We start from the raw sequence: 72,089 nt of genomic DNA on the forward strand, positions 1-72,089 counted from the left end.
ACATTTTATAGTAGTAACAGACTATTTTAAGCAAATAACAATTTAACTTTGGTCACATAAAAAACTCTAAACTTTTAATCCGCTTTCACTATTTTATGTTTTTGATGTCACATTTACATCCTTTAATATTGTATATCCCTTACCAAATTATCATAGCCATCTGTACTTTAATAGGTTTGTTTTTTAACCTTCATGCTAAACATATAAGTGATTTACACACCACTATTACAGTTTTAGAGTATTCTGAATTTTACTATGCATTTGCTTTTACCAGTGAGTTCTATACTTTCATATATTTTCGTATTACTACAGAATATTTTTTAAGTCTGAAATGATTTATAATTTAAAACAACTAAAAATGAATATAAAATGAGGAATGAGGACAAGAAAATTAAATCAATTTTGGCTAGAAAGAGGAGCAGAAAAGTATTTTATGGCTATGAAAAAAAGTAGGAAAAAAGAGGACTTATTTTTGAGTTGAGTTTTGGAACTTTTTAATTTACTGTTGACAATGATCTGCTTGACTTAGAAAAGTATTAATAATGCTGGTGATGAAGTGGATCATTAAAGGAGAAAAGTTCTTGGCATGATGTAAATAGAAAATAACTGAAACCCACTTACAGAATTTTTTTTGGATAGGAGGTAAAGCACATCCTGCACTGTAACTGGAGGGGATGAGGTGTCTCACAAGTCATGGGAAGCTGAAGATGCTCCTGCGTGGTGGTACTGATTTTCTTAATGAATTAAGAGGCAAGGATTCCTTTGGGAACTCTGTGTGTAGGTGTGTGTGTGTGTGCGTGTGTGTGTGTGTACTCATGAACAAATTGAAGTGTGGTGGGGACAGTAGGAAGGCTGAGAATTGAATAGTTATTCTGGGGAGTGACAGGGCATGATTGCCAGAGAAATATTGAATATTTTTCAGTAGTATATATAGCATCCATTTGTTTTCCATGATAATTATTTATATGGATGGTCATTAGTTATATGATATGATTTATCTGTAGAAACACTCAGTTACATATAAAACATATTTGGCTTATTCTTCTAAGCTGAGATTTAGACACTAAGTGTCAATTTTTCATGTTTTCACAGCATATGTAATATATCCCCATTATCATTCTTGAACATTCCTGCTCAAACAAAATGGTAAAGTAGGAAGCTGTAAACCTCTTTCTCCTATGGAAAAATCAAAAAAAAAAAAAAAAAAAAAAAAAAAAAAAAAAAAAACCCTGCAAAAAGCAAGAAACCCAAAACTTAGAAGTTGGTTGAACTAATAAGAGCTCTAGAAAACAGTCAAAACTGTACAGCAACCAAGTGAACCCTCAAATCATGAGTGAGTCACATTCAAAATGTTGGAAATTTTGTTGTGATTTTATTCACCCTTTCCATATTTCCTACCTGGCATGGTGTGATGTTGGTTTAGAGAAGGGAGAAACCTGACTCCTAATTTCCTCTCTCAAACTGGAAAGAGCAGAGTAGGGCTATCTGCAACATTTTAACCTGTCAGAATGCCGCCTGAGAAATGGTCGTTGCCTGACCTACTTGGGTCTCAGGCAGGAAAAAGTTGGGGGAGACACAACTAGTTAAACCTTCAGAGAGGCTAGATAGACCTCAGATGCTTAGGGCAAGAGATCACATCTGGAGACATGCAATAGGCTTTTGAAGGCCCTGAGGAGAAGAAGCTGGGTAGAACCTGGAAATTAAGAAATTCAAAAAGCATTTGTACATAGGTGTGTTAGTCTAGGTTCTCCAGAAAGATAGAATCAATAGGAGATCTCTCTCTCTCTTTCTCTGTCTCTGTCTCTGTCTGTCTGTCTGTCTGTCTCTCTCTCTCTCTCTCTCTCTGTGTGTGTGTGTATACACACGGGATTTATTTGGGTAATTTTTCTCATAAAATTATGAAGGCTGAGAAGTCTCATGACAGGCTGTCTGTGGAGGGTTAGAAATCTTGATTCTCATTTGATTTTAGAATAGGGTTTTTAGGTAAATGCATGTATGGGGCAAAAGCCCTAGGGTAGGAGACCACAGTCTACAGATAGAGGGCAAAAGCCTATATAATCAATTCTATTTAAATAATGTTGATTCTCATTTGATTTTTAGCATAGGGTTTTTAGGTAAATAAATATATGGGGCAAAAGCCCTTGGGTAGGAGAGCACAGTCTACAGATAAAGGGTGAAAGCCCATCTAATCAACTCGTCACTACTTAGGTATGGGACTGTATACTTTAATGATTTTAGAGCTAACAGGTGGTTGTCATACCGATCCTGTTAAGAGATTTTAAGAATTGCTAAAAGGAAAGATGTGAAAAAAATGTTTGCTAGCAGCAAGCTAGCTGTGTGTTGGGGGAAACTAGAGATAATTGTATTTAGATTTTATCATAAGAATGTAACTTTTGCTTAAGGAGAGGTTATACTTTAGATAATGAGCCAGTTTGACCAACTTAGCTTTTTCACTAATTGTACTTTGGAATGTCACATTGTTAATTTTACTGATGTTACTAGTTTCCATTGTTTAAGTGTGCTTAGCCATAGATAACTTTGTAACACTGCCCATAATGTAATTATTGAATCGACTGAATTTTCTTGTGAAACTTCCTTGTATTTACAATAAAAAACAGAAGCTAACTTTGAATGGCTGCTGTACCCAGTTTTCTCCTTCTAACAGGGGAGTTGCTGGGGTACAGACCCTTTGGGCTTCTCATCACATTCACGGTGCTTTGAGTAATCCTTTTTTTGTCTCCATTACACAGAGGGAAGAGTAACAGCTGTCTGCAAGCTGCAAACCCCAGGATGCTGGTAGCATGACTCAGTTCAAATCTGAAAGGCTTAGTTAGAATCGGGAAAATGAATGGTGTAATTCTCAGTCCAAGGCCAAAGACCTGAGAACCCAGGAAGCTGCTAGTGTAAGTCCTGGAGTCCTAAGACCAGAGAGCCTGGAGTTCTGAGGATGGTAGAAACTCCCTGGAATTTATATGAAAATATAAAAAGCTCTGGTAAGGGTAAATACATGGGCAAATATAAAATAAATATTATTGTGATTTTGATTTGTGGAAACTTTTAATTTTCCTTAGGATTTAAATGACAAATGCATAAAAATTATTATGAACTTATGTTTATGGGTGTGGAATTATAAAGATGTAATCTGTGATGTCAGCAACAAAATGGGGATGGGGGTTGAGCTATACAGAAATGGAGTTTTTGTTTGAGCTTGAAGGTAACTTGGATTAGGTTGTTACAACTTCAGAATGTTATATGAAGTCCCTATGGTACCAACGAAGATAATATCAATAGAATATACAGAAAAGAAAATGAGAAGAGAATGAAAATATTTAACTATAAAAAATTAACTAAACTCAAAAAAGGCAGCAATGAAGGAAATGAGGGAGAAAAAAAAGCTATTCAACACACAGAAAGCAATAAAATAGCAAATGTAAGTACCTCCTTATCAAGAATTACCTTAAATGTAAATGGGGTTTAAGCTCCCTAATCCAAAGGCATAGATAGGCAGAATGGATAAAAGGATTCATCCATATGCTGCCGACAAGAGACTAACTTTAAATCTAAAGACGCAAATACACTGAAAGTAAAAGGATGTAAGAAAACTATTGGATGTAAAAAACCAAAAGAGAGCTGAGTTGACTATACTAATATCAGATAAAATAGAGCTTAAGTAAACAACTGTTACAAAAGATAAAAAAAGTACCTTATATACTGACAAAAGACAATTCACCAAGAAAATGTAACAGTTATGAATATTTTTTAAACCAATCATCAGAGTTCCAAAGTACATGAAACAAACATTGACAGAATTCAATAGACAGTCCTACAATAATAGTTGGAAACTTCAATACACATTTCCAATAATAAATAGAACAACCAGACAGGAGATCAATAAGGAAACAGAGGACTTGAACAACAATATGAATTGATGGGAGCTAATAGACATATAGAGAATACTCCATTCAACAAGACGAGAATACACATTTGTCTTAAGTTAGCATGGAATATTCTCCAGGATAGACAATATATTAAGTACAAAAAATCTTAATCCATTTAAAAATTTGAAATTATACCAAGCATATTTTCTGATCACCATGGAAAGAAACTAGAAATCAATAACAAAAGGAAAACTAGAATACTCTAGAATATCTGGGAATTAAACAACACACTCAAACAATTAATGGGTCAAAGAAAAAAACCACAAGGAAAATTTAAAAATACCTTGAGGCAAATGAAAATGAAAACACACATATCAAAACTTATGGACTGCCACAAATACAGTGCAAAAAGGTAAATTTATAGCCATAAATGCTTACATTAAAAAAACACTCACATCAACAACCTAACTTAACATCTTAAGAAAGGAGAGAAAGAACAGCAAACTAAATCCAAAGCTAGCAGAAGAAATAAAATAACTAAGATTAGAACAAAGATAAATTGAATAGAGACTAGAAAAACAATAGGGAAAATCAATAAAATAAAAATTTGGTTTTTCTAAAAGAACAACAAAATTAAAAAATCTTTATTTGGATTGACTATGTAAAGAAGAGAGAATACTTAAATTATTGAAATCAGATATAAAGTGGAGGTCATTATTACCTACTTTACAGAAATAAAAAAGGATTATAAGAGTACTGTGAACAATTGTAAGCCAACAAATTGGATAACCTAGATGAAATGAACAATTCCTAGAAATGTATAACCTACCCCTACTGAACCATAAAGAAACAGAAAACCAGAATAAGCCTATAACTAGTAAAGAGATTGAATTAGAATTAAAAACCTCTCAACAAAGGAAAGCACTGAACCAGATGGCTTTACTGGTGAATTCTACTAAACATTTAAAACAGAATTAATACCAATCCTTGTCAAACATTTCCAAAAAATCAGAGAGCAGAGAAAATCTCCTAACTCATGTATGAGGCTGGCATTATTCCAACACCAATGTTAGATGTAACCAGAGACATAACAAAGAAGGAAAACCACAGGCCAATATACCTTATAACCATTAATACAAAAATCCTCAACAAAATACTAGCAAATTAGATTCGGAAGCATACTAAAATGATTATACATCATGACCAAGTAGGACTTATTTCTGGAAAGCAAGAACAGCTCAACATACAAAATCAATCAATGTACACCTGTAACATAATAAAGGGGAAAAAATGATCACCTCAATCTGTGTGGAAAAATAATTCCACAAAATTCAACATCTTTTCATGATAAAAATATTCAACAAACTAGGGATAGAAAGAAACCTCCTTAAGCATAAATAAGGTCATTTACAAGTATATGAAAAACCTACAGCTAACATCATACTCAATGGTAAAAGACTGAAAGCTTTCCTGCTAAAATCAAGAAAAAGGCAAGGATGCCCACTCTTTCTACTTCTATTCAAGATAGTATTGAAAGTTCTATTCAGAGCAACTAAGCAAGAAAAAGAAATAAAAGACATCCATTGGAAAGGAAGAGGTAAAATGATCTCTGTTCACAGATGACATAATTTTATATTTAGAAAACCCTAAAAACACATAAAAGCCACAAAAAACGTAGAACTAACAAAAGAATTCAGCAAAGTTATAGGATACAAAGTTAACACATAAAAATCAGTTATATTTCTAAACACGAAAAATAAACAATTTAAAAAGGAAATCAAGAAAACAATTTCACTTACAATAGCATTAAAAATATCTAAATACTATGAATAAACTTAACCAAGAAAGTGAAAGACTTGTACATCGAAAATTACAAAACTTTGATGAAAGAGATTTAAGAAGACATAGCTAAATGGAAATAAATCCCATGATTGTGGATTGTGAGACTAAATATTTTTCAGATGACAATACTACCCAAAGCTATATACATATTTAAAGCAATCTCTGTCAATTCCATTACAATTTTTTGCAGAAATAGAAAAACATATCTTAAAATTTATATGGAATCTCAAGACATTCTGAATAGTAAAAACAGTCTTGAAAATGTACAATATTTGGAGGTGTCACACTTCTTGATTTTAACACCTATTACAAAGTTGCAGTAATTGAAACAATATGGTATTGGCATAAAGAGACATATAGACCAATGAAATAGAATAGAATAGTCCCTAAATAAACCCTTGCATATACGGTCAAATAGTTTTGGTAAAGGTACCAAGACCATTCAATAAAGAAAGGAGTCTTCAACAAATGGTGCTGGGAAAACTAGATATCCACATAAAAAAGTTGGCCCCTTGCTTAAAGCATATATAAAAATTACCTCAAAATGTATCGAAGACCTAAATGTAAGAATCAAAATGATAAAACTTATAGAAGAAAACAGGGAAGAGGCTTCATGACATTTGGTTTAGCAATGACTTCTTGGACACGACATCAAAAGCACTGGAAACAAAAGAGAACATAGATAAATTGAGCTTCATCAAGGTCAATAACTTTAATGTATCAAAGAACTCTATCAAGAGAGTGAAAAAGCAACCTACAGAATGGGAGAAAATACTTGAAAATCATATATGTGATGCAGGATCAATATCCAAAATATACAAAGCACTCCTACAACTCAACAACTAACAAAAAACCCAATTTAAAAAAATGGGCAAAGGACTTCAATAGACATTTTTTCCAAAGAGCATATACAGATGGCAAATAATCACATGAAATCAGTGTCAAAACCACAATGAGCACTGCTCAACACCATCAGGATGGGCTATTATAAAAAATAAGAATATAACTATTTGGGGTGAGAATGATGAAAAATTGGAACCCTTGTGAATTGCTGGTGGGAATGTAAACTGGTGCAGCAGCTATGGAAGTCAGTGTAGGGATTCCTTAAAGATTTAAACATAGAATTACCACATAATCCAGCAATTCCACTTCTAGGTGTGTACCTACAAGAAGTGAAAGCAGGAACTTGAATTTATATTTCTACGACAATGTTCATATCAACATTACTCACAATAACCAAAAGGTGGAAACAACCCAAACATCTAGTTGATGACTGGATAAACAAACTATGACATATACACACAATGTAATATTATTCAGCCTTAACAGGGATTGAAATTCCAATACACACCAGAGTAGGGATAAACTTTGAAAATATTATAAGTGAAATAAGCCAGAAACAAAAGGACAAATAGTGTATGATTCCACTCATGTGAGGGACCTAGAGTAGTTGAATTCTTAGAGGCCGAAAGTAGTATAGTGGATACCATGTGCTGGAAGAATGAGAAAGGGGAGAAACTGGATAATGGATACGGATGATGAAAAGGTCCTGGTGGTGGTATAACATGTGAATGTACTTAATATTGCTGAATTGTACGCTAAGTATGTTACAATGCTAAATTTTATGTTAGGTGTATTTTGACATAATAAAAAAAAAAAACCTCACAGAAAATTTCTTTGCTGACTTACTCATAGCCTCCTGATAGAGCCTTCTCTGTCCCTAACTGAATTTCCTGAACTGTTTGTTGATACCTCTTTCTTGGAATTCTACATTTAGTTCTCTACATCTCTGACTTTCTGTCTTCAACTTCTTCTCCCCTGCCTCCTCCTCCACCCTTACATGCAGACATTTCTCAGGTGTCTATCCCAGGTATTCTTCTCTTTTCAGTCTCCCTGGGAGATCGTATCCACTCTAATGGCTGCAACTTGGAATTTCCATAGTTCATTTCTCTCAGCTTTGCCCCCTTCCCTTCCTTCGCTCCCAGCTCTGTGCTCCATCCCTTCTCTGACATATCCCATCTCAAGCTTCTTTAATTCAGCCTTTCTGTTCCTTCTGTTTTTGATTGATATTAACATGATTGATTGATCAATTGCTGTTTTAAATTATTTTTAATCTGTCCTTAGTGAAAAATTTATTCCATAACTTCTTATCAGAAAAATTACACTGCCTACCACCTTTACTGTTATGTGGCTCTGTTAATGTTGCAGTAGAACACATATTCTTTTTTAGAACACATTCACTTAATCAATAAAGATATATTTTCTTCTATAGACCAAGTCTGGCTGTAACCATGAATAATTGATTGTTGGCTGCTTAGCATTTTGATGAATGTTTCCTGAGGATTCAGTGGAATCCAGGGATGGTCACACAGTAAGTTTGATTTTCCTATTTTTAAGGGTTCTCCAGTGATCCTTTCTCTCCATAAATGGGTTCTTAATTATCTCCTATGCCTAAGTGGTGAGCTAACTGGAGTCACTAGCACATTGCCTAAGCAGGGACTTACAGACAAAAAGGTTTGTCTAGGTCCCTTTACTTTTGGGTGAGAGGTAACTTGTCAAGCCTCATCACCTGAGTCAAACTTCTGAATCCATCCCCTCATCATACCCTTTCCATCTCATTACTTCTGGAACCAGCCTCTGTCTTTCTGGAAATGATCCTGCCTTTAACATGCTTCTCCCCAGGACCTGTAGGGGCAGTTACCATCACCTCCTTCTTCAATTTCTCAGTTGCCCAAGCCCAAGATCAAATCTATTCCCATACTTTCGAAGGATCATCTTTTACTGCATGATAAAACTCCTGACCTTCTCTTTGTCCCAGTGATGTCTTCTCTAAAATATGTGGGGTAATTGTCAAAGCATGTTAATTAATTACACTTGGTGTAATAGTATTGTTCCTGAAAACCATTGCATTAAATTGAATATTTGGTCAACATTTGTTTTGATTTGCAATACTATTTCAGGGATACTTATCTTTACTTCTGTAAAAGTTACTTTTTAAAAAATTAGCAAATTCCTTGATGCTTGCTGTAACAGACTAAAACAAATGCAGAAATGTAGGTAGGAAAGTACGAGAGGGGACTCCTCCCTAGGGCAGTGGAGTAATGACAATTCTCCATGAATATCTCAACCTCTTCCAGTTCTTGACTCTTGTCAAGACTGCATTCCTCTGGAAACCAAAGCAAAGAGCATCTACAGGAGCTACTGAACACTATGATTTTTTCCACCCATGAATTTAAATGTGATGTTTCTTTTCTGATATTCTTGGTACATATCTCTAGTATAAGAAAAATATCCAGTCAGGTAAAGCAATATATGTTATATAACTGATTATTTTAAATTTAACTAGTATGTTTTACTGAGTACATATATTTTTTAAGATAAAATGGATAAAACCCATGGATTAAGTTCTGTAATTTCTTTCAGATTTGGTGTCCATTATTCAATAAATATATAAAAACCATTTAATTGAATCATATCACAAAATGTTTACTCTTATTACAGACAATCTTCATTATATTTCATCTCATAAAATGTTTAATGTTTTAATCTCCTGTTAACAAAGTCTAAGCTTCTATGTTAGATGCAGGACCACTGAATTTTTAAAAGTGTGTTGCTTTCTAACTCATTGTGGTAAATGAAAGACCACAGAAACATTTTTATTCTGATTTATCTCATTAAGAGATGCAGCTTCAATAAAAATTTTACCTTGTATGCCCTTAACCTCCCCCAACCTCCTGCTCTTGCCTTCTCCCTCCTGACCACCCTGTGGTCTTCCCCATATGGCCCTATGTAGCCTGCCATGCCTCCTGTCTCTAGGACCTAAGGAGGGACATGTGAAGTGATAGCAGCACACAGATGTTGTAGCAAGAACCACATTGAGGGGCAGTTGCAAACAGTGAAGTGTTCCTGTCTACCTGGGAAAGTGGCTGGAACAACACAAAACCAACTCTCCTGTGTCGATGTAGGCATATAAGGAATGAGGGGCAAAGATTTGATGTTATGCTTTGGTATAACTCCAGCTGCTTGGTTCAATGGCTTGACATGATAGAAATTCACTTTTCATTCACATAAAAACTGATTCAGGAGTTCTGGTCAAGATGGCAGAGTAGTTGGTTCCTGGTGTTGCTCGCTCCCACAGAGCAACCAATTTGCAACTATTAAGGAGCAATGACAGAAGGCCCGAGATCTGTGCTAGAACAGGCAAGAACCACATGCCATGGGACCTCAGTCCAGGTAGCTCCCCACCACTTAGAGAGACTTTAGAGCTTCTGGGCCCCCACACCCTGAGCCAGCCGTGTCATAAAAGGCAGGCACTGTGGGACCCCCACCCCAGGCTAGTTCCTGCTGCCCAGAATTGGCCATCCCTTCAGGATCCATCTAAGCCAGACATCAGGGTGAAATTAGTGGACCATGATACCCTCTGCCATAATGACAAAACAACAAAGGAAAGATACCAGAAATATGAAAAATCAAGAAAGTATATCACCACCAAAGGAAAATAATAACTCTCAAGTGCTAGATCCTATAGAACAGAAAGTCTTTGAAATGACTGACAAGGAATTTAGAGTGATAATTCTAAGGAGACTAAATGAGATACAAGAAAACTCAGTTAGACAACACAATGAAATGAGAAAAAATATACAGGATCTGAAAGAAGAAATGTATGAAGAAATCAATGCCTTAAAAAAGAATATAGTAGAACTTGTGGAGCTAAAGGATTCATTCAATGAAATAAAAAATGCAACAGAGAGTTTAACCAGCAGACTAGAACAAGCAAAGGAGAGAATTTCTGACCATGAAGACAGGCTGTTTGAATTAACACAGGCAGACCAGAACAAGGAAAAAAGAACTTAAAAAAACTGAAGAAAATCTAAGAGAGACTACAGACAACCTCAAGCAATCAAATATCCAAATCATGGGTATTCCAGAGGGGAGGAAAAAAGAAATGGCATTGAAAACATATTCAATGAAATAGTAGTAGAAAACATCCCAGGTATAGGGAAAGTTACAGATCTTCGGATTCAGAAAGCCCAAAGATCCCCAAACACATTCAACCCAAAAACGTCCTCTCTGAGATATGTCATAATCAAACTGGCAAAACTCAAAGTCAAAGAGAGAATCTTAAAAGCTTCAAGAGAGAAGCATCAAGTCACCTATAAGGGAACACCAATCAGAAAAACATCAGACTTTTCATCAGAAACCCTAAAACCCAGAAAAGAATGGGATGATATATTCAAAAAACTAAAGGACAAAACTTGTCAGCCAGGAATACTTTACTCAGCAAGGCTATCCTTCCAAAATGAAGGACAAATAGTGTAGTTCTCAGACAAACAAAAACTGCAGGAGTTCATTACCACACAACCAGCCCTACGAGAAATTCTAAAGGAAGTACTGGGTTTGGTACCACAAAAACAACCAACACTGCCATGAATACTCAAAAAAGAACAATATTTACCAGCAAAACAAAAATGCTAACAAAAGAGAAAAAAAATAGTGTATCTATCACCCCAAGGAACCAACAAATACAGAAAACAAATAGAAAATTAGAAAGAAAGGAACATAAGGTACTTAAGACATCTAAAAAAAATCCACATAATGCTAGGAGTAAATCAGCAACTTTCAATAATAACTCTAAATGTAAAGGGATTAAATTCTCCACTCAGAAGACACAGACTGACTGACTGGATTAAAAAGACTGACCTAACAATATGCTGCCTTCAAGAGCCTCACCTCGCCTGTAAAGACACACATAGACTAAGAGTGAAAGAATGGAAAAAGATATATCATGCAAATGGAAATGAAAAACAAGCTGGAGTAGCTATTCTTATAACAGATAAAATAGACTTTAAAGCAAAAACCATAAAAAGAGATAAAGAAGGCCGCTATATAATGATAAAAGGATCTACCCACCAAGAAGACATAACAATCATAAATAAATATGCACCCAATGTTGGAGCAGCCAGATTTATAAAGCAAACACTATTCGATCTGAAGAATGGGCTAGAAACTAACACCATAATAGCACGGGACCTGAACACCCCACTCTCATCATTGGACAGATCATCTAGGCAAAAAAATCAATAGAGAAACACAACATCTAAACAACACTGTAGACCAATTGGACTTGGCAGATATCTACAGTACATTCCATTCAACAACTTCAGAATATTCATTCCTCTCATCAGCACATGGAACATTCTCCAGGACAGACCACATGTTAGGTCACAAAGCAAGTCACAACAAATTCAAAAAAATTGGAATTATTCCACATATTTTTTCAGATCACAATGGACTAAAATTAGAAATCAATAATAAACAAAAACTGGAAACTATACAAACACCTGGAAATTAAACAACATTCTACATAAAGACAGATGGGTCCAAGAAGTAATTAAACAGGAAATCAAAAAATTTCTTGAAACTAATGAAAATAATGGCACAACATACCAATACCTGTGGGATACTGCAAAAGTAGTATTAAGGGGAAATTTATCACATTAAATGCTTACCTTAGAAGAATGGAAAGATGGTAAATAAACAACCTAACACTTCACCTTAAAGATCTAGAAAAACAAGAACAATCCAAACCAAAGTTAGTAGATGGAAAGAAATAATTAAGATCAGAGTAGAACTAAGTGAAATAAAAACCTGAAAAACAATACAGAAGATCAATGAAACAAAAAGTTGGTTTTTTGAAAAGATAAATAAAATTGACAAAACTTTAGCAAGGTTAACTAAGAAGAAAGAAGACCTAAATAATAAAAATTAGAAATGAAAAAGTTGATATTACAACTGGCACCTCATAAATACAAGGAATCATTAGAGACTACTGTAAACAACTATATGCCAACGAATTTGAAAATATGAAGGAAATGGATAAATTTCTGGATACATACAAACTACCAAAACTGAGGCAAGAAGATATAGAAAACCCGAACAGACCACTAACAATAAAAGAGATTGAAGTGGTTACCAGAAGCCTCCCAATAAAGAAAAGCCCAGGACCAGACGGGTTCACTGCAGAGTTCTACCTAACCTTCAAAGAGGAGCTGATACCAATTCTCTACAAACTGTTCCAAAAGATTGAAACAGAGGTCATTCTCCCAAACTCATTCTATGAGGCAAACATCACCCTGATACCAAAACCAGACAAAGATGCATCAAAAATAGAAAACTACAGGCCAATATCCTTGATGAATATAGATGCAAAAATCCTCAATAAAATACTAGCTAACAGAATACAGCAACACACACACAAAATTATACATCATGGTCAGGTGGGATTCGTCCCAGGGATGCAAGGTTGGTTCAACATACACAAATCAATAAATGTGATACACAACATCAATAAAAGCAAAGACAAAGACCATATGATCATCTCTATAGATACTGAAAAAGCATTTGATAAAATTCAACACTTGTTCATGATAAAGACTCTCTACAAGTTAGGCATAGATGGAAAGTATCTAAACACGATTAAAGCCATATATGTTAAACCCACTGCCAATATCATCCTGAATGGGGATAGGCTGAAAGATTTTCCCTTAAGAATAGGAACTAGACAAGGATGCCCACTCTCACCACTCCTATTCAACATAGTGTTGGAAGTAGTAGCCAGAGCAGTCAGAGAAGAGAAGGAAATAAAGGGCATCTAGACTGGAAAGGATGAAGTCAAACTGTCCCTGTTTGTGGATGATATGATCCTATATATTGAACAGCCTAAAGCCTGTATAAAAAAACTCCATCAGTTGGTAAAGATTTCAGCAAAGTTGCAGGATACAAAATCAACACACAAAAATCAGTAGCATTTCTATACTCCAACAATGAACATGCAGAAAAAGAAATCAAGAAAGCTAGCCCATTTACAGTAGCTACCAAAAAAATAAAATAATTAAGAATAAAGCTAAGCAAGGATGTGAAAAATCTCTACAAAGAGAAGTACAAACCACTGTTGAGAGAAATTAAAGAGGACACAAGGAGATGGAAAGATATCCCTTGCTCTTGGATTGAAAAAATTAACATTGTGAAAATGTCCATATTACCCAAAATTATCTACAGATTCAATGCAATCCCCATCAAAATTCCAATAACATTTTTTCTAAGAGATGGAAAAATCTATCCAGACTTTTATATGGAATAACAAAAGACCATGCATAGCTAAAGCAATCCTGAGCAAAAAAAAAAAAATAGTTGGAGGCATAACACTACCTGACTTAAACTATATTACAAAGCTATAATAACCCAAACAGCATAGTACTGGCATAAAAATAGACTCAGATCAATGGAATAGAATAGAGAACCCAGAAATTAACCCATATGCCTACAGACATCTGATCTTTGACAAAGGCAGCAAGTCTACATCCTGGGGAAGAGACTGCCTTTTCAACAAATGGTGCTGGGGAAACTGGATATTCATATGTAGGAGAATGAAACTAGATCTGTACCTCTCACCATATACCAAAATCAACGCAAAATAGATTAAAGAATTAAATACACATCCTGAAACAATAAAACTCCTTAAAGAAAACATAGGGGAAGCACTCCAGGAAGTAGGAGTGGGTACAGACGTTATGAATAGGACCCCAAAAGCACAGGAAACTAAAGGAAAAATAAAGAAATGGGATTATATCAAACTAAAAAGCTTCTGCACAGCAAAAGAAACAATCAACAGAGTGAAAAGACAACCAACAGAGTGGGAGAAAATATTTGCAAAATATACATCTGACAAAGGATTAATATCCAGAATATATAAGGAACTCAAAGAACTTTACAGCAAAGAGAACCCAATTAAAAAATGGGCAAGGAGCTGAATAGGCATTTCTGAAAGGAAGATATAGGAATGGCCAACAGACAACATGAAAAAATGCTCAACTTCACTCAGCATCCAGGAAATGCAAATCAAGACCATCTCACCCCAGTTAGGATAGCTAACATCCAAAAGACTGAGAATGATAAGTACTGGAGAGGTTGTGGAGAAAAAGGAACTCTCATACACCATTGATGGGGCTGTAAAATGGTTGAACCTTTATAGAAAATGGTATGGAGGTTCCTCAAACAATTATGTATAGATCTACCATATGACCCAGCTATTCCACTGTTGGGAATATACCCAGAGGAATGGAAATCATCATGCTGAAGGGATACCTGTACTCCAATGTTTATTGCAGCACTACTTACAATAGCCAAGAGTTGGATCAGCTCAAATGTCCATCATCAGATAAATGGATAAGGAAACTGTGGTATATCTACACAATGGAATACTACTCTGCTATAAAAAAGAATGAAATACTATCATTTGCAGCAACATGGCTGGACTTAGAGAAAATTACATTAAGTGAAACAAGTCAAACACAGAAAGAGAAGTACCACATGTTCTCACTTTTGTGGGACCTAAAAACAAACAAACAAACAAACAAACAAACAAACAAACAAACAAACAAACAAACAAACACACAAACAAATAAAGGGTTTCAGGGGGAAGAAGACACAATCACGAAAATTCCTTGAACTTTTTAAGTCAAGTGAACAGATATGATGTGGGGGGGAAGGGAGGTGGTGGAGAGGAATGCGTAAAGGGTCATGAAAATCAAGTACAATGTATATTGAGAAGTAAAATAAAATTAAAAGAATAAAATAAAATAAAAAAAAATAAAAAACATAAAAAAATTAAAATAAAAAATGAGCCTAAAATTTAAAAAAATTCCTTTTATGATTAGCAATTATTTATCAAAATTTAAATATATTTATTTTGTTTTTTAATTGTATGCTAATGGACTTGGTAATAACTCATTTCCAAAGAAACTTTTTAAGCACTTATGACAATGTGATCACGGGACATAAGAACATTTCATATTTTAAATTTGTGTACATACTTTTATTGCAAGGAAGTATGACAGGGTTGTCAATAAAATATTTTCAAATATGAGAGAATGTTCAATTAGGAGAAAATTCTCTAGAGGTGTGGAGTGGAAATAAAATTTCAAAGTAAGAAGGAATAATGTAAAATACCCAAATATTAATGAGGTTTTTCATGTGTTTGAATGTGGTAACAGTGGGTCTCATATGGTTCGATTCCATTGGATGCATTTAAGGAATGATATAAACGTTTTATTTAAAAATAGCAATATTCATGCTTTGCCAGAAATTTTATCCTCTGCAACTATATAGATTATGTACGAAATTTTAGTTGTCGGATTAAAAATATGCAAGAAGCATATGGTTAAAAAAAATGATATAGGGTGCCCTGGAGCAGAGGTTTTGGAGATAACTGTTCCAGGGGCTAGACCCCTGCCTTCACGGTGCTGTGTGCTTCCAGTTGCAGCACACTGCTGGCCTCAATGCTAGTGACACCGTGTGGCAGTGGCTGCAACAGCACCTCGACAGCACAAGACTTCCTGGGGACAAAATAGGATTCCGGTTTTTCCTCTTTAAAGCGAGAGCAAGGTTGACGACTCCCCTCCACACCTGGACTGAGTAAACACCTTTGAGTTCTCAAAGTTACTGAGAGGGAGGATGCTGGGAGAGAGAGTAATATCTTCAATTTACAGGATGGGGATGGATGCCCATTTATCTGATTATCGTATTTTATACCTATGAAATTCTGATTTTTAACTGTTCTCCCAACAGTGTTTCCCAATCTTTTGGTTTTCTTGGGGTCAACTCTTTCTAACATTTGCCTCAAAGATTCTGTAAACTTTCTTCCCTCTCTAATATTCTCTACTCATTCCATAACTTTATCACTTTCAGTTGATATCCTTGCCTCCTATTTCATTACAGAAAAAAAAAAAAAAAAGAAATATTTATTTGGAACTTCTTTGAATTCCCATCATCTTCTAAACTACAGACCAGTGTCCCTTCTTCTCCCTGTCCTCTTGTTCTCACCTTTCAATTTCTCAAGAACCATACTTCATTAGTTACATACCTTTTCTAAATAAATCTCTTTATCTCTAGTGGAGCCCTTTCCTTATCTAAATCAAAAGACTCTCTTATCCTTAAACAAGCAAGCAAGCAAACGAACACACCACTTACTTATAGCCACTCCACCCCTACATATGTCTTCTTTCATTTTTCCAGTTTTTGAGAGAGTCTAGACTCAGTATCTCCATTCTTTGCTGCTGTAATTTGGCTTTTTCCCTCATTTGATGGTGCAATTTTTGCTTACGTTCACTATAAAGTTTCTAATCAGGTGTTCTCCACAGGTGATCTGAAGATCCCTGGGAGTTCCTGAGACGACAGGGTCAAGACCACTTTCATAATAAAACTGAGATATTATTTGCCTTTTCCACTGTGTTGTGATTTGTGTTGATGGTGCAAAAGTGATATACTACTGGTAAGTTAGCATGAAGTAAGGGTGTGGCTCCAAACCAGGATAGTAGTCACAATTCTTCAAGGCCACACTTACATGAAAATGTCATCTTCTACTTCTGAATTTTCTTGACTAAGCAGTAAAAATTGTAAACTTTATTAAATCTCAACTCTTGAGTACATATTTTTTAAATATTTGGTGTGATAAAATGGGAGGTATCCATAAAGAACCTTTTAAAAACTTTGAAATAGTTATAGATTCACAGGAAGTTGCCAAAACATGTATAAGGAGGTCTTGTGTTCTCTCCTACCAGTTTCCCCAATAGTAACGTTTTACACAACTGTAGTATAAATAGAAAAATCAGGAACTGACATTGGTACAATCCAAAAGGCTCTTTGGAGGAAAAAGAGAAGACACCTGCTCAGGGTTTAAAGGATGAACAGGAGTTCAACAAGTGGGTAAGTCTGGGGTCGGGGGAGGGCATACAGCAGAGAGAAGGAAGTGCAAACTATGCAAACTGTGTTCAGGGGAACAACAAATAATCCCATTTTGTTAAAGTGAAAGATGCAGGAAGGGACACTCAGGTGGGAGATGGGATTGCGAAAAGAAAATTGCCCACTGATCAAGGCCTCCTGTGTCATGATGGAAGGCCCGAGTTTTTTTCTTTCTGAAGGCTCTAGGGAGCTATGGAAGGGTATTAAGCAGGTAGATGACATGACTGGATTTGTATTTCAGGATGATGATAGATTTTTTGAGGATTGAAGGACCAGTAACAGGAAGACTATTGCAAGGGTTTGCAGTAATCTAGGCAGAGAGATTTTGAATTAATGCAATAGATGGGGGGATGGATAAGAAGAGAAATTACAGGAATATTTAAGAAGCACAAATTTCAGGAACTGGTAATTGATGGAGTGGTAGAAGACAGAGAGGAGTCTGGTATGACTCACACATTTCTGACTTCGGTGCAGGATTTAATGATTGCTCACAAGCTCAGTTTGGTAATATTTGAGTTCGGCTTTTCAAGAAACATCAAAGGTGTAGATGGCTGGTTTTACTGGCATAGAGTCTGATGAAATAATCAGTTTACAGATACTAATTTGGGAGTCACCTACTTGGAATGTTGCTAAAATAATATGAGTGTTTGGGGTCATCTACAGAGAAGACATGATATAATAAGGGAGCAAAGGATGGAAACTAAAAGAAAACCAGGTGGAAATAGGAAAAGGAGTTGCAGTAGTGCTCTGAGAAAGATGAGAGAAGAGAATGGAAAATGAGGAGAGAATGATCAGTATATTAAATACAGCAGAAAGTCACAGTGCAGTGGTGCCCAAATATTTTTGATTTCAGAATCCCTTTATACTCTGCAGGATTATTAAGGATCTCAAAGAACTTTTATGTATGTTCATTTTTTCAATGATATTCAGTATATTAGAAATTTAAACAAAAAGTTTAAATGTAAATATTTAAAAATAAATGGAATATCTTCACATTGAAATAACACAACAATTGCATGTTAATGTAAATGACATTTTTATTTTAAAAAGGTGTGTTTTCCAAAGCAAGAAAATTTAGTAGTAAAAGAGGCATTGTTTTACATTTTGGAAAAATTCTTCAGTGTTTGATTTAGTATAATTAACTTCTGGCTAGATTTATGTATCTGCATGTGCATTCAATCTATTGCAGTATGTTGTTTTGGTTGAAGTATATGAAGAAAATCTGGCCTCACACAGATATGTAATTGGAAAATAAAGAAAAATTTTCATAGCCTTTTCAATTAACCGTGATATTCCTTTCTGGTGCTATACCAGAACTTGGAAAGTAAGTGACCTATGAGATGAATTGTTGGAACTGAGGAATAACATAAAACCGGAGCCCTAAACGGGCAACAAGCTTGGTTAAATGTTGGATTAGTAAAATAATTTAACCATGTGGAAGAGAAATTTATAGAAAGTGACACTATTTTGGGCTGGCCTCTAAATAATAATAATAATACATTAATGAATTATAGCCATGGTTCTGCCATACTGTAGGTCTGAATTTATATTAGTCAATTAAAATTTGAGAACTGCCAAGCTAAGAAACTGATATAAATAGTGGTATAATAATACTGCCAGAATTCCTTGGCATTCCCTCAAAGTGGACTGCACAGAATTCTCCCTCTGAAGATGAACTAACAAATTCAAAACTACAAAATGCTCCAGAAGGCAATCTTCCAAGACTGAGAGTCAGTCAACAGAGCAAACATGAAGATTCAACTCTCCAACAACTTCAGATAAAAGAATAATATTTTCATTAATGTAATTAATAGAGCTAGTCAATAAAATGATTTAATATTCAAAAATATTTATTGATTAAATATATAAAATTATTAAATATATAAAAGATAATAAAGATTCAATGATTAGGTATTTAAAAGGTGAAATCAAAACACAAGAAACCACAGGACTTGGCTAGCAGGATGCATAGTGGTGGATGTTCAGGAAAAAGGAGACGGATGGTGAGCCAGTAAATAATAGACCCTATTTAATTCTCATCTGTGTGAGAACCAACAGTAGTTGCATGAGGCTGCATATGCTTTAACTGTGCTCAAGAGGTGATGGCCAATCCATTCCAGAAATAAGTCCAGACTTAATCAGTCAATGGTTTATCTGTAGCCAATAGACCAGAAACTTCCTGAGGCTTGTCCTTCTAATCCTGAGTCTGTTCCTCTTTATATAGCTCTTGTAACTGAAGGTAGTGTATTCTCTGAAGAGGAGTCTTTAAATCAAAAGATTCAAAAAAATTGACCTAAGATAGAATCAGCTCATGACATCAAAATTTACTGAAATGTTCTTGACCCTTTGAATGACAGGTGGGAAGAAGTTTCTGAGCCCCCTCTTTTGAAATTTTCTAAACCTGAAGAAAGCATTCAGGTTTGAGTGCCAGAAAAGGCAGGGAGGAAAGCTTGTATGACACTCTCTTAGCTTTTTTTAAGTTAAAATTTGTATCTTGAGATACTTACAGACTCACGTGCAATTGTAAGAAGACAGAGAGGTCCAGTGTACCCTTTGTCAAGATTCTCTTAATGATAAAATAACATTTTGCAAAACTACAGTGCAGTTTCATAACAATCCACTGACTGTATTCAGATTTCAACAGTTTTACGTGTATTCATTTGTGTGTTTGTGTATGTGTGCACACGTGTTTAATTCTCCATAATTCATCACTTGCGTAGGTTTGTGGATTCAAAGCATTGTGAAGATACAGAAGAGTTCCGTCACCACAAGAATATTTCATGTTTCTCTTTTCTAACTACTCTGCTGTCCTTCTGTCCCCTGTCCCAAACCCCTGGGAACCATTAGTCTGTTTTCTATTTCTATAACTTTGACATTTAATAATGTTATATAAATGGATGAATCATAAAATAGATAACATTTTGGGATAGGCATTTATCCCACTCAGCATAATTCCCTCAAGTTTCGTTCAAGTTGTTGCAGGTATCACTAGTTTGTTCCTTTTAACTGATGAAAAGTATTCTCTGTGGAGGGGCAGCAAAACCCCACCTCCATCCTCTTAGGGCCCTGGCTAGATCTAAATCGATGTAAGATAGACTAACAAGAGAAAAGCAAAGACATTTATTTAATATAAGTTTTATGTGGCACAGGAGCCTTCATAAGGAAATGAAGACCCAAAGAAGCAGTTAACTGCTTATATATTAACCTGAACAAAAAATAGTAAGCTGTAAAGAAGCAGCTAAATTATGTGGAGAGGCTTAAAAGACATGGGTTATTTTATCAAGGTGTCTACAGAATTCTTCTGGTCTCAACTTCTTGTCTTTGAGGATAAGAATGTTAATCCTTTTGGTATAGGGGGAGTGTCCTTCACACAAGAATTTCATCTTCTGCTTTTAAGAAACAGCATGAAGGTCAGAATAATCTTTCTGCACCTGCTGTTTTTCAAGTGCCTTTAATTTAAATAGTCAATACACCAGAGTGGTATATCCTCAAGTCCTTCACATGGATCTTCCTTGCTGATGCTACTACCTGGCCACCTGGTACCTCTTCAGTGGGAAGTGAGTCTCAGGAGAAGGGGAACACTTGTCCTGGCTGATTGTTATGTGCAGAGCTTCCAACTGCTCCTCAAGCCAGTGGCTCACCTGGTGTAGACAAAAGGACTCCTGCTAAACGAGGGGGAGGAAAGAGCCTACCTGGGCTGCTTTCTATCATAAGGAAGTGTAGGATCTGGGTCCCTTCTTTTGGGTGAGTGGCTTAAGATGCCTTTCTGCTGTGTTGTTCCTCCTGTTCTGGGGTCACAAACCAGCTTGCTTTTTTCTCAGTACCTTTCAGAGTATCCCCTTGGTTGTCTCTTGCGTGATTTCTGGTGCTTATATTTGTATTTAGCAGGGAGGATCAGGTAGAGACAAGTCCACCTCATCCTGTTTGGACTGGAAGTCCCTCCTTCACTTTTAAAAATCAAATATACAACAATATAGCAGATTTTCTTTCTTTTTTTTTTTAAAGTATGTTAATGCTTTAAGGAAGAAAGGATACCCCTAGAATTTCATACAGGGCTTGTCTGACTGGACATAGGCAGCCATTAAAAAAAGGATTCAGATGTCAAGGTAAAGAGATCGAGAAGTCAAGGTAGAGACTGAGTACTAACCACTTCCAGTCCTAGCTCAGCCCCTGACCAACATATTTGATTAGATCAATTTCAAGCTTCTTTTTTACCCCTTCTGTAAGATGAGCAGATTGGCCTGAATGAACTTTGGTGTCCCTTCCAGCTCTATCTATACACTGAAATCCAGCCTTTTTACACTTAGCTAAGTGAAGGTGATGGGCCAGGTTTCCTCCAGAAATTTCTCCCAGCAGTTGAGGAAATTAGGTTTGGGAAATACAGGACATAGAGACCAGTCCTTGCATATCTGCTTGCACCAGAACCATAATTTGATCATTTGTTCATTAATTATTTATTTGTTCATTTGGTTTATTGTCCCTAATCAGCAAGTATGTTTTGTATACTTTCTCTGTGCCAGTATTGTTTTTGGTTCTATAAAAGATAGAAAGTTAAATGAGACAGATTCTACCCTTAACTTGCTCAGTCACACATTTGGCAATAACTGCCAATAAAGACACATTAAATAATGTGAATAAGTAACTGGAGAGTCCGGTATGTCAAATGTGGGAGATATCTACTGATTCTCTGTGAAGCTGCCCAGGAAATCTGGGACCATTTTTTGAACACAGTAAATGTCAAAGCCTCAGCAGTCTACACTGTTTGGCCTCCATGAGCAGGCTCCAATGGCTCTGTGGGCTTTTGTGCTTTAATAAATTGAGCAAACACAAACTACAAGGCTGTCATCTTGTCTGTATTCATTGTGCTGTGTAACTGGAAGAAGAATTTCTAGTTTGTCTCTTCCCTGTGAAGCAGCCAGTTAGGCAACAGCTCAGTCTTTTGACATTTGCACCTGGGTGGGACACTTACAGAATCTCAGGATTCAATGCTTTAGAAACTCTCTTGCTTGGTTATTAGCACAATATCTCATTTCCTAGTAGCGATGAGCTGTGACGGTAAGCTGTGAGAAACAGGTAATCAGATCGTCCTGGGTTCCAGAATCATAGATTGTTGGAACCAAAAACAGACCTTAAAAGCAAAATGAGCAGCAGGCATAAATTAAATTACAAAATATACTTAAAGGGAGAAAAAAAAAAAAAACAAGCTAATTAATGATTTAGGAGAACAGCAGCATATGTTCTTTAGCAGTTCTGCTGAGCTGTGGCCATGGCATGGGTCCAGCTTTGGGCCTCAGAGATGGGCGAGACCAGGACACTCCAGAGAGTCCTTTGATCCACCTGCCTTCACTTGCAACTGAAGAAAATGAAGCTTGGAGAGTTTTCCATAGATTGCCAGGGAAATGGGACTAGTTCTGTGACCTCAGTCAGAGCAACCATGACGAACGATGTATCAACCTCCCAGAATCCTGCTAGGGCCTGCTGTGGAACTGTCACTTTCCTCCTCCCCTCTGGCCCCTGCATCGTCTCTTCCTCTGTGTTTGTCCCTCTTCCCCTCACCCACACTCCCCATACCTCTTTCACCCCTCTATTAGGGCCCCTCCACATTGACTTCTAGTGCCTTCTACTTTTCTTTCTTTGTATACTATGGAAGATTTTAGTATCCTTGTACTTATTAAATCAAGTACTGTGTTTTGAATCTTTTTAGTTTTACAGGTGGATATGTTACATATTTTATATATATCTCTCTGAAAAAAAGAGTACATTAATTGAATTCCTGCATAACCTGTATTTACTCTGTGATCTAAATACCATGTTCCCTACCCCCAGCAAACAACAATAGCAACAACAAATCCCAACAAATCTCTTTTCCTTCCTGCTCCAGACTCTCCCTCATGGCTCCCAGCCCTGGAAAAGTTTTCTCCTTCCTTCCTTCCTTCCTTCCTTCCTTCCTTCCTTCCTTCCTTCCTTCCTTCCTTCCTTCCTTCCTTCCTTCCTTCCTTCCTTTTTTATTCTTCCTTCCCTCCTTCTTTCCTCTCTCCCTCCATCTTTCCCCTGTCCCTCCCTCTTTCTCCCTCTCTCCTTTCTTCGTTCCTTCTTTTCTTTTCCTTTCCTTCCTTTCTTTCTCTCTTTCTCTCTTTCTTTCCCCCTCTCTCTCCCCCTCCCTCCCTCTCTCTCATTTCGTTTTATTTCTTTCTTATTTTCTTGTTACTAAATTCTCCAGATAAGACTCTATTGTATACACAAACCTCAGATAGTAGCAACTCATAGTGTTCACCATTTCCTACTCTCAGCATTATTCAGTACAAAGGGTGACAACCTAAAAATAGCAACGGAATGTACAGTAGCTCTCAACAGTCAACTCGTGCTTTTTCTGGTTAAACCTTTCTTTGAGAAGCTGAACCTTGCCTTGCCACCCTGCTGGCACAAACACTGTGGAATGCAGTCTTTAAGGACCATGGAAACAGAGAGGGTGGTGCCAGGCTAGGATGGAGAGGTGGTGATTTTTTGAAGGATTGAGAAACACTGGAAGCAGATGAGCCCTAGTAAGTCAAAACAGCAAGAATGTTCTAAAACCTGGGTCTGTGGCCATCAGAGGAGGGGTTTAATGAGTTTCCATGGGAAGGTCAGAGGTGCTCCATTTCATTACAGACCCAATCTCCCACTGCCTTAATCAAGACATAGGCAAAAAGGCAGCTGAGTAAGAGACTACAGTTCCAAGACAGAAGCCTCAGGGTCTGTGGGTGGAAGGAGAGGTGTTTCCTGGGACAAAAAGTAACTAATAGCAGACATTGAGCAGCTGTGGAAGAAAGCACTCATCTTTCAATTTAGTTGATGAAGATGCTGTATAGAAAATCTGAATTAAAGGTGGAAACAGAATTTTCTATAATTAATGAGTAATAAAGGCTTCTCTATTATTATTTTTATTATTTATTCATTTTGGTAACAACAGCGTCAGGAGCCATCTGAAACCACGGCAAAGGAAGATATGCAAGACCTAATGTCACAAGATCAACCTTGTCCATCCCGGCCCAGCCTCCTAATTCCCACAAGATCACTACAGGAAGGATTCCAATGGTGGGAATTTGTTGTATTCCCTGCTGTATATACCATGCTAGAACAGCACTGGCATGACATACTCAATAAATATTGGTTGAATACCCAACTAAAGCTTTTGATGAATTCCTAGGAAGAATTTGAAATGAAGTTTGGGAACCACTATATATCACTCCTACTTTGTTATGTATAGTTATGTTTGTCAACCAAAAATGTTCATTCCACAGAGTGAGATCAGATAATCCTTAAGTCTCCTTCAAGGGGTTATAAGTAGTAGTTATAAGTTAGAAGTAATTATCTGAACTGGGTACATTTCTTCTAATGACTGTAGCTAAGATTCTGGTAGAATGGACAGAAGAGGAAAGCAGCAGGCCTTAATGAAGTGTATTGTTTTCCGAATCAATTACACTTTTCACTTGCACAGAGCCATAGGAAAGAAAAGCAAAAGAAAATACCGGCTTTTCTTGAACACCTTTTAATTTACTTGGTGTTTCATTTACTTCTTGCTGCATAGCAAACGACCCCAGAACTAAGAGGCTTAACATAACAACCATTTTATTTGCTTGCAATTCTGTGGGTCAGGAATTCAGAAATGGCACAGTGGGGATGGCTGGTCTCTGCTCCCTGTGCTATCTGCTGGGGCTGAGTAGTCCAAGAAGGCTCCTTCACCCACATGTCAGGTGCCTCTGCTAGGATGTCTGGGATGGTTTAGGGCTGGCTGCAATGGCTCAACAGGGCAAGTGATTGGGCCGTGGTTCTCACTGTTGGCTAGCTTCTTTGCTCTTCTCTGTTGTCTCAGGGCTTCTTCCTTTCCTCTTGGTCTCTCCACATGGTCTTTCTAGCAAGGTAGTGGGACATTTATATGGTGGCTATAGACTCTCAAGAGCACAAGTCAAAGATATTAGGTTTTCCTGGGGCTTAGGCTCAGAATAGGCACAGCATCATTATTATTCTATTAAATTAATAGATTTTTTTGGAGCTGTTTTAGATTTACAGAAAAATTGAACAGAAAACATAGGGGGTTCCCATATACCCTGTCTCCCCCTCCCCACCACAGTTTCCCCTATTATTAACCTTTTGCATTAGTGTGATATATTTATTACATTTGATGAGTCAATCAATAATTATTGACTATAGTACATAGTTTAGGGTTCACTCTTTGTGTTGTACAGTTCTTAAAAGTTTTGACAAATGTATAATGTCATGTATCAACCATTACAGTGTCGTACAGAAAAGTTTCACCTCTCTAAATATTTCCTGACCTCTACCTAACCATCTCTTCTCAACCCCCTTCCATTCCTGAACCCCTGGCAACCACTGATCTTTTTACTATCTCTATAGTTTTTGCCTTTTCCAGAATGTTAATTCTCCCTAAAGAGAAACACTGATCTAATTTTTGTCATATATTAGTTTTGCTAAAAAGTTTGTACGTTTTTTGTACCTGGCTTCTTTCACTCAGCAGAGTGCTTTTGAGATTCATCTATGTTGTGTGTGTCAGTAGTTTGTTTCTTTTTGATGCTGGGTAGTGTTCCACTGATGGACTCAACAGAGTTTGCTGGTGCATTGCCTTCTTGATGGGCAGCTAGTGTTTGGCTCTTATGTTTAAAGCTACTGTTAACATTCTTATACAAGACTTATGGTGGACATATATTTTCATTTCTCTTGGGCAAATGCTTTGGAGTAATTGCTGGATCATAGAGTAGATGCAGGTTTAATTTTTTAAGAAGCTGTCTGTTTTCCAAAGTGGCTGAGCACTGCTGGAAAGTTCTGGTTGCTCCATATATTTGTCAGTGTTTGGCGTAGTCAACCTTTCTTATTTACTCATTCTAATGGGTGTGAAGTGGTACCTTTGTGCTTTTAATTTGTACTTCTCTGGTGACTGATGACGTCTATCACTTTGTTATTGCTTGCTGGTCATTCATTCTGTAGTGAAGTGCCTGAACAAATATTTTACGTACTTGTTTATCTTTAACTTTTTGAGTTGCAGTTCTTTGTGTATTCTGTATACAAACACTTTTTTAGGTCTGCATTGTGAATATTTTCTTCCAGCTTGTGGCTTGCTTAGTTTCTTAATAGTGTCTTTTGATGAATTTCACAAGATTTAAAAAATTAATACATAATAATTGTACATATTTATGTGGTAATTTGACATATGAATACAACACGTGATGTTCAAATTAGAGTAATTGGGATATCCATCACCTCATACATTTATCATTTCTCGGTGTTGGGAACATTTCAAATCTTCTCTTCTAGCTATCTTGAAATATACCATAAATTATACTTAACATAGTCACCAGGCACAGAAAGACAAATATTGCATGTTCTCACTCATACGTGGGAGCTAAAAAAGTTGTTGCTGTGGAGGTAGCGAGAAGTTACCAGAGGCTGGAGAGGGTAGGAGAGAGAGGGGATGAAGAAAGTTTGATTAATAAGTACAAAAATACAGACAGATGGAAGGAATAAGTTCTAGTGTTTGATAGCACAGTAGGTATTTTAAAAGCCAGCTCTCTTAGTCTATGTTTCAAGTAAGGGTTCCTCTTGATTCACCTGAGGAAAATTTTCCGAATTAGTAGACAAAGTTAAGAGGCCTATGCCTGGCAAGAAGCATCCACCCTTCCCGTCCTTAGAGCTGCTCATTACAATTGAAAGTCTCTCTGTTTACCTCCAGAAAAATAAAACAGTAGCATTGCTGTTTATTTTTCTTGGGTTTGTGTTAAGCATACTTTCCATTTTGTTGCATATCTGGGTCTTTGTCAAGAGCTAATCTAGACTATATGGAAAGTGCTCTGGGTGTTCTTTGAAAAATTTTTGGTTTTCACATAACATGACTTCTTTTGAAAGAATTGCTTTATGTACGGGGAAGTAAGAGTCGCAGTGTCTCATTGAAAAAGTCCTGTCTTTTTGAAAATGTCATGTCATAAAACTGTAAAATGTTTGTAAAAAATAGAGGTTGGTTGCAAGGGTCACATTCCAGGGATCTGGGAAGCCTGGGAGGTGGGAACTTTGCAAATCACAACAAAATGCACTTGTGAGTATATTAGTCTTGCTTTATATTTCTAATAATGTGTGCTTCCAGCCTTGGCTGGCAGCTGGTGAGGAAGCTTTTGTGTGTCCTTGATTAGTCTCTTCTCCAGTTTTCCAAAATTGCCATTCTAAAATTAATCTCTTCAGGGATGAAGATCTCTGTCTCATTCCAACCTGAAGCACACCCCTTTGACCCCTTCCCCCCTTAGTGAGAAGATGATCAGTTTACTGTAACAAATGGCTATTGAGTGCTTGCTAAATGTCAGGCATTTAGCAAAAAACACGATCCCTGTCCATGAAGAATTAATTATCTAGGCAAAACTTCTAATTCTCATGTGTGAAAATTTATTTAATGCATCCATTTTTCTTTTCTCTGTTCTTGTGTTTGAGAAGGGCTGTCTCTCATTTTGTGTAAAGTTGGTTCTTCCACCTGACTTGTGTTTTATTCTCATACTTCTTTGGGTAACTTTTCTCCATCAGTTGTTCTCTCTTTTTCTATAATAACTGCCACTCATGGCTCATTTGTCCCTTCCTTTCAGCACATAAATTTAGTACACAGCTTAACATTGATCTGCCTTATGGATCTTTCTTAATTCTGTGTCTGGTTTAAAGAAATGTCAGTAAGTATAAATATTTACTATGTTCTCTCAAGAAAATGCCAAAAAGGTGAGCTCGCCAGATAAAATGCAGAACACCCAGTTAAATCTGAATTTCAGATAAACAATAATACTTCTTATGTATAAATATATTTTATACAATATTTAGGATATACTTATAAAAGTATTCATTGTCTGAAATTCAAATTTAACTGGGCATCTTGAATTTTTATTTGCTTAATTTGACAACCCTACAAAGAAGGATGACATTCACAATGCAAATGAAAACTCCCCAAAGTTATAATTCTGTATCCTTTTCTATCTCTCATGCATATGCAAGATGCTCCCAAAGTCTTCTTTACCTCTCACTCCCATTCCAAGCTCCCAAGAACAACTATCTGTCTAAACAGGTTCCTCTTTGCCGAGTTCTATTTTTTTAAAAATCTCACCAGAATCTCTCAACTCCACAATAAATCTTTTTGCTTCTTTCTCTTGTACTCACACTCACCTTTCACCTATTATCCCCATTGAAACTACAAAGGTGGTCTTGGATCAGGTGCTCTAGTGACCACCTTCCTCTGGGAAGTTGCGGGGGGAGTGAGGCTGGGAATACACATCATTCTTTGTTTTTCCCTGTCAGAGTAGGGTAACATCACACTTAGCAAAATTCTTCAACTTCGCTTCCTCTAGCATCGTCTTATGTCACAATTTAACTTTACTGCCAAGCTCTGAGGAAGGGTGTGTTCTTTTCCAGTGTGTTCTATAATGCCTTGCAGCCTGGATTCTTCCCACAGCATGCCACTAAAGCGACTTCTGCTAAGATTACTCCTGCCTCCCTCCAGGTTGATTCTTTCTTCAAATTCTCCTCCTTTAACTTCTGATGAGGGCCATTAGTTACAAGTGGTGCAAGTGGTGTCCTGCTCAACACAAGGTGGAGCAGGAGGCAGAAATCCAGTCTACACTCTGCTCTCCAGCACATGCTCACTGTCCTTGGTTATAAGCACCCCCCCAAAAAAAACCCTGTCATCTCACTTGAGTTCTGAAAAAAAATGAGAGAAAGTTAAAGAATTCAGGCAGATAAAGAACTAAATATTTATTACAGATAAAGATAGGTTGAAGGATGGGGATTAGGCATGTGCTAACAGTGTGTTCTAATTCTGATCCTCAGATGTAGAGCCTCATCACAGGGATTACTGGAGTCTCAGTGTGGGTCTCTGCTGTGGGAAAACATAGGGCAGGAGAAATAGAAGAGAATGTTCTCGTCCTCTGGACACCTGACTCTCACAAAAGGAAACTGGTGGGCAACTTTTCTCCCAAACCCACCAACAGGCTATGTTATGGATTAGATACGTTAGACAACTCTTGTGAGCTGCTTCAAATTTTGTCACCATGCCTCTCAATCAGCTGCTTTTGAGGCTACCAGTTCTGCACAGGCTTTAAATAACTTTGTGCATTGCAACCTGACAACACCTCACCTCACCTCTTTCTTTGAGCTCCAGGGCTTTTCTGATGCTTTGGTGTGGGAAATGCATGCTTGACACTCAAACAAGTGCAGACTGAGTTAAAATCTATTGGGCCCTCCTTGACCAGTGGGGATGAAAGCCAATAGATAAATGCTTCCCCCATTTTTCCTCTGAGTGGATGGTTCTGAGATACATTTCGTAAGGTTCCTCCTAAAGCCAATGGGGTCAGGCATCAGTGGCCAACTTGCTAACAAGCATTGTAGTAGCTTTCCCTCCTTATTCTACTCCCCTCTCTCCTACTTCTCTCCCCTAAGACTATTTCCCAAATAAACCACATGCATGTGAGACTTAGTCTAACTCTGCTTTCAGGGAATCTAGGCTAAGACACTAGGGGAGGAGGAAGGAGCGAGAGGGTAAAAAGAGGCAGGCAGTGTTATGATAATGAATGTCCTTCCATTTGGAAGGAAAAATCAGAAATGAGCACTTCTTCTTTAGTAGGGAAAATAACAGGGATACAATCCAGGTCAAGGACAAAAAGACCTTCTTTGATAAGCCTAATTTTTAGAGTGCAAGAAAGCCAAGAGATTCAATTATTTTCATATGGGATCTCGTGGGAGATGAAAACAAAAGCAAGAGGCAGAGGATCAGCTCTAAAGGGGAGTATGAGGCTACCATAGTTTGGAAGCTCTAGCTGGAGCTGGCTCATGTTCAAAAACACCTACTCTGAGTGGAAAAAGATGGCACATTTGGGACCCCTTTTAGTCCCATATGGTTGGTTGTGTACAATTATTCTCATGAGAATCTTGTGGGCACAATGGGTATTAGTACCATAATTTTATTTTATTTTATTTTAAAATATTTCATTTTTTTCAAAAAAAATAATTTTTATTGCATATATTTAAGGTTGTTAATAACATACAACATGTAGTTATAGTATATGTATCTATATCGATAGTAAAATGGTTACTATAGTGAAACAGATTAACATCTCATAGAGTTACTTTTTTTGGTGACAAAAGCAGCTAAAATCTACTTAGTTAACAAAAGTTCCAATACAATACAATTTTATTATCTGTAGCCTTCATCTTGTACATTAGAATTATTCACTATAGCTAATGGAAACAACCTAAATGTTTATGGAAGAATGAAGGGATAAAGAAAATGTGGTGTATAGATATACAATGTATATGAAGGAATATTATTTAATCTTACCAAAGACGGAGATTCTGCCATTTGCCACAACATGGATGAAACTGGAGGACATTATGCTAAGTGAAATAAGCCAGACACAAAAATAAAAATATTGCATAATCTCACTTACACTTACGTATATATATATAAAGAGCTCTGGGACCATAATTTTAGACCCAAGTTGCCTGGTTCTCATGTCCATAGAATGGTGAGGATGAAGAGAAAATCACTGGCCATAAAGGGCTTTCTCCTATCGGAAGTGCAGTGCAGTCTGCCATCACAGTTTAAGGTTGGCAATGGTGTCACCTGGGGAGGCTGGGCTGTGTATGGCATGGACAAAACTGACCTTTGGGAAGCTGGGCTTTTCTCATAGTGCTGGTTCTGGCTGCTGCACAACCCAAATATTTTCTGTCTCCAGCTCTCATCCTGCCTCTAATCTGTAATTTTTCTTCCTCGCTCCTGAATCATCCTGAGCCTCTGAAACACTTTCGGTAGGGGTGGCTTGTTGCTACCAAGCTTTTAAACTGAAACCACAGAATAACTCCTGCTTGAGCACACTCTTGTGTCCTTTTGATGGGACAGGATCTACCTGCCAGCATAGTGCTGAAGCTCTACATAAAAACATGCTCCATGTAGGAATGCCCAGAAGATTTTGGGATGAATGTGCCTCAGGCCAGGAAGCATCTTTCACAACTGGAAATCTTTCCTGTTGAGTAGCTTTGTGCCATGTGCACTGGAACTGGCAACCCCTGGAATTTTAACTGTGGCACTTCTCACTTCATGTACTGATGTTGCTGTCTTTAGTAAGACAGCTTGTTTTTATTGGACAAAGGCTGGGCTTGTCAGTGTTTCCTATTAGTAAAGCAGAAAGAGGTTAAGAACTGGGTGCTTTTCCAGAAAGCAGGGCCATCCCGAGAGTCTCTGGAGATTTAAAGCAGCTCTTTGTGGACTTTAAAAGGACTTCCTTCTCAGGGCTGCCCTTTCCACCCAGAGGTGGAGAGCTGAATCACTCAGGACACAAATGGGAAGGGAGGGGCAAAATGTGAAGGCTTAATATTTCCTTTCGAGGGACACAGCTCCAGTCCAACCTGCTAAACTGTCTACTTCACCATCGGAAGGCAGCAAAGGTAAAAAGAAATGTTTCTGTACTTTATTATCTCAGCTGTGCTTGTTGTCAAAAGGAACTAGGTAAGAGTAAAATATGGCATTGGGACAGGTGTGTCATGAGCCAAATGAGGGGGACTCTTATTATTTAATTGAGTGTGGCTTTTGCTGACCCCTGATGAATACATTAACATGGCTGAATGTCACTGATAGCGGGCATTTAAAAATCTTTCAGGCAGGCTGACTTGATTTCAAATTTCTGATTTGTTTGGCAAGAGGGAGCTTTGCTGATATTTTCTACTTAGTAATAATCCATATTCAAAACAGAGCTAGTCACGCATGGTTGTGGCCTCTGTGTGATGAAGCACTTTTTAGCTCCTCAGATGATCTCAATTCCACTGGACTGGCCTTATTAATCAGTATGGGTTAGAAAGAATCTCTTTATGTTCCTGGCCCTCAGTTTCCTCTTATGGATTTAAAATTAGTCTTTTAAATAATATGTGTGTTCTGTACATGGGTGTAAACTGTCATGGTTTATGTTTGTGTGATGAGGTAAGCATTCTGAAATTCCTACTTTCTCTAGGAATAGGCAAATGTGAAATTTACAAAGTTTGGTGGAGAAAGAGTGAGAGTAAAAGAATAGCTGTGACTTAGGGAAGAGGAGGTAGGCCCTAGTTGTCACGAGAGAAGAGTCTTGTGATGGGTAAGAACCTATCTATGTTGTGTTCCAGGTTGTAAGAAACTAATGTTTAGCCACCTTTGGAGATGTATTTCCCCAAGAAGAACAGACTCAGATCCCCTGTCCCCTTGCAGTCCTTAGTGTCAGTATCCTCTTTTAGGACATGCTCCTCTCCTCACATTTCCTGGACAGAGTTGTATCTTCTAGAGTTCCTCTTTTTTAACCTAAAAGGGCTATGGTCTTAGACATATTTCCTTTCCTTCCTTTCTTCCATGACAGCTTCCAGATAACACATCTCATTTGCTCGGTGGAGATTTTTCTTATCCTAAAAGCATACAGAAAGATACATTTGAGGAAGTTTCTGCAATTCTTTTCACTGCTGGGCACTCAATTTGAAGCTCTTCTGCTTCCGGGACACACCCAACTTTCCTTCACAACCTGAGTGGGGCCTTCCTAGGGGTTCACGCATCTTTGATAGAATTCTGTGTGCCTTGGGACTTCTGACTAGCATGGGTCCTCTTCCCTAAAACTGACTGGGTAATATTAATTAGATTAAAAGTTGTAAAATATTCAGAATGGTAATTTCTCTAATGTGTATTGATTCCTTGGTGATTATGGAAGACACTGATAGTTTCACAGGTAAATTTTTTCTGCCCTCAGAAATGTTGAATCTAATAAGACCAACATAGTTAATGAACCAAAAATCTGTAAATTCATCCACGCATACCTTTGTACATGCAAAGACAATTACCCAGATCTACAGGGAATTGCCCATAAAGACTACTACATGAAATCACTTGAATATAAGATTAACATAAAAACTCTGTTGTGAAAAATTCTTCCAACAGCTAGAAAGGCGGAATTTTGGAAAATGGAGAAAGTTGATATCTTCAGTGCTATTTTAATGATAGTTAAAACAATGTCTTGCCAATAAACGTGCCAAATACCAGAGTTAATAAATTAATTCTAATTATGTATTTTTGATTTGAGAAAAACCTGAACCTAAAGTATTCCTTCTTGGTGCTGTGAACTGAATTCTTGAAGAGCTGTAACTGTGAAGAGAGGCAAATATTACTATATTTATTAACTATTAACTATCAAATTAAGTCTATTAATGCTTTATAATTTGGACAAAATTTCTTAATTTTTCTGGTAAGATACTATACTTATAAAATAGGGATAATAAACATAGTGCAATAATATCAAAGCATTTTATCTCAAATACGCCTTATCTAAATAGTGTATGGTGGCAAGTGGGGAGAGCATAGGTTTCAGAAAAGATGGACCCACATTCAAATCCTGACTGTTCAACATATAGTGTGTGTCCTCGCGAGCCTTTGCAGCCTCTTTTGTACGACTGTGGTATCATCACCCATCCTGCAAGACTTAAGCTTCCGAATAATGTATATATCGTGCTTGGCACATACATGAACACTGTGATTCAGCCACTTTCTTTACAAAAAACTTCTCATACAGGTGTGTAGGGGGTGCATATGAGCATGCTTCCATCAAGGCACTGTTTGTAGGTGTGGAGTAGGAGGCCGTCAGGTGTCTAAAACTGGGGAATGGATGGTAAAAATTGGTGGCGCACAAGAACGTGGTAGTTAAAAGGGACAGATTACGGTTCCAGAGTAACATGGATGAATCTTAAAAGTACAGCACTAAGTGAAAAGTAAGCTATTTAACATAAACTCATTTATGAAAATTGTAAAAAAGCACAAAATAAAGAATTTTATGAGAACACATATAACTAAAAGGACATGCTTTAAACAGTTTATTAGTGTTGTCTATGGGGCAGAGGAGAAACAGAATGAATTGGGTCAAACGTAATAAGCAAATAAGAGAGTAGCCCTCATAACCCAATGATGGCTTGTGCCAGGAACTGAGCAGTGTGTTTACCTTAATCTTGTAAACTTGTTGTAATAGAAGAAACAAACACACAAACAGATTAATAATAGTGCCTGGCACATAGTAAGTAGTTTATTAGTTTATTCCAAACTTTTTTCTTAGTTGCTCCCATAACTATAGGGCTACAATAGTTACACTATGTGGACAGAATATTTTATGACAACAATGTGACATAAATTTAAAAAATAATTTACATTTACTTGTAAATCTGAAATCTGAAATTACATTCCAGAATCTGACTCTGCCAGTGAACTCTTCACTAAAATGCAGAGTATAGTATGAAGTGTGACTGGCTTGGACATACCTCATTATTGGACATGCTTTCATTATTAAAGTAACTAAGCAAAGAGCTTGCAGGGACACTGTTACTATTACACATGTTAGGAGAGCTGTATTACAGTTAGCCTGAAGGACAGTATCTTGTTAAAGGCACATAGTAATCTTTTAGTGCACTAAGATGAACAAAATCTTTCTATCTTTAAAAAACTGTCAAGAGCAAAGAAAAGTATGATCCAAGCTTGGAACAGTGTAACTGCTGGGTCCTATTATTTATTGCTGGGCAGTCTGACAAATGCATGCACAGCACCTATTCTTAATGGTTACTTTAGGGCAATCAGTTTCGATTACAGGGACATGATCATCATTGCTAACATATAAATGTCATGGGACACTATTTTGGAAGTCCACGAGCATCCTATTTCCTTTAAGTCCCTTTCTGCCTGATAGCAGATGAGCCATGTACTCTCTTCACTCCTCCAGTTCTGAGAGCTTCACCCTTGGCTCTGTTTGAAAATCAGGGCACAAAGCACTATGTGTTAGTGAGAAGCATGACATAAATGCCTAAATCAGTATCGAACAGGGTTACAAACCAGAGAGCACATTTGTAGTGAGCTCAGCTCAGGTATGTACTGGGTGAAAACAAGATGACTTAGTGACTATAATAAATAAATACAGGTGGGGATAAATACTGGTCATCTCTCGTATGTCCTAGAGAATATAGGCCTAGACTAGGATTCTAAAAGAGGGCATAGCTGTAATCTAGAAGAGCAGAGAGAGGTAAAAGAACAAAATATTTCCAGATCCCTGGGGGACTAAATAAAGGAAAAAATGTAGCTATGCTTAGACCAATGTGAACGTGGGGAAATTGGCCTTAGTGGACAAGATATGTAAAAAAAAATCTGAAGTGAGTTGGGATACTCACAGAAACTTTATTAAAATGGCTTAAACAAGAAGGAAAAATGACCATCTAACAAGACAAGAAATCCCAAGGTAGGGCAGATCCAGGGTCAGTTCATCCATCCGCTTGATGGTATATCCTCAAGGACCCAAGTTCTTTTCCTCTTTCCTCTCTGACATCATTTTAGTCTGGCTACCTCATGGTCACAAAATAACTGCTGCAGTAGTTGTCACATGCAGATGACACAGCTCTGAGAGGAAGAGGGCTGGTTTCCTCTTGTGGATCTCTTCCCTCCTCTAATAAGGGAAGCCTTTTCCAGAAGGCCACCAACAACGTCTCCTCCTATGTTATGGACAAGAATTGTGGCACCTTCTGATTCCTAAACCAGTCTCTGACATGGAATAAAGAATTGCTTCAATTGGCTTAGACCCATCAAGGCTTGCTCCTGGGGACTGAGAAGGATAGGCAGCCTTCTGAAGTGCATGCTCATATAAAATCTGCACCAAAGCAGGTTCTCTTACCACAGAATAAGGGAATGGAAGGAAAGGGCTGAAGGATAGGCGGCCAAAATCTTTGTTTTCAATATGCTGTCTGGGGAAAATTTGTGGGTATCTGAAAAGAGAAAATATATGTTCAGTGGAGTGATCATGAGAGAGAATCCCAACAGTGACCTATAGAGAAATCTGAGAGTGAGAGGGAGAGAGACCATTGAGAAGAGAATCAGATAAAATCAGTTGAAAGAGAGAGAGAAAGAAAGAGAGTAATTATTTGATTATCATGAAGATGATATCAACCTATGCCTATGTGCGTGGAGACCGGACTTCATCATGGATTCTCTGGGGTTGTCTCTGGTTTCTCCTCAATGGCATATACAAGTCTTCCAAAGACAGTCCTCCCATCCCCAGCCCTACTGCCCACTGCTTTTGGCCTCCTCTTTGATGCTTGTGATGTAAAATTTCTCTTTTGGGTGCTTGAGTCTCTGCTCATGCTATTCCTTCTGTCAGGAATGCTCTTTCTAAGTGTGTATGCCTGGATGACTCTTATTTCATTCTTCAAGAAGCCGCAGGGATACTACCTCCTCCAGGAAGTCTCCCTATAACTCTTGGGGTGGCTCTGTGTCTCTCCCCTGCTCTTTGCAGTGTTCTGTGCACATCTGCATCTCATAGTACTTATCAGATTGGAGCTCCCTCCTTTATTTCTTCCTTAGACAGATGTTTATTGAGTGGCTACTCTATGGCCAGGGCTGGTCTAGGTGCTGCAATAAAGCATAAAAACAAACAAACAAAAAGTCCTTGCTCCAAAGGAGATAGTACTGTAGTATTTAAGGGGGATCAGACAACATACATATGCAGTAAGTCAGGGGCTGATAAGAAAAATGAACTGGGTAATGGTATAAAGGGATATAGGCTGATATTTCAAGTAGAATGGTCAGAGAAAGCCCTACTGAAGAGAAGTTACCTGAACAGAGAGATGAATGAACTGCTAGAGTGAGCCATTTGACTATCTTTGGGAGGAGCATCCCAGAAGATGGATAGAAAGTGCAAAGGCTCTGAGGTGGAATGTACTCGGCATGTTGAAGGAGTGCAAGGAGATGACACGGCCAAAGCACAGTGAGCTGGTGGGACGTGAGAGAAGGTAGGGCCAGATCACAGAGGGCCTTGTTGGTCACAGAGGGCCTTGTTGGTCACAGTGAGGACTTTGGCTTCTTCTCTGAGAGGAAGGGAATCCGTTGGAGTTTTTGAGCAGAAGAGTAAATAACTAACTGATATTGAAAAAATATCCCTCTAGCTTCTCTAGAAAATATCATGGAAGAGGATAAAGATCAAAGCAGAAAGTTGAATGGGGAGATGACGTTGATAATCCAAGAGAGAGAGGATGATAGCTTTGACCAAGGTGGTAAAACTGACAAGGGTGAGAAATGGACAGACAGTGAATATTTCTCAAGATAGAGAAGACAGGATTTTCAGTTAGCCCGAATGTGTATGAGAATGAGGAAGTACTTAAGGATGATTCCAAGGTCGTTAGCCCAAGAGAATGGAAGAATGGAATGTCTGTCTGAGGGGGAGCAGGCTGGAGAGAGAAGTTTGGAAACCAAGAGAGCTTTTGGACATGTTAAGTGTGAGATATTATTGGATATCCATGTGGAGATGTTGAATAGGCAGTTGGGCATGCAGGTCTGGAATTCAGGGTCGGTGTAAACTCAGGTGCTAACAGCATATCAGTGGCATTAAAGGCACGAGATTGGATGAGATCACCTGGAGTATGAGTGGAAAGAGAGAAGAGGTCAATATCTGAATCCTGATGTTTTATGATGTATAGAGTTTGAAAGTTGCGAAGGATGCCGCAAAAGAGACTGAGAAGGAGTGGCCAAAGAGGTAGTCTGTGAACCAAGAGAGAACGGTGACCTGAAAGTTAAAGGAAGGAAGTGCTGGTGGTGATGAGGTTCTGAAGAATGAAGGCTCCCTGAGGGCAGAAACTATCTGTTTAAAATTGTTTTTATGCCTACAGCTCCTACAGTTAGTGGTGTTCAATAAATGTTTGTGGGACTGAATAGAATCAACTTTTCCTTCCTGACACGCTCTTGTATTAAGATAATACATATTCCAGCACTATCTTTTCCTCTGTCAGATTTTTCTCTTCCATTCCTCAGTTTTTACTGACATCATGGCTATGACCCCAAAACTGAGGGTGTTGACCCTCTTGTTACGGGAGTGACCTACTTTTTAGTACTGTCTTACTTTCATTGAGGGGTACATGGAAAGAATTCTAACTAAGGAGATAAAAATGTGCAGAGTTTTTTGCCCATGTTTGTTTTATCAAACTTGTTTGTGCAAGAGTGACTAGGATGAAGGTGCTCTCTTCCTGTGAAGCTATGAAGGTGGACAATCTAGTTGAAAAATATCTTACTTGGCTGAACTTGTTTAGCTCAGTCAAGTAAGATATTTTCGGCACAAATTCCAGAATGGGGAGTGTCTTAAATCATAGAAATTAAGAGCACAAAGATCAAATTCCTTCTGCTCTTTTGCTCTGGAATAATTGCAGATCATTTTAAACTACACTATTAATACTGAGATAGCTTTGAACTATTGGTTGAAAGGAATAGTAAATCTCCTATTCATCAGAATCTAAAACGACTGTGAATTCTTCCCTTTAGAATTTACTAATTTCTCAGGAACTGTGATAAGGACGAGTAATTTTTCATAAAGCAGTATTCTCAGACACTTAAATTCATAAAATGTAGTAAGTGAACACTAGATATGATCTGTACCTTCAAGTGATCTTCTGAGATTTTTTCCCCTTCTGTTCTCAGGCAGTGCTTGGCATAAAAATGGGTTCCCTCAGCACAGCAAACGTTGAATTCTGCCTTGATGTGTTCAAAGAGCTGAACAGTAACAATGTAGGAGATAATATCTTCTTTTCCCCACTGAGTCTGCTTTACGCTCTCAGCATGGTCCTCCTTGGTGCCAGAGGAAACAGTGCAGAACAAGTGGAAAAGGTATGGAATACAGTGGAGATTCCCCAGAGCCCAGAAGCCATTCATGCACTTCCTCTGGGATGGCCAAATTACTTCCATTTTTATATCAATGAAACTCTGCCATCTTATGAAAGAAAAAACACATTTGGGCAAGTTGTATTTCTTAAAAATGGAAAATGGCATAAATAACGCAAATGTAATAATTAAAATGTAATGCAATACATGCAATACATAGTCTCTTCCTTACTCTCAGTGGTATCACAAATAAATCTCTGCAGTTTACTTTTATAATTCCTCCTTTCAGTGATTTAAATGTGATAGACAACACACGTATGGTACTATTCTTGCCCTTCAGAAGTTTATACTTACAGTAAAACTTAATGACGTTTCAAAAGTTACCAAGATTTTAAAAAAGATATGCATTATTACATTTGAATCCCTATGTAGCAGGTAGGGATTGTTATCCCCATTTCACAGATGGGAAAACCGAGGCTCAGAGAGAAAAGGTGATTTTTCAGGTTACATAGGCTAACATAGGTGATTTTTCCATTATATAAATTTTTATTGTTGTGAAAAAGTCTAGAAGAATACCATTAGTAACTCTTATGATACTTACACATTTTATTACTGATTGTGCTGGGAAACCATGTAGTGTCTTATATGGCCCTAGATGAACACTGTCCCAGTTAATGGCTAAGAACAGAAGGAGAGGAGCAGAAGAGCCTAGTAGCTAAGAACTCGGCTCTTGGAGCCTGACAGACAATGGTCTGGGCAAGCTGCTTGATCTTTCTTGACCTCAATTTCCCTAACATAAAATGGGGATAATAATATCTATTCATAAAGCTGTTGGGAGGGTTGCATAAAATATGTAAGGACTTATTTCAGGACATGGAACATAACTATTAAATATTAGCTATCAGTATTGGTCTTGATCTAAAATGAAAAAAATAGATACAACTGTTAACCTTTAGAGACTGTACATTGCTTTTGATGCCAATTGACCCCTTTTTTTCTTTTCTAGGTGCTTCATTTTAGTAATAATGTAGAATCAGTAAAGCCAGAGTTTAAGGACTCATCTAAGGTATGATAATATCATCTGAGCTGTCAAATGCTCTTGAAAAAAGTGTAACAGAGAAGAGGAATTATTCTATAAGTACAAAGATAGCAACAAAACTTTTATTATTGCCCTAAATACCCCACTAGGATCTCTTTATTTACAAAAACTCTTGTATTTAAATTAAATCATTAGGGCCAACAAATGCAAATGTGTTTTGCAGTAGCTTACAATTCTGCATACAGTCTGCAACCAAAGTCACAGAGTGATGAGATTATTGTGCTAGAGGAAATCTAGGGAAGAAAAATGCTTTAAACTCTTGAACTCCTTGTATTCACTGCCCTTTTATTCAGAAGCAAACAGCTTGCTGTCTAGATATTGTTTACACATTATTTATAACTCTTCAATAGAAAGAAATCAAGTAATTTAATACTCCATTCTTTGCTTACTGACCCTTCAGTGCAGCCAAGCTGGAAGAATTCATTCAGATTTTGGGGTCCTATTCTCTCAAATCAACCAGCCAGACTCTAACTATACTCTCAGCATTGCCAACAGACTGTACGGCACGAAGACAATGGCATTCCATCAGGTAAGTCCATCTGGAATGATGATCAACAGCTTTCTTGGCACCCTCTGAATTTTTTCATACCACGAAATCAATGAAAAGTAAAAAGATTCACATGGCACTTACCTTTAAGAGATTGAATTTGAGCTGACTTAGAATTACAATGAAATGGTTTTACCAAAACTCCCATTTAAAGTTATAAAATATAGCATAAAAATGTTACTTCTGCAAAATCCCTAAAACTGTCAAAGAACCAAGATCAGGGATGAAGTACAAAACAAACTAGGTATGAAATACCCTTATGGACTAGAAGAAATATAAAATACAGTTTTCATATCTTCTTCAAAGATCCTTAATGGCAGAGTGTCAAGAGGTAGTTGAAAGTACACTGGATTGGGAGCTGGGAGACTTGAGTTTTGTTCCCATTTAGACATATGAGTTTGGGCAAGTCACTTCTCCTATCTTTAAAATTAGAGGATTAGACTAATTTCTTCCTAGCTCCCAAATTCTAACACTGTGTCTGCCCTTTTCCAACAGCATTGCAATATGTAGTTTTATTGAGAGTTTACTATGTGCCAATCTCTCTACTTAATACATTACAGGCATTATCTCATATAATCCTTACTTTGAACTAAGATATCAGTGTAAAACTGCCATGAATTCTACATTACAGGCATTATCTCATATAATCCTTACTTTGAACTAAGATATCAGTGTAAAACTGCCATTAATTCTACAGACTGTGAGGCAGATCCTGCCAAGTCACAGAGATAATCAAATGGCAAACCTGGATTTGACCTCCATCCAAATCCATCCTCTTGTTTTTAATTTCTACGTCATCCTGCTATGATAGAGGTGAAACGCTAGCTCCAGTGATATAGCTTTTGCTTGACTAGTGTTATTTAAATGCCAGTTGGGTGAAGTGGGATGAAGCCCTGAATTTCTAATGTTCTTCTCTAGGTTGATAGCCCAGCCTATGTCTCAGATGTGACAAACTTCTGAGAGTCAAAATTTTTGCAACTTGGAGTGCGTATCCTACCTTGGTACTTTAGACATTTTGGGGGTATTTTCTTCTACTGCCCTATGGAGTACAAAGAATGTTTTAGGGAGAGTGCCCGGAGTGGTGGGACTTAACAATCATGATTCTTTGAGATAGAATGCTCTCTTTCACCTCTTTGCCTTCCTGAAACAGTGACCCAGACATAATAGTAGATAAATGTTGATTTAGGCCGATGATGATGATGACTATTGCATGTATTCCTGAAGTGACAGATTTCTCATTAGTATCATGAAGATTGTTGAGAACTGTGTTATGAGATGGGCCTTATTATCTTAGGGTTCTGGCTGGAAAAATTCCCATCTCATGGGGTATGAGGAGTTATTTAAAGATGTTTCAGTCAATTAGACCCAACTCAGGACAGGAATCATCCTGTGGCCCATTTTTTGCTCTTAGTTTAGTTTTGCTTTTCTTTTTCACCAGATCTAGGAACAAAGGAACTCAGTTAGGCAAATAGAAGACCAAACTCCAGGCAGCCACTTTCAGACCTACTATACTTCTAAGTCTTACACCATTCTATTCGGTTCATGGTGGGGCACTGGGTCCTGCTGGGCTATGGAGGTATACCCCCAAGTTCTCAGAATGGAATCATTGCTTTGTGTTGCTTCATCCCTCATGGATTTGTCACCCCACTTCCACTGGGTGATGGAGCCACAAAAGATTACTCAAAGCCCATCACTTCTGAGCAGTGAGAAGCCCCAAAGTGGTTAACTTCCCAGGGACCCTCCAGCGAGAGGCAACCCTTCCTTGGGAAATTAACCCTGATTGGGGGTTCTCTTCCTGCATTTATTTTCCAGACCAGGAAGTTACAGGAAGAGAACATAGGTGAGGTTATAGTTTAACAATATAGGCCGGTAACTTTCAGTGAAACAAGCCAGATGGCATTCCAGTGAGGCTATCAACAAAAGCTTGGTCTTAGCAAACATTCCTTCTTACAGTAATTTCTCAGTATCTTTACATAACAATCAGTAACTAGTCTGTCCTTGAGCCAGCAACCTTGTTGTGCCACAAATCTCTGTCTTACACCAGAGACTTGTAGCCTGAGGAAAATTTCCAGTCCTCCTCAAGGTCAATATTTGAAACTGCAAGGCTTTGGAAAATCAGGCCCTGTGAAGTACATATGCTTTATAGTATAGTCCACATGGAATCATGGACAATTTCATTTGGCTCCATGTAGATTTGCCTGCTCCTTTGGCAGTGAGGCAGAGGAAAAGTTCCATGTTCTAGGAATCAAGGGTCATGGGTAGTAATCAACGGTGGCTTCAGAATGCTACATAAGAGGGGCTTGTAAGTGGAAATTTAGTTAAAAGAGGGGGCTAGGTTGTTTATACTGAGTTTGCAGAGCAAATGTGAATTTTTGCCTGAATAATATGTTATAGGTGAACAACATAGTAAATTTTTAAAGATATTTTTGTTCACACTTGACATAAATTTGAAAATAAAAGTCAATTGTCTATGTTGAAGAATATTATTGTTATTTTTATTTTTGGTGGCTTGTGGAGAGATTGATATATACAATGGGAAGAACTTCTGTTGGACTTCAGAAAAGCAAGTCACTTAACCACTCTTGTTCTTAGTTTTCCTGTCTGTAACATCAGAGTGGTAACTCCCATTTGCCTTCAAAGAATAGGGATAGAGTGAAAAGGTACTCACCATAATGCAACTTGCCATTTTGCTTTGAATGTTGTAGAACTAAGAAAGCCAATAATATGACAGAAATAACAATCAAATATTTCTGAACATTCCTTTTGGAAAGGTTTTGGGTTTTGTTAAATTTATTTGTTTCATTAAAAGTAAGTACATATGGGCCAACTGTGTGGCTCACTTGGGAGGGTGCAGCACTGGGAGTGCCGAGGCCGTGGGTTCGGATCCTATATAGGGATGGCCGGTGCGCTCACTGGCTGAGCACGGTGTGGGTAACACCAAGCCACGGGTTACAATCCCCTAACCGTTCACAAAAACAAACAAACAAAAAAGTAAGTATGTATGAATTTTGGTTCCTTTCAGACTTGGATATATGATCTGTTTTTGTCTCTATGTTAGGATTTTAGAATACATCGAGCTGCAGGTTTTTGTTTTCTTTTTGCTATTTTCTTGTTGTTGTTCAATTGTCCTTTCTTTTATAGCAATATTTAAGCTGTTCTGAGAAATTGTATCAAGCCAGGTTGCAAACAGTTGATTTTGAACAGTCTACGGAAGAAACGAGGAAAACTATTAATGCTTGGGTTGAAAGTAAAACTAATGGTAAGGATAAGTCACATATGTCTCTTCAAACTTTATCTGTGTTGTGTTGATAAACTTCCTGAATCAACATGCTGGTGAGGAAGCTGGGTAATTCTAGACCTCGACAAAGGCAGATTAACAATGAAGGAAATGAGGCCATATTTGGAAAAGTCCTTACAAGTGTTTGTCCTAAATGATCTATGTCAGGTGACTCTGGGAATAAGCCCCATTTCTACTTCATGAAAGTGTTGTTGTACATTCTGCAATTTAATTAAATTTAAATCTACTTTTCATAATTAAAAAATCCAACATGTTGTTAAAAATTAATTTTCTTAAATGACATATTAAATTTCATTTCTTTATTCAAAAACATTTAGTTATAAAGTTACAAATGTACAAAAGTAGAGAGAATAACAAATGAACCCTTATTTACCCACTACCCAGCTGCAACATTGGTCACTAACAGCCAGTCTTATTCACCTATGTCCTTGCCCTTTGACCACCACCTCTTCCAGATTATTTTGGAGCTAATCTTAGATATCATATCATTTTTTCCTATACATATTTTAGTTTGTTTCTCACAAAAATATAGACTATTTTAATATGACCACTATACTATCACATTTAGAAAATTAAAAATAATCATTTAAAACTAACAAATTCTCAGTGAGTTTTTATATTTCCCCAGTTGCCTCTCTTTTTGTTTGAATCAGGACCCAAGTAACACTTATACATTGCATTTGGTCAATACATTCCTTAAATCTTGATTTTTAAGATAAATTTTTAGATCAAAACATACATACTTACAGAAAAGTAAATTATTGTATGTATGCTGTTTGGTGAATTGTCACAAAGTAAATCTACCCATATACCACCATCCAAGTCAGGAAAATAAAGCATTAGTTACCAGGAAGGGGCACTGTAAGGCCACCCTCATGTCTGCTTCTAGAGACTTAACTCCCTTTCTCCCAAGTGTTAGGGCTACTCTGACTTCTACTGCCACATATTAGTTCTGCCTATTTTAAAATTTCATGTAATTGGAATCATAAATTGTGTTTAGCTTTTTTAAGTCAATATTTTGTCTGTGAGATTCATCCACCTGGTTACATGTTGCATGGCTTGTCCATTTTCATCGATGTATGTTTTGTTCTTCGAATATCCAAAATGTATTTACCCATTCTACTGTTAATGAACATTTGGGACATTTTTAGTTTGGGTCTATTATAAATAGTGTCACTATGAGCATTTTGATATGTATCTTGGGTACACATATATATGCAACTTTGTTGGGTTTATACTTTGGAATGTAATTGCTTATTATAAGGTATTATATGTTCAATTTTAGTAAATGCCAAACAGTTTTTGTAATAAGTTGTGTCAATTTGCTTGCTTAGGCTATAAATGAGAATTTCATTTGTTCCTCATCCTTGCCAACACCTGGGATTGTGAATCTTGTTAACTTTGGCCATTATAGTTATTTTTATTTTAATTTGTATTTCCTTTATGAACTATATGGTTGAATACTTTTTCATATGTTTCTAACCTTCTTTGTGAAGTGCCTGTTTAAATCTTTTGCCCATTTTTAAGTGTAGTTTGTCTCTTTTTTAAAATAAATTTTTATTTAAAATTTTTTTATTTATTTATGTTTTATTGAAACACAATTGATTTACATGTCTGTGAGGTACAGAGATGCATATCAATACCTATGTGCAATACATGATGCTCAAATCAGGATAATGAATATATTCAATATTATACAATGTTATCATTTTTGTGGCCCTTTAGTGATTCCTCCTTTACCCTAACCTCTCCCTTCCCCTTTCCCACCTCTGGGAACCTCAGCTCTGTTCTCTCCTTTTGAAAGTTCAACCTATTATTGTGATCATTGTATCTTTCTTTCTATCTTTATTTTTTTGCTCCCTTATGAGTGAGGATGTGGTATTTCTCTTTCTGTGCCTGGCTTATTTCACTTAACACAATTTTCTCTAAGTTCATTCATGTTTCTGTGAATGGCGGTATTTCATCCCTTTTTATGGCAGAGTAGTATTCCATTATATAAATGTACCACATTTTCCTTATCCAGTTGCCTGATGGAGGACATTTAGGTTGATTCCAACTCTTGGCTGTTGTAAATGGAGTTGCAATAAACACGGGAGTGCAGGTATCCCTTTGACATGATAATTTCCATTCCTACAGGTATGTACCCAGCAGTGGAATTGCTGGATCATATAGCAGTTCTATCTATAGTTGTTTGAGGAACATTTTCCATCATGGCTGAACCAATTTCCAGTCTTACCAGCAGTGTAGGTGGGTTCCTCTTTCTCCACATCCTTGTCAGCATTTGTTATTCTCTGTCTTTTTGATAATAGCCAGCCTAACTGGGGTGAGATGATTTCTCAGTGTAGATTGATTTGCATTTCCCTGATGCTGAGTGATGTTGAGCATTTTTTCATGTGTTTGTTAGCTATGTGTATATCTTCCTTTGAGAAATGTCTGTTCAGCTCCTTTGTTCATTTTTAAAATCAGGTTGTTTTGTTACTGTTAAGTTGTTTGAGTTTCTTGTATATTTTGAATATTAATCCTTTGTGAAACCCATAGTATGCAAATATTTTCTCCCACTCTGTAGGTTGTCTTTTCACTCTGTTGTTTCTTTTGCTGTGTAGAAGCTTTTTAGTTTGATATAATCCCATTTGTTATTTTTCCTTTTGTTGCCTATGCTTTTGGGGTCATATTCATAATATCTTTGCCAAGTCCTACTTCCTGAATTGTTTCCCATATGTTTTTGTTTTGAAGTTTTATAGTTTTAGGTCTTATACTTAAGTCTTTAATCAATTTTGAGTTGATTTTGATATATGATGAGAGATGCAGGTCTAGTTTGATTCTTCCACTTATGGTTGTCCAGTTTTCCCAGCACCATTTATTGAAGAGGCAGTCTTGTCCCCAATGTATGTTCTTGTTGCCTTTGTCAAATATCATTTGACTGTAAGTCTGCAGGTTGATTTCTGGGTTCTCTTTTTTGTTCCACTGGTCTCAGTGTCTATTTTTATGCCAGTACCATGCTGTTTTGGTTACTACAGCTTTGTAGTATAATTTGAAGTCAGGTAGTGTTATGCCTCTGGCTTTATTTGCTCAGGATTGCTTTGGCTATTCAGGTTCTTTTGTTGTTCCATATGATTGTTAGGGTTGTTTTTCTATTTTTGTGAAGAATGCCGCTGGTATTATCTGGGGATTGCATTGACTCTGTAGATTGCTTATGGTAGTATGGTCATTTTAACAATATTAATTTTTACAGTCCATGAACCTGGGATATATTTACATTTATTTGTGTCCTCTTCAATTTATTTCATTAATATTTTATAGTTTTCATTGTAGAGATCTTTCATCTCCTTGGTTAAGTTCTTTCCTATGTATCTTATTTATTTATTTATTTTTTGTAGCTATTGTAAATAAATTGTTTTATTGATTTTTTTTCTTGGTAGTTCACTATTGGTTTATAGAAATGCTACTGATTTTTGTATACCGATTTAGTATCCTGCAAATTTACTGATTTTATTTATTAGTTCTAAGAGTTTTTGGTGTAGTCTTTAGGGTTTTCTATATATAAAATTATGTCATCTGCAAACAGGAACAATTTGACTTCCTCCTTTCCAATTTGAATGCTTTTTATTCCTTTCTCCTGCCTAATTGCTCTGGCTTGGACTTTCAGTACTACGTTGAATAGAAGTAGTGAAAATGGGCATCCTTTTCTTGTTCTTGATCATATTTGTGCAGTATGATGTTAGGTGTGGGCCCTTATTGGGTTGAGGTGCAAATTTATCAATCTTTCCTTTATAGTCAGTGCCTTTAGGTACTTTGAAAGAAATCTTTGCTTATGTCTACCTCATGAAAATACTTTCATATATTATCTTCTAGAAGCTTTATTGTTTTACTATAATCAATATTTATTTAAAAATTCATTCTACTCCACATGGACATGTTATTGATATAGAACTATTTATTGAAAAGAGAATCCTGTGACTATTACATTGCAATGAAAACTTTATCATAAATTAGATGACAAGGTATGTGTGAGTCTGTTCCTGGGTTCTCCATTCTGTTCCATTGGTCTATTTGTTTATTCTCATGACAATGTCACAATTATATAGCTTTATAATAAGTCTTGATACCTGGAAGTATAAGTCTTTCGATGGTGATCCTATTCTTCTAGAGTTGCCTTGGCTAATCTTGATCCTTTGCATTTCTGTAGTCATTTTAAAATTAGCTTGTCAACTTTCATAAGATATACCAGTGGGAATTTTAATTGGAATTACATTGAATCTATAGATTTGGAGAGAAAAGATATATTTATTCAGCTTTCAATCTATGACTGTTGAAATGTACCTGTATTTATTTAGGTCTTTTAAAATTCTGTCAATAACAATTTCTTTTTCTTTGTGTTGAAGTCTTGTATATACTTTGATGAATTGTTTTTAGGTATCTGATGTGTTTGTTGAATTTTAGCTGGTATCTATTACTTTGAATTTTATTTGTTGTTGATTTATTTGTTAAATGTATATAATTGACTTTTATATGTTAACACTGCTGAATCTACTTAATAATTCTAGTTTAGCTTTATATTATTTTAGATTTTTCTACAAACACAATCATCTTTCTTTCCAAGCTATTTTTCAGTGTCATCAATATTATTGCACAGTTACCTCATCCTACAATACACACAGTCTTAAATAACAATAAAAACAAAACAATCAACGATAGTAGTTAAAAATTTTTTTTTGTAGGTTTTTTGTCCTCAGGGTATATCTCACTTGAAATAAAAAGTGAAATTATCATGTCAAGATAATCCCTCTCTCTGTAGTTATGCTGGCAACTCATTGTACCATTAGTTTCTGAGGTTTTGGAACTTACGCAATCACATTCCCTAATATGGGAGAGAATTGAGTTTATTAAATAATAAATAATATTAGGGTGAAATAACAACAAAAAAGTATTAAATTAGAGCTAGTTGCATTTATGGAGACCCTGTCAGTAAAGCAAATAATTCTCTGAGCATAAGGGCCATGCTTTCTAATATAGTTATATCCCATTACATCACTTAACAGTGATGAGCTATGAACAGTATCTTCTTAATTGATAAAATGATAAATGCTATTCAAATTTCATAATAGATGACCAGATTAAAATACATGTCTATTTAACTCTTGTATTAAGTTAGAAAGTTCTTAGAAAGGTCTGTAAAATTTTTAGACCTATTAATTTACTTAGAACAGTAGTGTAAAAATGTATTTTTATCTCTTGTGCCAACTCTGATCCACTGGTAGCAGTTACCTGGGAATCCTTTGTTGAGAAAGAGTCTAGGCTTAACCTAAGGTTACCTGAAAAAAGCTCACAACTGAGTCAACTAGATGTTAACTACATGATAGTAGGGATTTTTATCCATTTAGTATTGTGTTATAGTCTCAGTTCAGTGCTATAGTGCTCAGAACAGTGCCTGACACGTAGAAAATATTTAAATATTTTTTGGCATGAATGAACAGTTTTGATTGTCTGCCATTCGTGTGCATTAAGGATTGACACATTATATGTTTATTTAGAATATTACTGTTATTTCACCACATAAATATTTATCCATTTATTCAAAAATATATATTGAGCACTTAAGGAAGGTTAGATATTGCTCTCACATGCTAGGTATTCTGTTAGGCCCAGAAATTCAATGAAAATTAAAACCTTCATCAAGCTTAGAATCTCATGCTTCAGATACCTCTGTATTTCATACTGCATGACAGCTTATATGCCAAAAAGTTTTAAAAATTTCAGTGCACCAAAATGTACCAAGAGAGTTGGTGTTCAATTTTGTATGGTATATTTAAAAAGTAAGCAACTCTTGGTATATTTTTATAAGTCTTGACTTTCAGATGTGTTTACTTAAAGTGCTGGTGTATATTTGTGATACACTAGTTCTAGAGCATTGTCAGCATCAGCGAACTTTTTAAAACAATGTACGTGCATGTAGTAAGGTGCAGGTAAGCATAAAGTGTGATAAATATTAAAGGTAAACCACAAGAAATTATTAATTTTTTTTATAAATAAGTGGTAATATATAAGAAAGCACTGGATATAACTAGGTATAAGACATCACTACTAATATACTAACTACTCCCTAGGTGGCATCTTCCGATTAGAAATATTCTTTTTCTTAATATTGGTTCTGATTGTCACCCCTTGTGCCTAAGATGTGAAGGCCAGATCTGCACTGGCAGCATGCCCATTACCACAAATTGCAATTGTACCCTGTGTCCCCCACCCAATTATCCCCAATCTCCCTTCCCCTGCCACTCCACTTTGTATCCCAAGGTATGTTCTCTCCCTCTGCAAGTCCAACGCACTGCTGTGGTCTTTCTTTCCTTCCTTCTTTTTCTCTTAGCTCCCACATATGAGTGAGTACATGCGGTATTTTTCCCTTTGTGCTTTGCTTATTTCACTCAGCATAAGTTTCTATTTGACAAGGATGACTCTGTGATCAGGAGATGAAGGAGATCTTCTGGTGTCTCAAATTTACAATTAGTCTCAAAAAAGAAATGGCTACAAATTTCTTGTGACTAATTCACTACAATCAGTAATTTCAATTTCAAACACAATTATATTTTTCTTTTCTTTTTTTTTTTTTAATACAAGGAAAAGTCACAAACCTCTTTGGAAAAGGCACAATTGATCCTTCCTCTGTAATGGTCCTGGTGAATGCCATATATTTCAAAGGACAATGGCAAAATAAATTTCAGGAAAGAGAAACTGTTAAAACCCCTTTTCAGCTAAGTGAAGTAAGTATTTCATTTTCAAACTGATGAAAATTTTTGGAAAATGTAATAATTACTTAAGGACAATTTAGAAATAGTTAGTGAAAATACTTGTCTAGGTTTCTGTAAGTTCTTTTAATGGAGTTCTCTATGAATTTTAATCTTTCCCTTATTAAGCGATGGTAACCTTTCTCACAGACCCTCAACTGGAGCCTTTGGACTCTGTGATTCCCTGGCCCAGAAGAAAATCTAATGATCTATCTGTACATTCTTTCCATATAAACTGTGGTTATTTTCTCCAGCAGCATAATAAAACTATCTGCGTTATTTTTCTTCTAGAGTCTCTAATTGGATTAAAAAAGAAAATGATTCAATGGTATCATTTTTCCAAATGAATCATTTTAGCTAGCAACTTCAGCTTTGTTTTTGGTAGACCCAAATTATCTCTATATATTGTTAGAATTATTCAGTCTCTGACCATGAGTTTTTTAAAAATAAAAGATTGATCATCTTTGCAAAGGAAAGTAATAAGGGATATACTTTGTAGTTTATATTATACTCTTGTGTTTACAGCTTTAATGCAGGTATTCATGTTATACAAGATAATCAGTACACACACACACATATACACTTGCTTATGTAACTGTACTACCTAATTATATTCATTTTTTTTAATAGGGTAAAAGTATAATTGTGGAAATGATGTATCAAACTGGAATGTTTAAACTGGCCTTCATAGAGGAGCCGCAGATGCAAGTTCTTGAGCTGCCCTATGTTAACAACAAACTAAGCATGATTATTCTGCTTCCAGTAGGCACAGCTAATCTAGAACAGGTAAAATTAGAAGATTCTAGCATGCAGCTAAAGCATGTGCGCATGTGCTCACACACACACACACACACACACACACACACACACACACACTTACAGACACTCTCTGTGTATCCCATGACATTAGTGGTGCAGTCAGTCACTAATTCATGATCTAGGCTTAGCAGTATTGCCCCAGGGGCTGTGAGAGAAAGTGGGGGGCAGGGGTGGGCACACAGGGCCCCTGCCCTTCAGGACTGTGTATTTAGGAAGAACAAGCTATTCTTACATGACAAAGGGCACATGGAGGCACAAGTGCCATCTTGTACAAATACACTCACATATTGGTTGTTTGACACTTGGGAGACATCGTTCTATGACAGTGAAATTGTAATGCTGGTTGGGCTCCCAGTCCTCAGAAATCTGGTTAAGCCATCTTACTCACAGGGGCAGTACTTTTGGTCCAATTGTAACATACTTTGGGACTAAACTTTTCTAGTATCCTGGTTTTGTGGGGAAATGAGCACCGCAGCCATCAGGAAGAGGTCATGGTGATGGTAGGAGCCACCGCCTACTGGCTGCAGCCAAAGCAGGAAGCCAAAGCTTCCTGACACAGAGCAGGCCACCCTGTGGAGCATCCACACCACCTCCCCCAGCTAGCTGGGACCTGCCAATACTCTGCAAGAATGACAGACAGTTTCTTAGGACAACAGCTGAGCTTCTGGGAGCCTGCAGAAGCTGGCACACACGTGGATGGGATGGCCACAGTCAGGGGTTTCTAAGTCACGGAGTGCTGGCCTGAGGTGAAAACAATGGGGCACAGGTGGGAGCGGGTGGAGGGAAGTGTAGGGAAAGCTTCTAGAAAGACCTACATTGGGATGTATGCATTTGGATTAAGAAGCGAGAGGGTACCAAGAAGGAAGGAACTGTGGTAAGAGAAGAACAGCTGTGGCCATGAGAACAGGTGTGCTTGCAGGCATGGTTGACTCAGAGAGGATTGGGCCTCTGGGGGCCTGTGGTTGGCTGGAGTGGGAGATATTTGGAGGCGTATGCAGTTTGGAAGCAGTTTAGCCTCTGCAGAAAGTTCTGCGGTAGGGAGAGTGTAAATTAGAGTGAGGAGACTGGGGAGGGTTTCCTGGTAGAGCAATCTCAATGCGAACCTCCCTGCTATTCCAGCAGAGCAAAGAGCATGGGCAGGTGCCTCAGAAGTGGGAGGCAGCCAGGTGAGTTTGGGTCATGAAATCCCAGTGGTAACTAGGATTAGGGCCGAAAAAGACAAAAGAAAAGGACACTGGAAGAAAAACCAAATTTACTTTATGTTGGATTTTATATTGTCAGAGTGGGAGTAGATGGCAGAAAAGTGTTAAACTCTTGGACCACAATGATGGATGTGACACAGCGTGGTGATTTGGGGCTGTGGGGAGGGCTTCAAATGCCCACAGGAGATGTTTGAAAGGTTGACAAAAATGATGAAACTGGATGGGGAATGAGAGATCGGAGTTGCTGGAGATGCTGTGGGAAATCTGAGCAGAGGTAGACGGCTGAAGCGCTAGGGAGAGGCATAAAGGGTTTTGGGAAGACCTGAAGTCCAGCCTCAAGAGCAGCATAACGGAGACAGCGAAGAAGGACATATAGGGATTAAAGCTGTCAGAGGGAACAGGAGATCATGGCCTTGCAGAAGCCAAGTGAGGATCAAGTTTATAAAGGAGGGCGCAAGTCTGTGTTTCAGATATGAGAACCAAGGAGAAATGGTTGAATTCATCCATGAAACAGGGCACAATGACTGCAGAGGCAGTAGAGAGAGATGTTTAGGGGAAGCGTGAATGCTGAGCAAAGAACTGTGCGGTACACATTGAAAAGTTTAATTATGAAGTATAGATGAGAAATAGACAATAGAAGAGATGTGGACAAATGCTAGATTTATTTATTTTTTCCAGATAAGCAGGACATTTTAAAGGTAGGGAAAAAGAGATGAAATTGAACCACTCACACTAAAATTATAAAAACAAACAGCATTTAAGGCAGAGGCTGGGGGTTTGGCGCACGTGGGCTCATCTGTGCCTTGTGTCTTAGGTGGAAAAACAGCTGAACGTGAGGACGTTTCACGAGTGGACCAGCTCTTCTAACATGATGGAAAGAGAAGTTGAAGTACATATCCCGCGGTTCAAACTTGAGATCAAGTATGAGCTAAATTCCCTGTTAAAATCCCTAGGGATGACAGATGTCTTCAATCAGATCAAAGCTGATCTTTCTGGAATATCACCAGCCAAGGGCCTGTATTTGTCGAAGGTCATCCACAAGTCATACGTTGATGTCAACGAAGAGGGCACCGAGGCGGCGGCAGCTGCTGGGGACAGCATCGCTGTCAAAAGACTCCCCCTCCGAGCTCGGTTCCTGGCCAATCACCCCTTCCTGTTCTTTATAAGGCACATTCATACCAACACAATTCTCTTCTTTGGCAAGCTCGCCTCTCCATAAACAGAAGGGGTTGAGCAAGACTCAGAATCACAGAGGAGGTGCAGAGGCAAACCCATGATTACCCCATGGCCACGGAGCCGTTCACACCTCACACACCTCTGTGCCTCAGTTTGCTTATCTGCGAAATAGGTCTAGGATCTCTTCCAACTTATTCCACGAATTGGTGAACCTAAGACTGTGGTAATCATGGAAAAAGGTACATTTATAAAGCTTTTCTGGCTTTCTTATCTTTGGACCCTTATTTGAGTGTTGCCTGGGTGATATGATCAAGTCAATGAGAAAAACTTTAAAGGATTCGATTCTCTTTGACTTGTGAATATCAGTGAGACCTTGAATAAGGGACTATTCCACCTGCAGAAAACCAGCTTAAGGGCTTCAACTTTGGTTGGATTTTAAAATATTATAATTTTCCTTGTACATGTATGTATAGCATCGTGAATTTTAGTTTGAAATTCTGTACTGACTATAATAAAAGCATGAAATGCCTTAAGCTCTTTGAAGACTTGTAATGCACTGCAGCAGTTAAGTAACTTATAAAAGGAGGCTTTGAATAAGGTGAAGTCTAATTCAGTGAACATTTTTAGTCGAAATTTTGGCCAAATCTTTGTAAGGTACAAAATTGAATAATAGATTTTTTTCTCCCCCTCCCCCTCCCCCTCCTTCTTATAATGCATTGAGTAAAAGTTAAGAACAGCCAAAGACAGAAACCAATCAGAAGGAATTTTATTTTAAAGAATGCCTCCTTATTTTCTATTCAAGATAACATGGACTAATAACCATATAATAGTGGGCATAGCACATTTCTTGCCTTCTCAGCGCTGTGTCCTCTCGGTGAATGTTTTCTCCCTGAGCAATCTCAGAGGTCTGGGCAGAGAGCAGGAGCCCCACAATTCTCCTTCCTTCTTTAACCCAGGGGCAGCCACTTCTTCCTGCCTGAGGCTGTGGGCAACTTTTATGATTGACAGCAGTGTCAGCCAATGAAGGTTTTTCCTTTCCCTTTGAAGCATTGAAGCATGTGGCTTACTTTATTCCCTAATAAAGATATGAGGGTACTTCAAAAAGTTCATGGAAGGATTCATATTATCTTTTAATTCTATTTTTTCATGAACTTCTTAAAGTGTCCTCATAAAGTAGCAAGAAAGCAACAACCTTCTAGCAAAGTATAAGTCTGCAGAATATCTACTTATAACAACATAAAATTGCCTTGCTGTGGTGAAGGGCTGTCTTGCTGCGCATGCTGTCCGAATGATCATCTACCAAACCCATTTGTCACATGGCATAAAGCTGAGACACCATGGCCCACTTCACAGGAAAATCCACAAGTCCCCAGGCATAGTGGGTTTATCATGGTAACAAGGAGAGACATGAAGTGATAATGATGGAAGTTGCAAAAATAAGAGTGGTTTCTTGGCATCTACTTTTCACCTTACTCAAGGATGAAGTCTGTCCAGTGAATGCTGGGTCCTAGGTGGCACCTGTCTCGTGCTGTACAGGAACTCAGATGTGTCGCATAGACCTGGCACCCTGATGCAATGATTGCCGAGCTGCGTGGCACTTACTCCATTTCTTCTAACAGTTACAGAGCCTCAGAGAGCCCAGCTACAAGCTGTAGTCTCAGAACTTTAACATCCCCATGAAGGGCAGAAACTGAGTTGAAATTCATCTTTTATAGTCAAAGCTGGGAGTAATTCTTACAGAAGGGCCTTCAAAATCATTAACGTGGTTTTGAATAACAAATGTGGGTGATGGGCAATGAGACAAGACTTGAAGAGATTGTGACTAAATCAGCCTTGAGAGTGCAGGTGGGAGGGATCTGGATGGCTTTGGAGGTGCTGGAGTCTTGCTCTTGAGCCTCTTTATGGTGTAGATGCAGGGTCCTTTAGGGGCACTCTATTAGGATTCTCCAAAGGAATGGAGAATACTAAAAGTGTCCTTAAAAGCTCCTGCCAATATGTACCTCTCCATCTACGTATCTACCTACCTATCTAGACTCATGCAAATATGAGGTGGTGAAGTCCAAAATCTGCAGAGCAGGCTCAAGACCCAGGGAAGGGGAAGAGCTGATCTTGCAGCTCAATCTGCAGGCAGTTCTGGAGGCAGAATTCCCTCTTCTTCAGGGGACCTCAATCTGTTTTCCTTCAAGGCCTTCAACTGATTGCACGAGGTCCACTCACACTATGGTGGGTAATCTGCTTTACTCAGAGTGTGCTGATTTAAATGTTAATCTCACCTAAAAATTACCTTCATAGCAACATAAAGACTGTGGTTTGACCAAATATCTGGGTACTATTACCTCACCAAGTTGACACATAAAATTAACCATCCCAGGCACTAAGGACTGGGGACAGGAAGGTGAATGCAAAGAGTTAATAGAAATTGTGCCTTTGCCAGAGTGAACAGTGCAATAAACCAGAGGGACTCATGGAATGTAATCACAAAAGCAGCCTTATTTTTGTGTCCCATTGTCCCTATGAAATAGGTTAGTGGGAGATCCGTCCCTAGCTCCAGCATGAAATCTCTGGTAGTACTCATGACTTTCTGGTCACACATAGGTCTAGAAAATCTGCGTTGTTTCATGTCACAAACATAGTCTCAATTCAGTAATTGAAATGTTTAAGCCCAGATATTAATCTAAATCCCTACAATCTCTACCATTCCAATTGCGGTGGTGGTGGGGCAACAGTACTAGCCTCAAGCAGGAGCTAGTTAGGAATGGAAACGTGAAGTCTCTGGCTCCACCCCAGACCTGCTGAATCAGAACTTGTGGCTTAACAAGATCCCCAGGTGATCCATGTGCACAGTAAAGTCTGATAAGCTCTGATCCTAACTTCAAACCTGATTTAATAGTAAAATGAATCTTCTTCCTGCCCCCAGTTGGTGTAGGAGCCAGAAGAAGCCTGTGATCTGGAAAGGGGTGGTTCTTTCCTCCTCCCTCATACCAGTCTTCACTCACTTGCTGTTTCTGAACTGCCTAAGAAGTAGGAGGAAGGAAGAGCTCCAAAGGGGGTGGGAAAGTTCTGCTGATTTACAAGCTGACGTCACACTCTGGACCTGCCACTTAGTCTGTAGGAGCAGATGTGGTTCTGTGGACAGAAGGATATTCTGTTCCCTCCTGTAGGTAATGACCTTCCTGCTGGTTACTATTGGCCCAAGTGATCCACCCCGTAACCCTAACGACTAAGTCCCTTGCCTTTTTGGCAGGGTCCCTTTTCTCCTGCTTGAAGTTTATTGAATCTCTTGGAGTTGTTAGTTAATATTTTCTATCAGATTTGTAGAATGTGCAGTCATTATTTCTTCAAGTACTTTTATTCTTCAAATAATTTACTGGCAACAGAGCCCAATCCTATTGAAGCTTGAGTTGGAGGCTTTGTTAGAGTGGATCTAGATGAGCTCTTACTCTAGAGCAGTGGTCAGCACCTGGTAGCCTGTGGGCCCAGTCCAGGCTACCAGCTGGTTTTGTACAGCCAGTGGGCACTGCTTGACAGGGTTAATGCCATGAGCTGCTGAGACCAAGCTGGGTGTTCAACTCTGCTCAGTTCTCCTCTCTGCTACTACTACCTGCTTTTTCAGACACTGTGCTGCATGGTGGAATCTTAGTCCATGAGTCAGAGACTTACCTGAAACAGTCACACCCTCCAGAAAGAGAGAAGACGCCCTGTATCTGGGTGTTTCTGGAGAGAGAAACTGACCTGGGTGGCCACACTCCCCTTCTACCTGCCCTCCTGGCCACTCCTCCTTAGGCAGGTCATTCTTCACCACCCAAATGTCTCCAGCTACTGACAATTGGGCACAAAGCATGTTGTCTCTTAGGATGGACTACCTGAGGCAAACAGGTAGGGACAATGTAAGAGTTTATATAAGTACATTTTGCCTACAGCCCACACAGACTAAAATATTTACAATCTAGCTCTTTACTGAAAAAGTTTACACACTCTTGTTTTAGGGGTAAAACAGCCCTGATCCTTTGGCATGGTCTTTCTGAGGTCTTTATTGACTGTCTGCTGAATGCCTGTTCATAGAGGTCTCTCCACTCTAAATTGTCAGGATCCCAACATTCCACAGATCTTCACCACCTCTGGAATCTCCATTTGCCTCACAGCCCTCCAGTGGCTCGTCTCTGCCCAGTCTGGTGGAGCCTCACCCTGGATGTGCAGCTTGGGATTTGGCCAAAGACTCAAGGAAACCCATATGCAGTGTCATGGGCTCCCTTTGTGTGCTGTTCTCTCTTCTCCAGTACCATGTCCCAAAATTTCAGTTCATAGCCCTGAACGCTGACCTCTGTTTCTCTGACCAGCAAGACCACAGCTGTTAGTATGGGTTTCACTTTCAGAGAACCAGGGGGATGTGGAGCTCTCAGGAGATGATTTCTTCTTCCAAAAAGCATAGTCTTGTGCTATTTGTGGTCCAATGGCTAAAATTATTAAAAACATAGGAACACTTTGTCCAGTTTTATAGTTGTTTATCATAGGAGTGTACAACTGACACTTATTATTCCATGGGGGCCAGAACCAGAGGTCCAGGACACCTTTACAGTGACTCCAGACCAACATTCCTGCCAAGGTCTGCATCTTGTCCCCAGGATTCTTACCTCTTTGGTGGCCCTTAGAGGTGAGTGTGGTTACTCCCAGATACAGCAGCCCTCTGCTCCACTGTAGTCTTCTCAGGCCAGAGTCTCTCAATAGCAGGGAACATACCAAGTCCTTTTGGCAGTCCTGCTGAAGCATCTCTCAAGACTTGGGGTGAGGAGGGGGTCCCCTTACCAAGGAGAATGGGTGTGCTTTTCTGCACACCTGTCTTTAAAGACATCCTCTTCACAAATCCCTCTCTTAATCTCCATTCTCTTGATCATTTTATACCTACAATGTAAATAAGAGCATTCAAGAGTCTCCTAGCCATTTTTTTGGATCTCATACTTATGGTCTAATACCTCCTTTGGGAGGCAGAACCTAATTTATCTTGGTGCCTCACCTGTACTTAATTTGGCCCATTACACTTGCTGTCAGGTTGCATGTGTCTGTTTACTTTTGTAGCAGTCATATCAAAGTTGTCGGTAACAATGTCTCATACTGACCAGAATCTCTTATTAGAAGTTGCAAATGTCTTTGATGAAGCACATCTGTGGAACTAACGCAGTTTGGTGGACAAAATATTTCAACACATGGAAAAAAAGATTGAAGTGGAGAAAAATTAGAAAATTCTTCATGTGTATAGATGCCACCAGCCTGAGGTTGTGCCAAACTGAAGTGGTGGACTGAGCAAATGAAGACTCCTAAATGTTCTTGAATTAACAAGTTAAAAGAAAGTTGGAAAAGACTCAGAACAGCCAAAGCAATATTGAAAAAGAACAAAGTCAGAGGACAGCCCCTGTCCAATTTCATGACTGATTACAAGGGTATTTTGAAAAGTTTGTGGAAAAATAGAATTAAAAGATAATATGACTCTTTCCATGAACTTTTTGAAGTATCCTCACATAAAGCTACAGTAATCAAGATAGTGTGGTATTGTTGAAAGAACAGACCAAGAGGTCAGTAGAACAGAATAGAGAGCCCAGAAATAGACCCACACAGATAAAATCAACTGATATTTAACAAAAGAGCATAGGCAATCAATGAAGAAAGGATAATCTTTTCAACAAATGGTGCGAGAACAACTAACTGGATATTGACATGTCAAAAAAATTATCTTAGACACTAACTTTACACCTTTCATAAAAATTAACTCCAAATGGATCATAGGCCTAATTATAAAATGCAAAACTATGAAACTCCTAGAAGATAACAGAAAGTCTAAGTGATCTTGGGTTTGACAATGACTTTTTAGATACAACACCAAAAATACAATCCATGGAAGGCAAAGTGAATAAGTTGGACTTCATTAAAATTAGAAACTTCTGGGGCTGACCCTGTGGATCACTCGGGAGAGTGCAGCGCTGGGAGCGCAGCAGTGCTCCTGCCGTGGGTTCGGATCCTTTATAGGGATGGCCGGTGTGCTCACTGGCTGAGCGCGGTGCGGATGACACCAAGCCAAGGGTTGTGATCCCCTTACTGGTTGCAAAAAAAAAAAAAAAAAAATTAGAAACTTCTGCTCTGCAAAAACAGTTAAGAGGAAAAAAAAAATGCAAGACATAACGTAGGAGAAAATATTTGGGAAACATATGTCTGATAAAGGACCAGTATCTAAAATATGGAAAGAATTCTTAAAACTCAACAATAAGAAAATGAACAACCAATTAAAAAGTGGGTAAAAGATATAAACAGGTAGCTTATCAAAGAAGATACATAGATGGCAAATAAGAAAATTAAAATATGCACAACATACATTGAGCACATTAGGAAATTGTAAATTAAAACAATTATGAACCTATTAGAATGGCTAAAGTCAAAACACATGCTGTTACACATTTTTTAAAACCCATAGGATGAACAAAGATTAAACCTTAATGCAAACAACGGAATTTAGCTGATAATAATGTATTTCAATAATCACTAAATAAATAAATAGTAATAATGGTACTATTGACCCATCAATTGTAACAAACATCACACTAATGAAAAATGTTAGTGATAGGGGAAGCTGGGAGGGGAGGATCAAAGGGGTATTTGGGAACTCTATACACTCTGGTCAATTTTTCTGTAAACCTAAAATGCTCCACCAAAATAAAGACTATTTTAAAAGAGGAAGTTGAGAAGTGAGTGAGAAGGTAGATCTCCTTGACCTGGATTTCTAAAAACAAAACAAAAGTCCCTATTATCTTTCTAAGATGTTCTCAGATAGTATTTTGTTTTTTATTTCTGTTTTTTTTATTTTATTTTATTTTTTTTAAATTTTATTATGTCGATATACATTGTAGCTGATTATTGCTCCCCATCACCAAAACCTCCCTCCCTTCTCCCTCACCCCTCCCCCCCAACAATGTCCTTTCTGTTTGCTTGTTGTATCAACTTCAAATAATTGTGGTTGTTATATCTTCTTCCCCCCCCCCCCCCCGGTTTGTGTGTGTGTGTGTGTGTGAATTTATATATTAATTTTTAGCTCCCTCCAATAAGTGAGAACATGTGGTATTTCTCTTTCTGTGCCTGACTTGTTTCACTGAATATAATTCTCTCAAGGTCCATCCATGTTGTTGCAAATGGCAGTATTTCATTCGTTTTTATAGCTGAGTAGTATTCCATTGCGTAGATGTACCACATTTTCCGTATCCACTCATCTGATGATGGGCATTTGGGCTAGTTCCAACTCTTGGCTATTGTAAAGAGTGCTGCGATGAACATTGGGGAACAGGTATACCTTCGACTTGATGATTTCCATTCCTCTGGGTATATTCCCAACAGTGGGATGGCTGGGTCGTATGGTAGATCTATTTGCAATTGTTTAAGGAACCTCCATACCATTTTCCATAGAGGCTGCACCATTTTGCAGTCCCACCAACAATGTATGAGAGTTCCTTTTTCTCCGCAGCCTCGCCAGCATTTATCGTTCATAGTCTTTTGGATTTTAGCCATCCTAACTGGGGTTAGATGGTATCTCAATGTGGTTTTGATTTGCATTTCCTGGATGCTGAGTGATGTTGAGCATTTTTTCATATGTCTGTTGGCCATTTGGATATCTTCCTTAGAGAAATGCCTACTTAGCTCTTTTGCCCATTTTTTAATTGGGTTGCTTGTTTTCTTCTTGTAAAGTTGTTTGAGTTCCTTATATATTCTGGATATTAATCCTTTGTCAGATGTATATTTTGCAAATATTTTCTCCCACTCTGTTGGTTGTCTTTTAACTCTTTTAATTGTTTCTTTTGCTGTGCAGAAGCTTTTTAGTTTGATATAATCCCATTTGTTTATTTTTCCTTTGGTTGCCCGTGCTTTTGGGGTCGTATTCATGAAGTCTGTGCCCAGTCCTATTTCCTGAAGTGTTTCTCCTATGTTTTCTTTAAGAAGTTTTATTGTCTCAGGGTGTATATTTAAGTCCTTAATCCATTTTGAGTTGATTTTAGTATACGGTGAGAGGTATGGATCTAGTTTCATTCTCCTGCATATCGATATCCAGTTATCCCAGCACCACTTGCTGAAGAGGCAGTCCCTTCCCCAGTGAATAGGCTTGGTGCCTTTGTCAAAGATCAGATGGCAGTAAGTGTGTGGGTTGAATTCTGGATTCTCTATTCTATTCCATTGGTCAGTGTGTCTGTTTTTGTGCCAGTACCATACTGTTTTGGTTATTATAGCTTTGTAGTATAGCTTAAAGTCAGGTAGTGTTATGCCTCCAGCTTCATTTTTTTTGCTCAGCATTGCTTTGGCTATGCGTGGTCTTTTATTGTTCCATATAAATGTCTGGATAGTTTTTTCCATTTCTGAGAAAAATGTCTTTGGAATTTTGATGGGGATTGCATTGAATTTGTATATCACTTTGGGTAGTATGGACATTTTCACTATGTTGATTCTTCCAATCCAAGAGCATGGAATATCTTTCCATCTTCTTGTATCCTCTCTAATTTCTCTCAGCAGTGGTTTGTAGTTCTCATTATAGAGATTTTTCACCTCCTTGGTTAACTCAATTCCTAAGTATTTTATTTTTTTGGTGGCTTGTAAATGGGCAGGCTTTCTTGATTTCTCCTTCTGCATGTTCACTATTGGAGAAAAGAAATGCTACTGATTTTTGTGTGTTGATTTTGTATCCTGCTACTGTGCTGAAATCATTTATCAATTCCAACAGTTTTTTTGTAGAGGTTTTAGGCTGTTCGATATATAGGATCATGTCATCTGCAAACAGGGACAGTTTGACTTCATCTTTTCCAATCTGGATGCCCTTTATTTCCTTCTCTTCTCTGATTGCTCTGGCTAGTACTTCCAACACTATGTTGAATAGGAGTGGTGAGAGTGGGCATCCTTGTCTAGTGCCTGTTCTTAAAGGAAAAGCTTTCAGCTTTTCCCCATTCAGGATGATATTGGCAGTGGGTTTGGCATATATGGCTTTAATTATGTTGAGATACTTTCCCTCTATACCTAACTTATAGAGGGTCTTTGTCATGAATGAGTGCTGAACTTTATCAAATGCTTTTTCAGCATCTATAGAGATGATCATATGGTCCTTGTGTTTGAGTTTATTAATATGGTGTATCACATTTATTGATTTGCGTATGTTGAACCAACCTTGCATCCCTGGGATGAATCCCACTTGATCGTGATGAATAATTTTTCGTATGTGTTGCTGTATTCTGTTTGCTAGTATTTTAGTGAGGATTTTTGCATCTATATTCATCAAGGATATCGGCCTGTAGTTTTCTTTTTTGGTTATATCTTTACCTGGTTTTGGTATCAGGATGATGTTTGCTTCATAGAATGAGTTTGGGAGATTTGCGCCCGTTTCAATCTTTTGGAATAGTTTGTAAAGAATCGGTGTCAAATCCTCCTTGAATGTTTGGTAAAATTCTGCTGTGAATCCATCTGGTCCTGGGCTTTTCTTTGTTGGGAGCCTTCTGATAACAGCTTCAATCTCCTTTATTGTTATTGGTCTGTTCAAATTTTCTACGTCTTCACGGTTCAGTTTTGGGAGCTTGTGTGTGTCCAGAAATTTATCCATTTCCTCCAGATTTTCAAATTTGTTGGCGTATAGTTGTTTATAGTAGTCTCGAATGATTCCTTGTATTTCAGATGAATCAGTTGTAATATCGCCTTTTTCATTTCTAATTTTTGTTATTTGAGTCTTCTCTCTTCTTTTTTTTGTTAGCCATGCTAATGGTTTGTCAATTTTATTTATCTTTTCAAAAAACCAACTTTTTGATTCGTTGATCTTTTGAATTGTTTTTTGGTTTTCAATTTCATTCAGTTCTGCTCTGATCTTAATGATTTCTTTCCGTCTGCTAACTTTAGGATTGGATTGTTCTTGTTTTTCTAGTTCTTTAAGGTGAAGTGTTAGGTTGTTCACTTGCCATCTTTCCATTCTTCTGAAGTGAGCATTTAATGCAATAAATTTTCCCCTCAATACTGCTTTTGCAGTATCCCACAGGTTTTGGTATGATGTATCATTGTTTTCATTAGTTTCAATAAACTTTTTGATTTCCTGCTTGATTTCTTCTTGGACCCATATGTCATTAAGTAGAATGCTGTTTAATTTCCATGTGTTTGTATAGTTTCCAGAGTTTCGTTTTTTATTAATTTCTAGTTTTAATCCATTGTGGTCTGAGAAGATACATGGGATAATTCCAATTTTTTTGAGTTTATTGAGACTTGATTTGTGACCTAATATGTGATCTATCCTGGAGAATGATCCATGTGCTGATGAGAAGAATGAATATTCTGAGGTTGTTGGGTGGAATGTTCTGTAGATATCTGCCAATTCCAATTGGTCTAGAGTCTTGTTTAGATCTTGTGTTTCTCTACTGATTCTTTGCCTAGATGATCTGTCTAATATTGACAGTGGAGTGTTCAGGTCCCCTGCTATTATGGTATTAGTGTCTATTTCCTTCTTTAGGTCTAATAGAGTTTGTTTTATAAATCTGGCTGCTCCAACATTGGGTGCGTACATATTTATGATTGTTATGTCTTCTTGATGGATCAGTCCTTTTATCATTAAGTAGTATCCCTCATTGTCTCTTTTTATGGTTTTTAGTTTAAAGTCTATTTTGTCAGATATAAGAATAGCTACTCCAGCTCGTTTTTCTTTTCTGTTTGCATGGTAAATCTTTTTCCATCCTTTCACTCTTAGTCTGTGTGAATCTTTATGGGTGAGGTGGGTCTCTTGTAGGCAGCATATAGTTGGGTCCTGCTTTTTGATCCAGTCAGCCAGTCTGTGTCTTTTAATTGGGGAATTTAAGCCTTTAACATTAAGAGTTGTTATTGAAAGGTGTTGATTTATTCCTAGCATTTTATTGGTTGTTTGGTTGTCTTAGGTGTCTTTTGTTCCTTGCTTTCTGATTTACTGTTTGGTTTCTTTGTTTGTTGGTTCCTTAGGTTGTAGATAGTGTTTTTGTTAGCTTGTTTTCTCTTCATGAATGCCATTTTTATTGTACTAGCGGGTTTAGATTTTTCTTAGGTTTTTATGGCAGTGGTAGTTATTTTTCAGGAACCAAACCCAGTACTCCCTTGAGGATTTCTTGTAAGGGTGGTCTTGTGGTAGTGAACTCCCGCAGTTTTTGTTTGTCTGAGAAATATACTATTTGCCCCTCATTTCGGAAGGATAGCCTTGCAGGGTAGAGTATTCTTGGCTGGCAATCTTTGTCTTTTAGTATTTTGAAAATATCATCCCATTCCTTTCTAGCTTTTAGGGTTTGTGATGAAAAGTCTGATGTTAACCTGATTGGGGCTCCCTTATAGGTGATTTGACGCTTCTCTCTTGCAGCTTTTAAGATTCTCTCTTTGTCTCTGAGTTTTGCCAATTTGACTATGACATGTCTTGGAGAAGGCCTTTTTGGGTTGAATACATTTGGAGATCGTTGAGCTTCCTGGATCTGAAGATCTGTGATTTTTCCTATACCTGGGAAGTTTTCTGCCACTATTTTGTTGAATATGTTTTCAATGGAATCTCCATTTTCCTCCCCTTCTGGAATACCCATGACTCGGATATTTGAGCGCTTGAGGTTGTCTGATATCTCTCTCAGATTTTCTTCCATGTCCTTGATTCTTTTTTCTTTCTTTTTGTCTGCTTGTGTTATTTCAAACAGCCCATCTTCAAGTTCAGAGGTTCTCTCTTCAACTTCGACAAGCCTGCTGGTTAAACTCTCCGTTGTGTTTTTTATTTCGCTGAATAACTTCTTCAGTTCAGCAAGTTCTGCTACATTTTTTTTCAGGACATTGATTTCCTTGTATATTTCCTCTTTCAGATCCTGTATACTTTTCCTCATTTCATCATGATATCTAGCTGAGTTTTCTTGTATCTCATTCAGTTTCCTTAGAATTATCACTCGAAATTCCTTGTCAGTTATTTCAAGGGCTTCTTGTTCTATAGGATCTAGAGTATGAGATTTATTAACTTTTGGTGGTGTACTTTCTTGATTTTTTGTATTTCTGGTGTCTTTTTTTTGGTGTTTATTCATTGTGGCAGGGGGTTTCACAGTCCACAGGTTTGAGACTAATGACTAACTAGGATGTTGCTGTGGTTGCCAATTTGGTATGGCTCCCGCCGTGACTGCTCAGTTGGCCTCTAGTGTCTTGTGTGTGTGGTTGCCTCGGGTCTTGGGCTTCTCCGGGGATCCACCTTTCTGGTCAGCTTGTACTCTGCTGGGCTGGTGGATCACGTACCACAGGGTGTGTGATCTCTGTTGAGCTTTCACTTTCTGTACAGGACTTCTCCCCGTTCCGTGTGCTCTGGCCCAGGCTGTTAGATCGTGCAGTGGCGACCCCACCGGGTGTGTGGTTTCTGTCGAGTCTCCGCCTCCCTGGCCGCACGTCTCCCCCCTCTGAGCACACTGTGCTGGGCTGGGGTGTGTCTTCTGCACCCCTCTTCTGTCAGCTGGGCCTTCAAGACCCTGCTCAGCACCGCCTCGCCCAGGAAGTCTACCAGGTTTCTGCTAGGCACAGACGACCGGTCTCTCTGGGTGCCTTTGTAGCACTGTGTAGATCTTTCTCGGGTCTTGTTCACCTTTGTATCCCCCCGGTATAAACCGAGTCTAGTGCCCGCCTGCAGCCTGCTCTCTGGCAGGTTCAAGCGGACCTGGGAATTCTCCTACCACACTATTCCCAACCAGAAATTCGTTAGGCTTTTTTCCAAACTGGTGGTCACAGAGATGGTATCTGCCTCCCAGTAACAGGAAGTTTACCGGGCCCGGAGTCCAGGGTGTGGTGGAGTGACAGTCCGCCTGCCCGTACTTCCTAGTCCTCCCAACACTGGTCGGGACGCCCCACACCCCCAGCCCCGCCAGAGAACCGCGGAGGGAGTGGGAGAGGAGGCCAGCCCGCAGGGTCCGGAAAGCCCCGCGCCAGGCCAAGCAAATGGGCTCAGTGATGGCCGAGCAGGGCGGAGCTGCCCGCACCTGGGAAAATGGAGGCAGCACGGGGGCAGTGAGTGGCCTGGTGGTGCAGGCGGGAGCCACGTGGGCATCCACCCCCCGAACAGAGCTGTGCCAGGGATCACTCACAGTGCTGTGCCAGGTCGGGTGCTCGCTCTGTCTCTGGTTTGTTGCCTTCCGTGTTCTCGGCGCTGCCGCCTCGGGCTGTTCAGTCGCGGCGCCGCTCGGGTGCTCCCAGGAATCTTCTTTAATGCCGGCCTGAAACCTCGAATCCTGAATAGGGCAGCTGGCCGCCTTCAGTGCGGCCCCAGCCTCCGGGATCCTGGCTGCATCCACAGCAGCCCTGGCGCCGTGTTCCCTGTTTCAAGACTCGCTTTTGCAGCTAAGAATCCGTTCTTTTCCTGCTCCACACTTCAAAGCTGTTGCCTGTAAATGAGGCAGCCTCTCCTGCCGGGGGCAAAGTGGCGTTGAGCCCCCACGACCACCGGCCAGCAGCAGCAGTCCTCCCTTAAGAGATGGCCAGAGGAAGGTCCACAAGTTTCCCGGCTGCCTGAGTCCCAGTGGCCACCTTTTCCACCTCAGCTACTCCGCGCCAGCCGCCGCAGCCGCCGCCATCTTGAAACCTCCTATTTCTATTGTTTTATTCCTTCTGGTACTTAAAAGTTCTTCTGAGTTTATCAATAGTCTTTTTTCCTCCTTCCTACTGCACACCGAGCCCTCAGATCTCTGTTTGGTGTCTACGATGTCAGAGTGGCTCAGAAAAATCGCTGCTTTCTTCACAGCATCCGCACCCACACCTCTAATGGACTGGGGAGCATGGTGTCCCCAGGGGCAGTCAGTAGCCTCAGACCAGGTTCTGAGTCACAGCACATCAACAGGTCCTAAAAACGGGCAACTCTTGTAGAGTCTCTCTGATCAGGGTGGCTCCTCCAGATTAACTTGCTGTAAATCTAAAAAACAAGGTAAAAAAAAAAATCACCATTTGGGCAGTGGTATAATGAGAAATTTGCCTGTGTACTACTTGTCAGTCTAGCTTTTTCCCCTTTTCTTCTAGATCTGTCATTTTTTCTCTCTCAGAAATTGTCAGGAGCAGAATGGAATGGCAGAAGTAAAGATGGAGACCACTGTCTGGGGGAAGAAAATCCCCAAACTCCTGCCTTTGAGGAATCTAGCTCATTCCCCACATGTCATCTGGATGAACAGAGTCACTACATGCCATGGTACACCTGCCTCAATTCTGCTGTACACCTGCTATCCTGATGGAGTGATCGATAGCTTCCCATTTCAGTCTCAAAAGTGTTTTGATTTGTTAAATAAATTATCCAGTCACCCTGCCTGAATACTACTGGATATTAAGCCATAGTCTGAGGTCACCCTATACATGGACCGTTAGTCACCAAAGGCAGCAGAAAAAGGGCTGCTGGTATGAAGCCCCAACTCTGGCAACAGCAACCCCCTGACATTCTACCAGACCCCCAACTCTGCTCCTATGTCCCCGTATTTTCACTCTCTTCCTAAGAGTGCCTGCTGTCTTCTTCCTCTGAGACCTTAGTTTCCTAGAGGAAGCTTACCCTTTTTTCCTTTCCATGGATGACACTTGTTTCTTCTTTGTGACAACAGAGAAAGCAGAGATCAACCAGGCATCAAGACTCAAAAACGTACATATACCTTCAGCCAACACCAGATTGACTGCCCTGGAGAGGATAACCTTAAGAGTCTTGTCATTTCATTATTCGCTGATACCCTGATTCATTTCTTTAACAAACATTTCTTAAACACCTACAAAGTTTTGACACCATGTTAAGTCATGGAGAGATACAGTAAATAACACAAAGCCTTAGTTCTTGTCTTCATAACCTTATATTTTGGCAGAGAAGATGGACTTGAGACTAGAAATGACAAATGGATGACAGCTGTGGTGAGAAGACTGTTATGGGTGGGGTCTTCTTAGTGGAGAGCCTGGTAAGCCATTTCGGGGAGGGAGGGCTCTCTTCTGAGGGAAGTGATTTGGTCAGATTTGTGTTCTAGAAAAGTCACTTGGGTTTCCAAATGGTCATATTTGTAATGGGAAAGATGCATTGTAGACTACACAAAATAAATCATAGAGGAGCATTTCCCATGCTAGTAATCACTTTGGTAGAACTAGATCAGTTTAAAGGTGGGGAGAAAATACCTTTATGTGGTTTATTTTGTTTATATGCAGATAGCATCTCTGACAATTTGGGTGTCACAGTGACAGACGCCATTAGGAGCTTAGCTGGGTGATGGAATGGTCCAGTAATGTGGCCATGAGTCAGAGCCACCCACAACAGCCATGATATGACCATGCCAAGAATTCCCCAGGCTGGTCCCCAAGCATAATTGACTACGAATATTGAAAAGTCCCTTTGTTAAGAGGTAATGAGGCCATTCTTCTGGCATTTACCAGACTGGGATTTGGCAGTGTTTCCAGGTTCTATATGTAAGCCACAGATTTATTTTTGTAAATATTGCTTTCTGTTAATCAAATCTTTGTATGACATTGTATGACCTGTGTTTTCCAGACCACACCAAACTAACTGAGTCATGTCTCCCTGAGTTCCTGGAACTGTTGCTGCTGCCCACAGGGCCTGATGGTTTGGTGTGGGCAGGTATTTCTGAGCTCACAGTGGAAGCTGGAGTGGGAAGACTCTTGCCACATATTGGTTGTATCCTATTCCATTGATTCCATTGTTCCAACAAGGGCTGCCTTGGCCTCCCAGTCTTGTTCAGAGACAGTTGCAGAGACTGAACTGTTGCATAGAGCCTTTCTCCCTGGGATTGGGCTGGAGTGTGGAGAGGAGCACGACTCGAGCACACAGGTGGGCTGCTCACACCGTCACCCTTCATCTCCAAGCCTGAGCCACCGTCCTTGAGTCATAGATACTTTGACTCTCCACCTGAGCACAAATTCTTCCCAGGATTCTTCCTGTTTCCTCATGCACATAGGCTCCAGTGGGCTCCCTCATCCTTCTTCATATATGCTCACATATATGCACAGAAAACTTGCATGATCACAAGGGCCCATCTGAGACCTGGCCACACTCATAATTTCCACTTAGGGTTATCAGTCCCCAAGATTGAGCTACTGTCTAAACTGCAACCTCAATACATACTTTCAGTCTCTCTTCCCTATTTTACTTTTCCTGTTAGCGCTTATCACTCTCTCATTACATATTTAAATTATTTATCTTGTTTATTAATATTTTCTCCTTACTAGAATGTCAGTTTTATAAGGGCAGGGGTTTTTGTCTTTTTTGTTGTCATAGCACCAACAATACCTGGAGCACAGAAAATACTCAATAAATATCAGTTCAATGGAAGAAAGTGATTTATTCTTTAAATGTTTTGATGCCTTGAGTGCCTGCTATGTTCTGGAGGAAACAGAAAACGTGGAGATCATTGGTTTGAGTGAGATGAACTGGGTGAGGGCCAATGCAGTGAACTTGGCTCATGGCAGAGCTTGACTGACAATTCTAATAGGATTGTTTTATAAATATGTTAAGGTGGCCCCATGCTGCTGTGTGGAAAACTGTTTTATTTCTGCATACATGGTTTCTTCTGAGAAAGGAAATGAAAAAGCCTGTGTATTCCCACATATATCAGATATTTTAAGACACAGCTTGTGTTGAGCTGGGTTCCCCAGAACGTCTGGGCTATAGTTTAGGAGAGTCAGTGGCCTCTGAGATCAACTGACCCATTGCTATGGTGCTCACAGGTTGAAGGAGACTTCCAGCCTGACTGAATACAAGGCGTTGCTAACAGGTAGCTGAGCTGTGTAGTGGTTGCTGATTTGTTAGGATACCATTCAAATAGAGTAAAAACTGTTAGGGATGGTTGAGAGTCTTCTGGCACCTCCAAATCAAAGCTTCTTAACATTAAATAATGTGACATGATTCTGCCAATTATTCAGTTAAATTTTATTCAGCTTTTACACTAAAGTTACAGCCTCTTTGTCAACCAGTGTGCATTAGACTCCTGGTGGGTGAGATAATAACGTGAAATGAACTTAAGACATAACCTGTGCTCTTGGGGGACCTTGATGACAACAGCAGCAAGAGCTAACATTTATTCAAGTATTATTACTACGTGCCAGGCATCATGTTAAGTATTTCATCAGTTTGGTCCCAAAACTCTTTGTGGCATGTATTGTTACTGTCTTCAGTCAAAGATGAGACTTGGAGAGTGTCAGTCATTTGCCTACGGTCACATCGTTAGTTGTAGAGCCAAGATTTGAGCCCTGGCAGACTTGGCTTCAGAGCCCATGTCCTGTCCTCTGTGCAATTGTTGTAAGGCTACTCAGTACATTTGAGGAAGATGGAGAAGAGGTTAGATTTGCAAGTTAGAGACTTGAGTTCTAACTCTGCTTCTGCCACAACTCCTCTCACAATCCTCTGATTGCTGTACCTTTTGAGCTAAATGACAGTAGTTTGGACACTGTGCATTGTTTACTGCAGCGATAGGCACCTTTCCCTGTGGATAAGCTTTTCCCTGGCTTAGTGATGGAATCTATTATTTTTTCCCTCACCCGCCATACAAACACACCCTCCCCTCTGTCTCAGCCAGTGTGTCTGATGGTACCCCTCTAGCCTCTGTGTGGGAGTTCCTCTTTGACTTAGCTCTGATCTTACTTCACAAAGCTCAAGATTTCTGCCTCCAGCAAACATGCAGTGTCTTAGATGTCAGTTTCTTCTAGTGGCAAGCACCTCACTGTCTGTGAATTTTTTTTTCTCTTAAATTCAGCCTCCTACCCATGATTTAAGGTATGGGGAATTCACCCTCTTCTCCTTTCCTACATGGAGAGAAAAACATCCCTTTCCCCTTTTCCTCCAAAGACACACTCATTCTCCAGCCTCCATGATCAAGTTCTCAGCATCCTCTCTAGTACCTTGGGCCACCAGTCTACACCCATAGTCTCCTGTTCTGTCCTGAGTGGACACCCTAGCGGCCCTCTTTAGAGCATG

At 38.5% G+C, this 72,089-nt stretch overlaps 1 protein-coding gene across 2 annotated transcripts; it reads left to right on the forward strand.

The window, feature by feature from the left end:
* The first annotated feature begins 39,045 nt into the window (after nt 1-39,045).
* On the forward strand, nt 39,046-54,173 carry SERPINB11 (serpin family B member 11). 2 transcript variants are annotated; one of them, XM_063077485.1, is made up of 7 exons: nt 39,046-39,213; nt 40,214-40,273; nt 40,707-40,835; nt 43,995-44,112; nt 50,767-50,909; nt 51,564-51,719; nt 53,769-54,173. In XM_063077485.1, exons 1-7 carry the CDS (start codon nt 39,046-39,048, stop codon nt 54,171-54,173), a joined length of 1,179 nt encoding a protein of 392 aa, XP_062933555.1. The 2 variants fall into 2 exon arrangements, with proteins under 2 accessions (XP_062933555.1, XP_062933556.1); XM_063077486.1 differs by lacking the exons at nt 43,995-44,112; nt 50,767-50,909.
* Nucleotides 54,174-72,089: the final 17,916 nt, after the last annotated feature.

Source organism: Cynocephalus volans, chromosome 13 (genome assembly GCF_027409185.1).
Source record: "Cynocephalus volans isolate mCynVol1 chromosome 13, mCynVol1.pri, whole genome shotgun sequence".
Taxonomy (NCBI): Eukaryota; Metazoa; Chordata; class Mammalia; order Dermoptera; family Cynocephalidae; genus Cynocephalus; species Cynocephalus volans.

Excerpts from the sequence above, each read along its gene's own strand:
- SERPINB11 (XM_063077485.1), top strand. The coding sequence starts at position 39,046 with ATGGGTTCCCTCAGCACAGCAAACGTTGAATTCTGCCTTGATGTGTTC. Across the intron at positions 50,910-51,563 it reads CCCCTTTTCAGCTAAGTGAA|GGTAAAAGTATAATTGTGGA; the intron begins GTAAGTATTTCA and ends TTTTTTTAATAG. Across the intron at positions 51,720-53,768 it reads GCACAGCTAATCTAGAACAG|GTGGAAAAACAGCTGAACGT; the intron begins GTAAAATTAGAA and ends CTTGTGTCTTAG.